Source organism: Neospora caninum, chromosome VIIb (genome assembly GCF_000208865.1).
Source record: "Neospora caninum Liverpool complete genome, chromosome VIIb".
NCBI classification, from domain to species: domain Eukaryota; phylum Apicomplexa; class Conoidasida; order Eucoccidiorida; family Sarcocystidae; genus Neospora; species Neospora caninum.
In genome coordinates, this window is record NC_018394.1 from 1,758,209 (window position 1) to 1,826,389 (window position 68,181).

A 68,181-nucleotide genomic window follows, 5' to 3' on the forward strand; every position below is an offset into this window, starting at 1 on the left:
TTCTCCCACTGCGACCTACGTGTCGTCCCTCTCCCGCGTCTCAGGCTGGACCCTGAGCGAATATTCGCGGAGTTTCAGGCTCAGCCTCTCGGCGTCGTTCACCCGGAAGCCGTAGCGATCAAATTCCTCTTCTGGTTGTCTTTCGACTGTGCCCGCTGAGAGCTCGAAAGAGAAAGGAGAGAGCGAGGGAGAACAGGAGGAAGAACAAGAGGGAGAACAGGAGGCAGACGAGGACATGAGATGCGCGTCGTGCGCAACTGGATTTCCTTCACCCACGTTGCTTCGAAAAAGGCCTAGTGCGGAGTCTTTTCCTGTGTCTCCTTCCTTGCTGTGTTTCTGTCCCTCTGCTCTCTGCGCCGTTGCTTCTGGGAGTTTCTCTCCTGAAGACTCTCCTTCACCGCGTGTCTCTCTCTCGCGCGTTAACGACGAGGCCGCCTCTCCGTGGTCTGTTCTCTTCTCGTTCTTCTCTCTTCTGACGACCTCTTCTTCTTGGTGCCCCGCCGGCAGTGCGACATTTCCGCAAACTCCGGCGACGGCCTCCCTCGTCTCTGTCGCGCACCCGTCGCTTCCTCTTTCTCGCGTCTCTCGCTTCTCCCGAGCAGTGGAAGAGGACGAGGTGGAACCTGAGGGCCCAGATGGAGCGCCGGAAGAACCGCGTTCCCGAGCTGACTCTTCCACCCTTGAGATGTCGGTTTTGCCGGTCTCGCCAGTGACACAGGACTCGGCGACTTGCACCAGGCTTTCTCGTCTTGACGTGCTGGAACTGCTTCGCTTCGCAGGCAGACATGCCGATTCTTCAGCGGATAAATCACACGGAACATCGCAGTCTCCTAGGCTACCCTGGTGTCTGTACGGCGCGCCGGCGCACGGCCAATGAGGCCGAACGGCTTCGCGCTCTCTTCTCGGGTTTGCGCGGTCAGCAATCCTCGACGCGTCTTCTCCCTTCTGCCGCTCCCTGTCGGACGGAGTCGCGGTGGGCGCAGCCGCCTCTCGTCCGCGTGCTCTCCCGTTCTGAGGAAGAAGAGACGAAGCGGCGCCTACGCACGACGGGGCTCTAGAAGACGAGAGACGCGAGCGCTGGGACGCCGACGCGGCGCGCTGCGGGGATCCTGGAGCGGGACCGCCCTGGGAGTGGGAGAGCGGCGCAGTGGAAACTGCGTTTGTCTGCCCGCGTTCGGTGATGTCTTCACCGGATTCACCGGGTGAGATTCTCTGAGCCCAGGGGAGCGAGAAGGCAGGAGGGAAGAAGGAAAAGCCAGGAAGAGAAACGAGACTTCTCTCCCGAGGTGAGACCTCTCGCGGCACTCGACTCCCGTCCGGGGCATCCTGCACGGAAGAAGACGAAGGCGCAGTCGGGGCAAGATTCGGGGGAGACGTGCGCTCTTCGTCGGCCGTCTCTCTGCGCTTGTCTTTGCCTGCCTCCTTTCCCGGAGAGGCCCCGACGAAGAATGCCATTCTCTGCGCCGTCGGCGAAAAGGCGCGCGCGCGCAAGCGCAGTCGAGAAGGCGCCGCCCTCTTCGAGCTGGGGAAAACGCGGGGACTCAGTCGGAAGAGAGCGTCTTAGCGCCTCGCGGCCTCTCTGCGTCGCCGGCGAGCTTGCGGCAGGAGCGAAGCCATAAGGGAAAACGCGAACGGGAAAAAACAGAGGGGCGAGCCTCCTCTTGGGGTTTCTCACAGATCGAGCATCTTGGATCTGGAATTGGTGAAAGCAGAGAGTTCCGTACCGACCCCACGCGAGGCAAATCGAACAGCGCGAGAGACCGGCTCTCCTCTGCTGGAGACAGCGAGCCGAACTCGAAGGGACGAAACAACTAGGTGAATGAAAGACGCCCCCACGCGCGTTCACGAGCCTCCCGCAGTTCTCTCTCCAGAAGTGAAGTCTGTACGGAGCGCGGCCCGAAAAAAAGGGACGGAAAGGAAAAACGGTGTGGCCGGACTCGGAACACAACGGTGAAATGCAGAGTGCGCGTGGCGGAAACAGAATCGTCCAGGAGGCCTGCTGAGACGGCAAGGGAGAGAAGAAGTGTGTTGACCAAAGCTTCGTCGCGATAGGTGTGATGCGTAGACGCCTCACGCGTGCTAGAGGAGTAAACACGGGGACCAAAACGGCCAGAGGAGCGGAAATATCGGGCACAGGGGCTACGTCTCTGATGACAAGGACTCTCCGGGGCTCCTAGAGCAGAAAACGCCGTGTCGGAGACGTGATCGCGGAAAAACGCCCGCCTGGGAGCGCTTTGCAGCGGCGGTACGACGCGCAAGTGCGACTGTTGTCGCTCCTTTGCACGGAAGACAGCGTCAGTCGGGAAAACAGACGAGCTGAGGCGAGAGAACGCCCCGACGGAAGGCAGCTGACGTCAATATATGGGCAGAGATGGCTTCTGTGTGGCTGCCGGGACGGTGTGATTGTTGCAAAGACCATGGGAAATTCATGTGTGAAACTCTCTGCGCTCTCATGGGCTTCATCTGAAGGCCCCGTAATACGAGAACTAGGTTGATGGAAGGAAGAGGCCGCCGAGAACACAAAGACGAACGCACACACCGAGCCTCCGACAACTCTTGCAAGGCCCCGCCGAGAATACAGGGACAGCTAACTAAGAGGAAAGCAAGAACTCGTTCCTACATCGCCTCAGGTTACAAGGGCGATGTCGGCCAGGTCAGGTTGGAAGCATTTTGCATGCACACCAGGTTCAGATGGAAAATGCGTGAGGGCTGTCGAGAACTGGGTTGAACTCAAGGCTCGCCTGTTGCGATGCTCAACTGGAGAGTTTTGCTTTTGGGACACTCATCGATCGCGATTTCGATAGCGCAATTGCGACAGACATGCAACACTTGGCAGGGGCCAGCGTCGATCACGCTGGGAACGCACACGGAGAGACTGAATGCGAAACATCACATCATATTAGATGCAGCGCTGACGGTGGTTTGAGCTTTCTTCAACCTATTTCATGGCGATTTCTTCCACAACCCCCTCGAGAAAGTCGCGGCTTCCGATTTTGCTGGAGTCCTTTCCGCACACGTCTTTCTCCAGCATGGTCACTTCCTTCGAAAATTCCTGGCTACACGGCGTGCCGTTCAGTTGGGAGCACGAGAGACACAGCCACGAGGGGGGAAATGCGCCGTGAGTCGCTCGCTCGGAATTGCGTATTGACACACATGCATTCGGTACAAAAATAAACAGCACGTCGGCCCGTTTCGACTTTCTTCACGCTTAGCAAGTAAGCGGATGTGAGCGTCATCGGCCGCTGCTTTACGCCGTTTACAGGCCGTTCTCTCTCAGGAGCCGGGTTGTCAAACTGATGAGGGAATCTCACATCCCAGGCAGAGAGAAGCTTTGTAGGCCAGGGATGGTTCTGGAACTCAGGCAGTCTGGTTGGCGTCCGTCCACCGGATGCGAGACACTGCGGGAATTCTTCGCGGAGAAGCTTTACAGGGGCGTCGGGAAAGCGCGACTCTCCTGTGAGCCTTCCTCACTCTTCTCGCTTGGCGGCCGACCTCTTGTGTCCGAGAAAAAAGTCGACGCAGACGGAACATCTCCCCCCTTTTGGTTGGACGAATCCCTAGACACACTGCCTGAATCACAGTTCTCCCCAGAACACACACCACATGTGTCGCCTCATGAACCATATCTAAACGCACTCCTGTAAGCACGTACATGCCGCGGATTCATAGTGCGGCTTGGACCGATCGCAGCACGGATTAACGCAGCTATTGATGGACAGAGTGCTCCTTACCGTCGCGTTTGTTTCAAAAACGAACCCGTCCCTCCCGGGGAAGTACGCCTCCGCGGATTTTGGAGATTTTGTAACCGGAGCGACTGCGTCCACCTTGCGGTGGCGCCTATACGGGGATTGCTGAGCCGCTGCTCAGGAGAGACTTTTAAGGGTAGAAAGATCCTGAGGGGTTCGGTTTCTAGTCACGTAAGAACGTTTTCGCTCGGGTCTCAGCTCGCAGCTGCAGGCTCAAATGCAAAGGTGGTTCGCACAGGAAAACCACAGACAAACGCGGGGTTGACACGTGCTCACAGTCGTGCGAGGAGAGTGCAACTAGGGTGCGCTATCGAGAAGAGCCGCCTGGAAGCGGCTTCGAGAGAGCGCCGAATCAGGCGCCGCAACTGGCCGCGAATTCCATTCCCAAGTAGGCGGCGTTCGATTCTTTCCGCGCACCGCGGTGAAGTCCGTTACCGAACGAGGTCCGACGACAATCCAGATCTAGTCAGGCGACCTCGTGTCAAGTTTCATACGCATCATTTTTTCCTCCATATCACCATTTACACAAGGATGAGAGCAGCACGACCTTTAGGCATGGCTGGCCGAGCGATCCTCGTGGATCTTTCCTCGCGTTTTTGCCCCAGAGTACGGATTGGAGATGAGCAAAGTTCGACAAGCGTTTCAGCACAAACGACCGGAACATGAGCTCGGTGATTCTCTTCTTGGGTTGCCTTGTGGGAAAGAGTGACACACACCATACACACGTTCCTCCTCTCCCAGAGGCTGCCTTTCGGCCACGGCGCGTGTGCCGCGCACAGTCTGCGATGTCGTTCCTACGCTCGGGAACTGTCGGAAATCACACGTTCAGTGCGGTAAGGTTATGCGCTCTTGCCTAGGCTTTTCTCTGAGGCACTACGTGCACTCTCCGTTTTCGCGAAACACGTCCCCGGCCTCGGTATTATGAGCCGACCTGGCCTACTACTCTCTGCCCGAGGCTCTTCTTCCTCTTCAGCTGAAACTTCCACTCTACGAAAAACTCGGTTGCACGTTTCGGCGCGAGCAGACGGGTTGTGTCTAGCTTTTTGAACGCGTGGTTCCCTCTCCTCTCCCTTTCGGTGCTCCAGAAAAGGTAATGCGGCGGTGAAAAAGCAGCGCAACTCTCTGTTTCGCTCATTTCTGCCGTGCAGGCTGCCATTCCGCACAGAGAGAGGCGGGTTACGTCCCTCTTTCGCGGCAGGGATGCATGCGGGAGACGAACCGGACAGCTCGTCTAGCGCTATTCCTCCATCCGGCGACATCGCCGTTGCCTTCCCGGGTTTCCCTTTGGGCAGAATGCCACGGGAAAGACCAGTGCCTTTTGCCGTTTCCGTTTCGCAACTCTGGCGAAGCGTCGACGATTTCCCCGGACAGTCACCTTCGGGTCTTCTTTTCAGATGGGCTGTTTGTGCGCGGCTCAGAGCCAGCCTCGCGGGGGTGCGAGCATCGAGGGAGATCCGAAAGCAGAGGGAGGTTAAAAAGACGGCTGTCGAGTGCTCGAAGACGTCCTTTTTCGTGGCTAGCTGCTTTGGCCTTTCTGTGTTTCCAGTGAAAAGGACGCCTGCAAAAAGTGCTGTATGAAGGCGAATTGGGCTGTAACAGGCGGTGCGGTCCACACCGGCCGTTTCCTCGTCCGTGTCGCGTTCGTGCTCGCCTCTGCGCCTTTTTCCGTACGGCGCGCGTGCCGCTCCTGTTTTCTTTTTCGATTTGCTTTGTGAACCGCTCGCCGATTCTCCAAATGGAGATTCCGGCTCAGTGACCGGATCCGGGAGGCCAGAAAACGTGGGAGAGATTCCTCTGTCGGAGCAGGAAAAATGAGAAGCGGCAGAGGGCCTTCCGTTTCTGTCGGGCTGTGACGCCAAACGCGCCTGTCTTTTGCTAACGCTTTTCTCTTTTTCTCGAACTGCCGGGTACGAGAGCGATCATTTCGGCTAGACCGTCCAGATTCTTTGTTGCACGGGGGACGGGCTGGATGAAACGCCCGACACCGGCCTCGGTTTACCTTCTTTGCCGCCGTGTGTCTGCCGTCTCCTGTCGCCGCGGCTCCTTCCGAGAGCTCTACGCTTTAGCTCTCGTCTTTTACTAGCTCGCAGAAACATCTTTGTTTGAAGAAAAGGGTTCTTTTTGTCCCGTCCTCGGGTCTCTCGTTCGTCTCCGCCTTCGTGAACTTCCTCGACGGCGACTCCAGAAAGCCGCTTCGTCTCTCGGCCTTCTGCTTCGTAAAACAGTGTGCAGCCATCCGTCTTTCTCTTCTCTTCTGCGGATGCAGACCGTTTCCTTTTTCTCGACTCTTTGTGCAACGGTGGATCACGCGCCTCTGTGTCGTGGCCGTCGACTGGAGCGGCGCGAGCCGGAGAAGAATCGTTTCCAGAAGCGGCGCACTGACCACCGCGCGGACCCGACCATCTTTGTCTCCTGTCTTTGCTCCATCTAAGAAATCGAGACCACAGAGTGTGTTTCCAGTCACACGCGACGTGGGTTTCGTTTGTGCCTCTACCCTTTCGTTCGTCGTTGTCCACACACTGCTCTAGGAGAAGATGAACTCCATTGGGCCCGGGAGGTTTACGTCTTCTCTTTCTGGGGAGCGCAGACGGCTTCTTCCTTCGCGTGTCTTCTGTTCAGCATCTGAGAGAGGCGAAAGCGTGAAACACTCCGCATGTTCGAGAATGGAGACGCCAACTCTGGGTTCGTCTCGCTTTACGTCTTCCTCTGCTTCCTCTTTGGCTTCTCGTTCCGACTCCCTGTCTCCACCTTTTTCGTGTGCAGCCTCTGACGGAGGCTCGCGGACCGAAATGGAGACTCTCTCCGTTCCAACTCTGTCGCGTGTCTGCTCGGCCTCCGTAAACAGGGTTACCTTGCAAGTGGCAGGCGAGGCCAAAAGAAAACGGACGTTCCCGCACTCTCTTCTCTTTTCTCCTCTTCTCCTTTTGCTCCTGCTCCAGGTACTTTCTGCGCTTCGCATTTTAATTCGTACAAAGGCGCCATATATAAATATAGATGTACCCTGTGGACGTACGTCTCCATGTATCTCTGGAGAGGCCTGTGCACGTGTCGGGTTGCTTTCATGACCACTGGGGGATGTGCGCGCGTGTGTGCATGCGTCTTTCCTTTCTGACATATACATATGCATTCGAAGGTCCGCGTGTGTCGGCACCGTGCGTTCTTTTGTATTTCACGTGCCGCGATACCCACTTCGATGCACCTGACATGAGTCTGTGACGTGCGTCGTTCGCCCCTTGCCTGCCCTCTCTCTGTCAATCTTCGTTTTGCCTGTCTCCGCATCTCTTTTTGCCCGAAATGCAGTTCGTTTCCAGCTTTCAGACAGAAGGCGTTCTCGCTCCGTCGCTCCTGGCTGTTCACGCGGTGGACACAGCGTCTTCAGCGTCGCCAAGGGAGGCAAAAGAACAGCGCACGGCCGTAGGCCGAGCCGGAGAAGACCGAGAAATCGCAGGAAGCAGAGACGACAGGCATCGAGACCAAGAAACCGACGAGCGAGGCGAGGCAGACGTCGTTTCGAACTCTGGACAGCCGAGTGTCAAGGTCTCGTGGACACCCGGCAAAAAAAGTGAGGCATTCCAGGGTTTTCGCGGTGTTTCAAAGGTGCGGCGTGTCCCACGCCGTGTCTTGCAGTTTTCCGGGTGTGCGAACCTCTTGGCTTCCGAAACTCGCCCGTCCTCCCGTCATCGATCTCTGATACGCGTTGCGCCGCAGAATCCCGCGGTGTATCTACACCTGCACACAGAAGTGCCTACCTTTTCCCCCCCGTGGTGTTTGGCCCTCCGGGAAAACGCGCGAGCGCACCACTTCGGTGTTTCGGTTTGCGTCCATCACCGTGGACGTTTTCTGTCAAGATGTGCGGCGTTGCGCAGGGTCGTTCTACCGAGACCACATCGAGCGTGGGGTGTCTCACCCCACCTTCTCTTTGTTTGCGGATCCGGCATCCCGACTCGTTCTGGACTCCCGCCTTCCGTCCGGTCTTCCGCATGCACGCACCTGCACCCGCGGGGCTTCCGCCGACGCCGGCTGCTCGCCGGTCGACGCCATTCACCCTCTCTTCGCTTCGCCGTCCGCGCAGTTCCCCCGGAAAGACACTCGATTGCGCGTCGGACATTCGCGCCCCGAGAAGCCGTGGCGCCCTCCGAAGGTGTCGGCCGAGCCTTTCGCACAGACGGCGCCGCCCGAGCGGGAGAGTCTGGGCATGTTCTCTGCCCATGGAGACGTCGCGTTCCGGTCCCATGCCTTCACGGTGTCGATAAAGCGACAAATGCAAAAGGACTGGGAACTCGAGCAACGGAAACAAAAAATTCTAGACGAGGGAGGCGATGTGAGCTTGCTGCAAGGTAGGACTCTCTCGCGCGCGGCTACAAGAGCCTCCGGAAAAACGCGTTTCCCGCAATTTGTGGTCCTGTTCTCCCGGCTTTTCCCTTGCGTGTGTCCGTCGCGTCTCGGATTCCGCGGGTCTGTATATTCCCCTTTTTTTGCGGTGGGGTTTCGCGCTTCCGCCGCCTGTGGGATCGCTCCTCTTCTCTGCGGTTTCCTGGGAAGCTTAACACCCAAGGCGAGACGCCCCACGACTCGCTGTCGCCTCTTTTGCCGTTCGGCGTGCTGGCCTGCAGAGGAGCGACTCTTTCCGGCGGCACAACCGCGCGCATGCGTTCCGGGCAAGGCCCAGAGAGCGATCCGTGGTTTCCGTTGTGCATGTTTCCATCTGTATGTACAGAGGACGTGGACGATGACGCAGATGACCCCAGCCATATCTATCTGTACTCGTCCATGCAACTTGCGCTGGACAAACAGTGCGCGTCGCAAGGGGAGGCGATGGAGACGACGTGGAGTTACATGCGCCTCGTCGGCTCGTCTCTCTACTGCTTTTCAAAAAACGATCTCAACTTTAAGAGCACAGGAAAGAACTGCGTGGACAGCTGCGGCCAGTCGGTGGCGTGCGCGGGAGTCCCCTCGCGAGCAGCGATCTCGGCAGTCACGGCGTCCGCGAACATCCCCGAAGACATCTTGAGCCGCAACTCGATCCTCAAATACTGCAGTAAGATTCGGAGTCGACGCCGCCGCGGCTCGTTTTTGTGCACTGCTGCCTGTTTCTGTCTCTGTTCATCTCTCTTTATGGCCGCCCTCATACACAAGAGACGCCTTCTAGGCACAAAAGCGACAACCTGCGTAGACCTGTGGACAGGCATACGCCTTTCTCCCGGGCGCGGCGGCGGGCTGCACACGCACATCCATGTTGGACTACTGGTGTAGATCTTGAATGTCTTATCTGGAGACTTTTTTGCGAGACCATCCGTATACCTAGGAAGGCGGGAAAAACACGTGAACCTTTGTGCGTAGATGTATGTCGTGGTTGAGCACTCGGTGGCTGACTTGCAGGGCTCTTGTCGCTCTCCAGTTGGTTCTTTCTGCTGTCCTTTCGTTTGCGTTTCTCGGCCTCGCGCAGCGTCCTCGCGTCTCCAGGATGCCCTCAATGAAATGTGTGGCAGTCCAGAGCGACTCTACCGGGTGATCGATAACGACAAGGGCTGCGTGCCGGTTGAATACATCGACTGGAAGGCCTCGGCGACAGTCTGCGTCGATGACTGCCACAACACGGTCAACTGTTCCGGCCAAGTGAAAGACACCAGCAAGTTCGTCCACATAACGAGTGAACAGTTGGACACCGTGATGAACAAAAAGAAATCCACGTGCCGTAAGTTCCTTCCACACGCCGGTGGGTGGAGGTACCCAGGTGCCGCCTCAGCGTTACATGGAGACATGTTGAGATAGCTGCAGCGAGTCATGCATGCAGCTCGTCCGGGAACGGGGAGTGGAGAACCGACCAGAGTGCCGTGCGAACGCTGCGACGCTTCGCTCATCCGAAAGGTCCCCACGCGTGCTCTCTGCTAGGGATGTGACGCTCGTACCCGCTCGCGTTTCGATGCTCCTGGCACTCCCCCGACGGGGCCAGCGTTGTGGATTCTCCCCAGAGGTCACAATGGGGTGCATCGATACATGCGTTTTTCGGGGCGCAGATGACTCCAAGCCTCGAAGCATGCGCATCTGCGTCGCCCGTGCATGCAACCTGCTCTTAGATGCCCGCGTGGCGTGGACGCCTGATGATCGGTGTACAGAGCTGCCTGCGCGAAGGAAAACGTCTGTGTGCACTCGCGTGTGTGTGTGTGTGGGGGGGGGGGGGGGATGACACACGTGGTAGTGGGTTGCCTCTGTCTCTCTCTCGGCCGCGGTGTTTTGCTCCTTCCGCACACGCAGCCTTATAACATGTAGAGCGCTGCGGAGCGCTGGGCGTAGACACGTCGGTGCGGCGCGCGGGGGACTCCCGTCGGGCGTTTCCAAACTGTCGATGCCCAGTCGGCCAGCCTTTCTCGTCGGAGTCTTGCCCATGGCGGGGCGAAAAAACGCCGGGCGAGCATCTGAACAGCCCGTGGGAGAAACGGGACGGGGCCGTGCTGTTTGGCCAGCAAACGCCTTTTTTTGGAATCGTGCGTGTTCGCCCTGTGCGCAGTGTGCGACGAAAAGCTGGAGCAGGGAGCATCGTACACAGGTTGTCAAACGAAGACGCGCACAGGAAGGGAATGTCAGAGGTGGGACTCCGACTCGCCCCACGAACACACCGAACTTCAAGAGCCGCACAACTACTGCAGAAATGTCAATGGCGAGGCGGAAATTTGGTGTTACACCACCGATCCGCATGTCCGATTCGACTTCTGTGATCCACTTGGTAGGTTCCAGAGAGAGACCAGCCATTGCGCGCCACCGATACTATGCCTGAGAGACACCACAAAACGCGGTTGATTCTCTTCGGTCCTCGCTCCAGAAGCTTGAACTGCCCGTAGAGCGTTCGTCAGCTGGAAGCGCGGGTTTCACAAGCGGCGCTCTCGTCTCAGACGCTTTCTGCGTGCGCGCTTTGCCCCCCCAAAACAACTTGTCTCCTCGTTTCTTCTCCCCTTTTTCGTTTCTTCTCTCCCTTTTTCGTTTCTTCCCCCCCTGGCGTTTCCAAACCGACAGCGCGTGTGCCACGTGTTTTTGACAAACGCGAGTTGCCTCTTCTCCGCGCGTGCGTCTTCTTTGGCGGCAGGTGTTACCGAGCGCTTCGTCCAGCCTGGGGAGAAGGTGGACATCGTCGTCAGCGGGGTGAATTTGTCTCCAAAGTATTCGCTGCGTGTCTACGACGGCGGCGAGACTGGGAAGAACGTGTGCGGGGCCAAGTCCGGCAAAACGGCAGCTGCCTCTTTCAAAGACTGGGGCGTGGGACGCCACTTTTTGCCAAAGTATACAATCAAGGACGGTGCAATTTCGACATTGACTTGGCCCGACCTGAAAGTCGACGACACTGCGACGGGTTCCATCGCTCTCTGCGGCTGCAATTTCTTCGGGTTCTTCGCGTCCAACTGGGGAAGCGACGCACCATGCTCGAAAGATGAGCACTTCAACGTCGAACTGGGAGTGCTCCACGTGGTTGGTAAGCGCGCGGGCTCTCGGGTTCCAACAGCGATGGACACCTCGCTCTCTCCCCATGCCGTACCTGCTTGTGTTCCTCGACTTCCTTTGCTGGAAAACTACACATGTCTCCACGTCTCCACATCCAAAAACTGGCGCGTTCCACACGTATGTGCATGTTTTCTGCGCGTGCGTCCTGTCAGCGGGGGGCGGGGGGGTGTGTGGCTGTGCGGCAGCGCATGCGGAGTCTCGCTGTGTATGTGTACCGTTCGCGTGTGTGTTGCTTCCGGTTGAAAGGAGGGAGCGCGAGGAACGCTGGCGTGAGGCGTGCCGCTTTATAGCCACATATGCGGGGTATTTGACGCCTGTACCCGCGAAACAAGTGACCCACCATCCACGCTCCGACCTCTGCGTAGCGAGATGTTTTGAAGCGCGCGAGCGCGTTTTTCGCAGTTCTCTTTCGAGCGGCGCTCAGACTCACACCCGCGCGCAAACAACTGCATGAACTGGAAAGCTGCGCATTGGTTTCTCTCCCCTTGTGGCCCATGCCCGCCGTGTGGAGAATGCCCGTGGTCTGGACTCGCGTGCGCGTCCTCGTGTTTGGGTTTGCAAGAGACGGCGGTCCGCTCTCCTTTTCCGCAGTGTTTCGTCTCTCCGGCGTCGTGTATCTTCCTTCGCGGCTCCGGCTCTTGGTGTCTCTGTTTCCGGCGTTTTCTTGCCTCTATTTGTTGTTTTCTGAGGTTTCTTCGCGCGCGTCTTTCCTCGGGTCTGGGCCGTTCTTGCCCCGTCACGGGTTCCCTTCAAGTCGGGTGCCTCGCGGGCCGCGTGCGTTTTTCCCCTTCAGGTCCCCTGTATGCGTTGGGCGGCGAGGTTGAGATGACGTCGGGCGAGCCGAAGACTTTCACCGTCCGCGGGACGGGGATGAGGACAGTCGACACTCTCGTCGTCGTGGGAGACAGGACAGGCGTGATGTGTGCCTCGCCGAACTTCTTCCAGATGCAGTTGGAGCTTCTCCGAGGCGTCGGCGAGGGCGCGCTGGCCGTGTTCACGAGGGGAATCGCGATGGGAGAGAATCAGTACGTGAAGACCGGTTTCAAGTCTGTCAGCGACGACGGAAGTGTCGCCACGACGGGGGATTTGAATATCCTGGCGACGGGGCATTACTCGCTCTGCTGGCAAGGGACGAAGAATGGACAGAGAGCGTACGGCCTCGCCGACAGGCTCGTGGTCACAGGTAGGCCGCAGGGGTGCAGGCCGCGAGACGGAAAAAGTGGAAAGGAGAAAAATGGCGAGAGATCTGAGACGCAAGGAGACGGGCGCTGGGAACGTGAAGGACGACGGCGTGGTGCCGGTGGACGTTCGTGCAGCCGACGCTCCCCCGAAGGGTTGTCTCCAGCCGTCCTAAAGAACTCCGTTGTCTTTCACACAACTGGAGTCCTGTTCGGTCCCCTAGGCCTTGGTCGCGGGTTTCGGGTTCTGTGGGGTGCGTTCTTTGCCTTCCGTGATACTCGCGCGCGCGGCGGGGTTTTTTGCTGTGTGGATGCGCAGGAGTCGACCTGAGTATGACGTACCGGTCCGTCTACGCCCCGTCGACGGGTTCTGTCACGCAGAAGCTCTTCTCGCTTTTCATCCACACGTACCGAGACACAGAGGTCTTCGCAGACGACGCCATCACCGTTCGAGCGCCGACGAAGAAACCGTGCGAAGGCGCCATCGTTGCGCAGTCCCGGAAAATCGACTTGGAGTATCGCGCGACAACGCAAATGAGCACTCAGAAGCTCCTCTTCAAAGCCAAGTAAGGCCACCCAGTCCACCTGAAGCGCCTTCCCTGCCAAGGCTTACAGACGCGCTCGTTCGCGGGGAGGGGTGTTTATCTCTTTTTCTCTCTTGTCGGGTGCCCTAGAGAGGCGCCAGGAGACGCGCGCGCGTCTCTTCCCCAGTGACGTGCCTTCTCCCGTTAACAGCGGTTCACTGTCCAGCGGGCGAAGGGTCGGGAGTTCTCGGCAAATGCGCGCAGGGACCGCCACGCGCGCTCTCCCCCTCCACGGCAGGTTCGTTTGAGGGCGAGTGCGTGTGTCTCTTCACCGAAGCTTTGGAAGCAAAAGATGTGCGGGGACGTTCCGCGACGCACATCCCCAGCAGATCTGTGCACGCCGAGCTATTTTTTTTCCACATCTCCCAGTCTGGCGCGATTTATCGGCCACAGCGTTTCTATCTCTTTGCATCTGAAACCGGACAGGATCAGAAGGGGGGAACGAGCCAGGCTGCGAACCGCGTTGAACGCTTAGACGCGGGGGGGTGCATGCGGAAACGTGTGCCGGTGCGAGCTCGCATCTGGACGATTGTGGCGCTTGGGGCTCCACTATTTGGCGAATAGGCATTGGCGCGTGCGACCGTTTCAGGCTCTGGCGTGTGTGCACGCGTTAGCGTTAGCGTTTGTGTTTCCGTCTCTTTCTTTCACGCCGGCGAAGCTCGGCGCGACACGCGTCGCTTTGGCTGGCGCAGAGGGGGGGTGTAACTTGTGGAGTCCCCCTCTCAGCGTGTGTGTCTCTTTTTCATCGGTTCTTTTTTTGGCCATCGCCGCTGTGTCCCCCGCAGGTATTTGACTGTGAAGAATCTTCCTGAATCGAGTTCGACGTATTCCGAGACGCTGCAGGTCTGCCTGCAGTCGAGCAAGCGGGAGGCCTTGCAGTACTTGGGCGAGTCGAGCATCACCGAGTACCATTCGTATCCGTTCAGCGACTTTGTCTTGCCTGCGTCGCTTCACTTGGTGACGCCGAGCCGCGTCTTCTCGTACACGGTGAGTGAGTTCTCCGATCTAGGACTCCACTGGGGCGAGGTGAAACAGGACGGCGCGGTGGTCATCGGCGACTTCCGCGAGTTCTTCACGGCCAATCCGTTCTCGAAAGTTCTCCACTTTTGGCTGTCGAGGTCGACGAACGTGATCACGGCGTGGGCCTTTTCGGCGTCCGACCCGTCGCCGACGCTCATGGCCATCTTCAGGACGGAAGCACCAGTTGCGATGGCGATTCACGTGACGGCGAACTACGTCCATTTGTACCTTTTGAAGGGCGATACTCCTGCCACGTTGTCTGTCCTGGACGTGACGGTGCCGAGCACCGACTTCTCAGACGACAAAGCGATCGCCACGCTGTACCCAGAAACCGAAAACCTCGTCAATCCCGTCAAATTCGTGCTCATCTACCCTGGCGAACCACACGAGACGAAACCGGTCGTTGTCCTCATCGACTCGGGAACGGGATACATCCATCTGTTTGACCACGAGTTGAACGCCGCGAGCAAGTCGAACGGCGAGGGCAGTTTGAATCAGCCGCTTGTGCAGCCCACTGATCTGTACTGCATCCGCAAAACGGACGGCTCGGCTGAAGTCTCCTCGACGTGGGATTGCTTCGTCACTGACGTAGGCCTGCCGCGCGTCGTCTACTTCACTGTCGACGCCGCCAAAAAAACGTTCACGTTCCTCGCAACCTACAGTGGCGAAGGAACGAAGGACGGCGTCGACACGAACTTGCAAGGCCCCACGTCCGTCGTCGCGCACTACTTTAGTGGCAAAACGCTGATCTACGTCGCTGAGGTAAGATCCGGACACACTGGGTCGGGGGGAAACAGGCTCCAAAGCGGCCGAAACACTCGACGCGTAAGCTTGGAGAAAGCCAGGGTACTGGCCCCTCGCGCCCGTGCTTGGCGCGGGGGGTGGGGCGACGGCGACATCGAAGTTGGAAAACCAAGGCAAAACGGCGAGAGTCGCGTGTGTCTCAACGTCACCAATGGTGGTTCGCCCACGAGCGGGAGGAGGCGGCGTGTGTTTGGAGGAGCGAAGCCGCACCACGTCAGCGAGAATTTTTTTGGTGACCCGGCGTGAGTGTCGTCGGCGCGACCGCCTTGCGTTCGATACTTTGCGTGAAGCGAACGGGCTTGAGACTGAAACCGCGGAACGCGCGCGCCCCGTCTTCGCCCCGACTCCACTGATCATCTCTGTTTTGCTGTGTAGTTGTGGGTTTTTTTGCTGGGTTTTCCCGGCCACATTGTTTCTGCGTTGTTTGGTCTTTTTTCTGCGCACACATTTGCGTCTCCCCGGTGGCGTGTGGTTGCGGCTTTTTTGATCGACAGGCAGCAAGCTCGTACCCGCTGCTGCTGACAAAGGTCGACGAAGAGGACGCGATTCACTACTACGCGTTCCTTTCGCAGAACTCGGTCGGGTCCTCGTCGACTGTAGGGCGTCTCTCGCTTATGCATTTCTCCGACGACAACTCGTCGCTGGAGCGGGTGTCGCTGGCGACTTTCCGAGATGCGTGGCGCGGGGCAGAGATCCAGGTCGTTTCCCTGGACACCACGGCCACCGTTCCGAGTTTCCGCTATCACCCGCACGAGTGGTACAACGTCGGCGACACACACAGTCTGGAGCCGAGTGTGATTGGTCTCGGCAGTTTGAAGGGCGTGCGGAAGTTCGCCTTGAGCAGCGAAATGGCCAATGCAGCGTACATACACTCGATTGCGTCCGTGGACCCGAGCACCGGCGTGGTGAAGCTCGAGTTGACAAACATCCAGCGCTCCTCCGTCGAGATCGAGGTTGTCGCCATGGGGATGGTCAGTCAGATGACGACAACCTTCAAATTCAATATCGCATGCAAGGACGGCTACTACTACAGCCAGGGGATGTGTGTGCGCTGCGCCGCCGGCTCGTACAACTCCGTGAACTTGGTCAAGGCCGACCCTGCAGGCAGCTGGGCCAAATGCAAGAAATGCGGCGAGCACCAGACGACTGTGGCCGAGGGATCCATCAGTGAAGATCAGTGCCAGTGTCAGCAAGGCTACCACATTCCCGATGAATCCGCAGACAACGCAAAATGTGAACCGTGCCCCGCAGGTAAGCGCCGAAAAAAAGAGACGGTGGCAAGGCGGGGGGGTGTATGTACACGCCTACCACGGAACCCTGCGTGGTCCCAAAAGGCAAAGACCCCGGCGAGAGCGATCGGAACGAGAGGGGAAAACCCGCGTACACAGCGAAAAAACACAATCGAGATCGGCGACGTCGCCGCGACACGAGCACATGTGCCCGTTTCTCCATCCCTGGTACCTATATGAATACCTATATGAATATATATATATATATATGTCTGAATATGTGTATGAATATGTATATCAGTTGCTGGTCTTTCTGTTTGCGTCGGTTCTTTTTTACATACATGCAGCGCGTACACAAGTTGACGCGTGGTGGCACGCCTGCATGCACAAGTTCCGTTTAGAGGGAAACTCGACGACTCAGCTGCAGTCTGCGGGGCGAGATGCGAGGCAGTGGTTCGAGGAACGTGGGGTTCAGGAGCCGCACAACCGGCTGTTGCGTGGCGAAGCACCTCGCTCCGTACGCCCTGGAGTCCATGACCGCGTCACCCTGTTCCGAGTTTGCCTAGTAGAATCCTTGTTTGGCTCGCGTTCATCCTTTGGCACCGCTCTTTCTCTCAAGTTGCGGTTTGTCCTTTCTCCACTGTCTCGACCTTTCAGGCATGTGGAAAGACACTGTGGCCAATACGGGGTGTATGGGCAGCTGTCCAGCACACTCGTCGACGACCGTTGTGGGGGCGACGACGGCGACGGAAAGGCGATGCGAGTGGTAGGTTTTCTGCCACTGTCGAGGTCGTCAGCCTTTTGCAGGCGACCGGGAGACGCGTCACTGGATACCCAAGCGTTGTACCATTTTCCAATCCGTTGGGGGTCTAGGTTCGCCAGTGCTACCTTTGCTGTTCCTTCTTTAGCACCTGCGATGCGTTGCCAAGTCAATGCGTGGGCCAAAGAGTGAACGGTCCGCCGTTCTCTCTTTGACGGTTCAGCTGCGCTTCTCGTTTCTCTGTTTCGATTCGGCCTCGGATCCTCTTTTTTGGTGCCCCGGGAGCGCGGAACGTTCTCGGGCTCGCGGGACTCAGGGCGGATCACCGGACTTTTGGACGCCCTTTCAGTCGCGTTGGCGACGCCTCTACGCAGAAGCTGGCGGTCGTGCTTCTTCGGCCATCTGCTGGAGACTCTTTGTTCGTAGCTTAGAGGCGTTTCCCGCTCTTCCGGTCTGTGTGTTGCAAGTCGTCCCGAGCGCAAGAAGAGCGGAGTCGCACAAGGTTCCCAGGAGCGTCCGTGAGCCTCGCGGCGCGTGGGGCGGGGCCTGGGACCGCCGGGCGTTTTTGGCTGTGTGGAGCTCCGGGCGCTGGTGCACGCGCGTCTCTCTCTCTCTCTTTCTGTGGCGCGTTGTTTCGCAGCGAGCCTGGATACTACTTCGTGGGAGAGAGTGTGGTGAACCAGGAGTGCGTGCTGGCCGAGAAGGGGTACTACTCGGAGGGCGGCTTCGAAGCAGAGCGCGTGGCCTGTCCTCAGCACTCGACGACGAACCCGAATGACGACCCCTCCTTTGCCGCGACAAATCTGGAGGCGTGTCTGTGCGAGAAGGGGTACACCGCAGCCTCGTTGAAGAGTCTGGAGAATCCGTCGTCGTCGGAATCTCAGCTGATGGACTGGTTGAAGTTGCACCCGAAATACACCCACCTGGCCAAGTCGCAGGTCTGCGTGCCGTGCGGCAGGGGGTACTTCAAGGACGCGGTCGGCGCCCAAGCGTGCACGCCGTGTCCACAAAACGCCTTCGCTGCCACGTCGGTGGCTACTTCCGAGGCCGAGTGCGAGTTGTGCAGACCAGGGTACTACCAGACAGGGAATTCCGACGTACCCTGTGCGGAGTGCCCCGACGGACACTTCTGCGTTGGGTCGGAACCTGCCGTCAGCAGCCTCGCTCAGTACGCTGGAGCCAAGACCATGTGCCCGGACAACACGGCGACGGTGCCTCCTAACGCTCAGAACGATCATCCCTACAAGTGCATGTGAGCCTCCGAATGCTGGAGTTTTTTCGGCTCTCCCAGGAGCCGCTGTCGAGAAACCGATAAAACGGCGGACACCCTCCGGGAACACAAACGCGCGAGAGGGGTTCTGGGAAGAGACGAGGGCGGCGTATAGGCAGGTCTGCCGCCTAGGCTTTCGTTCGCCCACGCTTCCGTCTGAGACGTGTCGGCGTCGAACGTGGTGTTTCCCTTGCGCGTGGAATCAGTCAAGAGCTCCTTCGCGTCTTTTCACACTCCCTGCGCCAGTATTACGCGCAGGGGCGGGGGGGGGGGGGAGGTGGGGTGTCTACACGAGGCGCGGGGGAGGGAAACTGCAGGGGCGGCGGCGGTACACGATTTCTTCCTGGAGACAGCAGCTGACCGGCGAGAAAACCTCCTTCGAGGCACAACGAACGAGAGAGGGACAGTCTCGCGGGCGTCTGTGTCTTCCACGGGGTGGGCGCGAGGTCCGGAGTGCTCCGAGAGCAGACACTGTGTCTCTTGATGCAGTCACCTGGCGCAAAGACTGAGAGAGAGCCGCGCGCGTCTGTCCTCGCGCGTGCGCGCTTTGCGGGCGAAAACGACCCCGTCTCTTGTTCGCGCCTGAAGGTGTGTATGTGTGTATGTGTATGTATGTATGTATGTATGTATGTATGTATGTATGTATGTATGTATGTATGTATGTGGATGTATGTGTGTGTGTGGGTGTGTGTCAGGTGCCAGGCAGGCTTCGAGTACTCCGGCACCGACAGTATGACGCCGACCGTCATTTGCCAGCCTGCCAGGGTGGGGGATTACAAAGGCATCGTCTCCAACACGCCCGGAGAGAAGTGCCCGTCCGGAAGTTCCACGCAGACGACCGGAAATGTCTCTCTGGAGGACTGCATCTGCACTCCGGGGTACTACTTCAGCAGTGCCTCGGGCGAGTGCACGGTAAGCAAGGATCCCCACCCAGGCTTGGTTTCCCGTGTGCCGCGGCTCGAGCGCCAATACACCCTCACCGACCCCGGGGCGGCAACTGTGCCCGCACCTCGGCGTGTTGATAATTTCGCGCACGCACACCCGCACACGGCGTTTCATGGCGCCGGTGCTGTGCCGGCACATCCTGTTTCAACCCCCCCCCCCTACCCCCCCCCTTCTTCTCCCCGGAGACCCTTCTTTGTGAAGGCTGAGGAGCGCCGGGGAAGGAGGGGCATTTGTCTCTTTTCTTTCCCTTTTCGTTTCGCATGCGTTCGGGGCGAGACAGAGCGCGGCGTGGAGGGGGTTCTCTCTGGACGCAAAATCTCGTGGGAGCTGTCGAAAAAAGCTGTCTCAAGCAGATCGCCGTTGCTGAGAGACTGTGCACGTATTTCCCTGCTGCTAGACCGGCGGTCCTGTGATGCACTCAAAAAAGTAGGGAACGTAGGATAGAGATGCAATCCAGTGCGAGAGTAATATAAGTCGGCCACCGCAGACATGGACTAACATTTCAAGGCCGGGCGGCGAGTGCCAGTGTTGTGCGACTTTGTCCGTCGACGCGCCGGCGTCGCTTTCTCTCAACCGAAGATTTAAAACCCCGGGGAGAGGCGCGTGGGAATGTGTGGATTGGTCGAAGCGCGTTTTGGCGGTTTTTCCCCTCACTTTGCGTGTCTCTTTTCTTCACTTTCTTCTCTCGTTTATTCGCTCTTTCCGCTCAGGCCTGTCCAGTTGGTTTCTACTGTCCCGGCGGACGTGACAGTCTTACGGCATCGCACACGATGCCTGTGCAGTGCCCGCCGGAAACAAACACGCGGGGAACGATGAGTGCTACAGCAGGCGAGTGCGTGTGCGACAAAGGCTACTACCGATTCAGCTCACAAGTCAACTCTGGAGATATTGTTTGTCGCCCGTGCCCAGCGAACAGCTACAAAGACTGGGTCGGCAACGACGTTTGCAAAGCGTGCAGTGAAAACTCAGGGACAGAACAGACCGGAGCGAACTCAGCGTCGCAGTGTCTGTGTTCCCGCGGGTTCTACTACGACATCAAGCAGGCGGAGTGCGTCGCGTGCAGTAACCCACTCAAGTACTGTCCAGGGGGGGAGGTTGACTGCGAAGAAGACGAAGCGAACTGCGTGAACGGGAAGAAGCCGGTCGAGCCGCAGGCGTGCCCGCCCAACACTCGGATCACCGCTGGATACGATACACCCTGGTCTCTCGATGACTGTAAGGACAGCCGCAGACGCGCATTGGGCGCCCTCGGCATTGCATGCCTCGAGAGCGCGCCCCGCGATTCCCCGTGCAGGCGCGCCACGGCGGGAGAGCGGGTCCGACACGTTTTTTTCGGGTACTTGTGTCCCCTTCAGTCTCGCGTTGTCTTCTCCACTTTGTCTCCGGCGCGTCTCCGTTCCGTTAGCTTGTCGCCGTGGCGAGTGCGTCCTTCCTGGTTTGTGGGGTGTGAGGTCTGATGGCGCGTCGTCGCTTTTCTGCGTGTCTTTGCAGGCAAATGCGATCCGGGGTTTGCGTACGAGAGCGGGAGTGCGGCGGAAGGCGAGAAGCGGTGTGAGCCGTGTTCCGCCGGTTCGTACAAGTCTTCCGTGCAGGATGGGCCGTGCAACGGTCTTTGCGGAACTTCGTCGACGTCGTTTCCCGGGGCGCAGTCGCAGTCTCAGTGTTTCTGCGAAGAAGGGACGTATTTTGCAGCGGACGTTTGCCACACATGCCCCACGGGGGCGTTTTGTGGAGGCGGGCTGCTGGAGGAGGCGGAGGCGAAGCTGCGGCAAGACTCGAGTTTCACGGGAATCACGTCGGCAGACCACGTGAAACCGTTTGCCGAAGCGGGGTACTTCTTGAACAAGCTGAAGGAGGAACTGGAGTCGCCGAACGACTGGCAGTTCACGCCGTGTCCGATCCAGAACGCGTGCCTCTCCCACGGCGTCTGTTCCGAGACAATGACGGAGTACCTGTGCAGCGAGTGCCGTCGCGGCTACACCAACACCTTCTCCAAAGGGGAAATCTGCACGTCCTGTCCGTCGATGGTTTGGAATATCGTCTGTTTGGCGGGGTACTACCTCGCGACTTTGCTTTTCAACATCGTGATGACGTACATGAACGTCGCCGCCGGGTTCAACAGGCGTTCCATTCACTCGATTGTGATTAAAATCGCCTCGAATTACCTCACTGGGATTTCCGTCTTGTCCGTCATCGACTTCAACACGATAGCCTTCCCGACCTGGATCACCGACCTGACGACGACCGTGACGGAGACCGTGTCGGCGAAGCACAGCACGCGGGTGATGTCTGTCGACTGCTTGCTGCGAGACAACTTTGACTTGTCTTTCTCCGAGTCCTTCTTCTACACCATGGTTTTCTACGCGCTCGTCCCGATCGCCTTGCCCATTCTTGTGACAATCATTATGTTCATCATTGTGTACCGCGTCTGCGCCTGGTACCGCAAGTCGACGCAGAGGAAGTTGGAGCTCCTCAAGCAAACCATGCAGTACGGCCTCTACAGCTTGGCCCAGCAGCTGAAGGAGAAGTACGAAGAAGATCGTGTGTTTATGATTTTCAGGTACATTGTGCTGCCGGGCGAATCGATCTTCCGCCGCGCCGCCAAATTCATGGAAGATATGATTCCCATCTACGTCACAGTGCTTTTCTTCATCTACTCCTCGACGACGCGCAACATGTTGTCGCTGCTCGACTGCACGTACATCGACTTCGGCCGCGCACACCAGGCGAAATACTTTCTCCGCGCAGCCATGTCGGTCGAGTGCACCAACATCTGGAATGGGCCGTATTTCAAGTTCTTCGCGGTCGGTATCGTGGGCCTCGTCGTCTGGAGCATCGGGATTCCCTTGTCGTGCTTCCTGGTCCTCTACTTCAACCGCAAGCGGCTAAACAGCCGCGAAACGAGGCTAAAGTACGGGTTCTTGCACAACGGGTTCGTGAAAAAGTACTGGTACTGGGAAATGGTTGTGTTTGCCAGAAAATTCCTCGTCATTGTCGTCTCCAGCGTCGCCCTCATCCCCTCGGCGGACAGGAACGGGTCGCGAATCTGGCTAGCCGTCGTCATCGCCGTCATCTTTTTGATTATTCACTTGGTCACCCAGCCGTTCGACAAAAGGTACGCGCCAGGGGAAAAAGGTGGTCCGGAGCAAGCGCGAGGCAGACGAGTGCTGGTCTCGAAAGGGACTTCCAGCTTTTCCCCCCGTCCTCGAGTCGGTCTTTTCGATGCACACTTCCGGAGCAGGAAGACGCCGTGCAGGGAGCACCTTCGTGGCGCGAGGGGCGTGCGATCGACAATGTAGCAGTGCGACTCAACCGAATCGGCTTCCCCGTAATGCATGTCCAGCACCGACGACGGACTCGCTCGTGGGACTGGTGCACTTTAAAAATACAGAAAACCTAGCTCTTGCTTTACTCTTTCTCACTGGACGCCGATCCTCAGGTTTTCTTCTTCTGTCGCAAGGTGCGCGTAGCAAATGGGGCGGTTTTGACCGCTTCCCTGTTTTCGCCTGTATCTTCGCGTTTTTTCAGGAGTTATCTGACCCTCGATCGCCTCGAAAACCACAGCATGTCTATCTGGACCATCACCCTCATCGTGCTGGCGGTAAGGAACCATCCCGCGTCATCCGACTTGCAGATGCACAGAGATATTTCAACACAACTCTCTCGATAGCTCCAGCTACACATATATATATATATATACATATATATAAATATATATGCATATATTTGAGGTTTTTCGTAGTTGGACCAGATGACACCGAGAGAGAGGGCCGAGAAAACGGTACGGGGGCAATTGGTTGGTACCAAGCGTTACCTGGCGCGCCTCACCGTGGGACTGCGTTCTTCGTTTGCGTGTTTTCGACGCCGCATTTCCGCAACAACAGACATCACCTTGGACTGGACGCTTTTTGCGTCGTCTTTTTCTCGGCGCTGATCGGACCCGCTTTTGCCGATGTGTGCATATTTTTTTTGAGGCAGCGAGAGCCTTTGATGCACCGTGCAGATATCGCGCGTGTATTTGCAGTTTTGTCTCTTTTCTTCATCTCGTGGCGTTTGCTCTTTTTCTCACTGCGGAGCGACAAAAGCGGTGCGTGGAGCATCTGGCTGTCGTCTCTTGGGGACGCGAGCACGTACCGAAACACTGGCTGAAACGCGCTCCGTTTGTGTGTGTGTGTGTGTGTGTGTGTGCTGTTTGCAGATGATGATTGGCTCGGACTTCTCAGGGAACGTGAACATGGCCCTCTTGCTGTTCTTGGCGGTTCTGACGTTCATGTTCATCCTTGAGGTCGGGGTGTCTCTGATGTTTGCGTACTTCGACAACGTCCGAAGCCAGCAGACGTTCTTCCGAGTTCCCGTGGTGGGCTACATCTTTCGCTTCTTCGCGCGCCTGTCGGAGAAGCGGCGCGCTCGCGAGCCGATCGTTGTGTTTGACACGGAGAACGAAGTGATCCAGTTGGTCGCTGCGAAGCGTCAGACCTGGACGCTGTTCCGCGCGTTGCGCAAGAACATTAATCTCGCCGAGAGGAACTACTTCATCAAGGTTATGTCTGAGAGTCTCGGTTTTGCGGTGGTGCACATGAAGCTGGACGTTATTCCCGGTTCGTTCTTGGAATTCGCACTGCGTCTCGGTTTGGCCTTCCACCGCGTGGAGGAAGTTTCTCAGCAGAACAAGAAGTCCCTCCAGGCCATTGCAGACGGCGATTTGTCGCAGCTTGCGGACTGGTCGAACAACGAACACAAACGGAAGGACATTGCCCAGTCGGCGCGCACCGTGCAGAAGAAGATAACCCAGGATATTGACACGTTCTATACGGACATGGAGGAGAAGTTCGCAAGTAAAGTCGACGGCGCGGAACCGCCCGCAGAGGACGCCGAAGAACAGCAAAACGAACGGCTTCGCGACTTGGAGGGGGAGATGGCTTCCGACGAGGAGGTGGAGAAGATGAAGCAGGAGATGACCAAGCACGAAGAGGAGGAGGGAGACCAAGACTACGGCGACGATGCGGCCTACCTCCGAAATCTCCAGGACTTCACGGACGACATAACGGGCGAGGACGAGGAAACGATGTATCTGTTCGACCAAGACATGATGACTCGGGGTATCGCCCTGTCCGAGCTGTACCTGGCGCTGCTCAAGCTACAACTGCAGGATTCAAATACAATCAGCAGTCAGTTCGACGCCTTCAGGCTGCGGAAACAAATCCAGGCGGACGAGCACTCTGCGGCGCTCCTCAAGAGAAACCGGAAACTCAAAGTGATGCGCGAAGCCCTGGAAAGTCTCGTGCTGACGTCTGGGGCAGGCCTGGCGGAGCTGGGAATGACGGAGGAGGCGTTCAACAAGAAAAAGGACGAGCTCGCAAAGTTGAATGCGGAGATCGAGAAACTCAAAGGACGCCTTCAAGAACTGAAGGAGAACCCAGACAGTTACAAGGAGGACGAGGAGGTAGAGCGTGAGGAGGACTGGATCGACGAAGACCGCATTCCGGAAGTAGAGAAAATGGAGGAAGAGAACGCTCGCAGAAAGAAGGAACAACAGGAGCGAGAAGAGACAGATCGGGAAGTCTGCTGGACAGCCGACGACATGGAGAACGCCGGATGGTTTGGGGAAGACGACGACGTCGTGTAAGTGAAGAGGGAGCAGCGCGGCATCCACCGGTTCTGCACGGACACAACCACACAGTGCACCCCTCTGTCCATTGACTCTCGATCCGTGGACTCGAATTTTTGCAACATAGTGTTCGTCTCATAATACACGCACCATCGAGTCGCTCGGTGTCCAGAGGCCGAACGGCGAACACAGACAAGGCCATGCAATGTGAAGCAAGACAGACGTTCACAGTGCCTTCGGTCGTGAGTTCAGGGTGCCGTGGAGGGACGGGACGCGGACAGCTGACTCGCATGCACTTGGAAAGTGTTCACGGTCTATTCCTGCAGGTACTAAAATCGTTACCTGGTTAGGTACCTATGTGGCTAGTCGTCCAACTACACGAACGGTTGACCCATTGTCACCAGGCACTGTGCCCGCGGCTGCTGTGTGTGTGTGTGTGTGTTGCAGCTCTCCTGAAGAGACTTCTGAAGTCCCGGTCCCGGAAGGAACGTTCAGGCTCGTAGGCCAAGACGCTGAGACTTGGGACGAACTTGGGTATTCGGCAGCCAACGGAATCCAGGAGACTGCTCCAGATGACGGTTTGTAAGCAGGAAGCGAAGGGACGTTTCCTTTGACACTTTTATTCACGCTTCTTTTTTCGAAGCGCGGTCCTTCGCCCAGGTGAAAACGAGTCTCAAGGGAAGGACTGCGTTCACCTCGAGAACTCACGCGTCTCCCGGCCCCGCGTCGGAGCTGCTTTCTTTATCACGTGCAACGCGAGCGCTGGTTCGAGAATCGGCAGTGACGCGAGACAAAGGATCCGTTGCATACGTCAGTGGCATTTTCTGCTCAGGCACTTCACCCGGTATTCCGCGCACGCCTCGCTACACAATTTGCGCGGCGGGCACACACCAGAAAACAGAGACGAAGGCAGAAAACGCCTTCCAGTGGGGTAGGGCGTCATGCGACGCAGAGGTTTATCGCCTAGTTAAGAGGACGTGCGGTCTCGAGGGGATCGCCGGCTAAACGTAAGATGTCCTTCGTTTCTGCGCCACCGAGGTGAATCCTTTGGGCGCTGAGACGTTCGCACTCCTCGTGATCTCAGGGATAAACGAACGTTCTGTTTCCATACACGTGTTTTTGTATGTGGCGGCGGGTTCAAACCAAGGCCAACCCCAAGCGCACCTTTCTGGGTTTTATGGCTGGATGAGAAACGTTTTTTCTGGCCGATGTTTTTCAGCGGGGGTTTGAGAGCGGCGGCTCTATTTTGAATTTGACACGGACTTGTTTTGGCCTTTCTTCTGAATTCTTTGTTCTTCCGCGGCGAATTTCAGCTGCGGCACGCGAGCTCCTGAGCTCTTGCTCGTCCTGCTACAGTGTGTCCGGCGCGGACTAGACTTTGAGACCATAAACCCTACACACATAGGCTTGTAGACTGGTCTTCCCAGAACGAAACCTTTCTGGAAGAAGGCTCCCTTTGAGCTGTCCTGCGCCCACATTCGCGTTTTTATCACCGAAAGCACCCACGGGAGCGCTGTGGAGTCGTTTTAGGCTGTTACAGGATCACGGACAGCGTACTCGAAATCTCGGAGATAGCTCGGAAAAACGCAGGCCGTTACCCCAGCCTCTACGGTTTTGGGGCAGGGGCCGGGCGGGAGTCTCAACAGCAGATCAAGCATTTCGAGGACATCTGTCTCCTTGTGAGAGACGTGCCACGACCTTGGCAGACTGCCGGGGAACCTGTCTTTGTCCCCTCGCCCCACGCCTCCGCAGTCGGTTGGGTTTCCTGTGAGAGCAGACAACTCTGCAAGACCAGCTTATGCACCTTCGCTTAATATCGGGCTTTTTTTCGCTTAATATCGGGCTTGCAACAGGAACCGAAGGCGTTCTAGACGTACGAGTACACTTCTTTTGCAACGCATGCAGCCTGCACTTCACATCTTTCTTTCTGTCAGGTCACTTTTTATCGTTTTTCGCATCAGCACTGCAGACGGACACTGGAGCGTGGGTGAAGAACCGATTCGTATGCGTGCCATGTTAGAGTTGCGGCTCCAGTCTACATGACGCGGGAGAGTACGCGTCCTGTTTGCGGCGACTACGACTGTTTTGAAGGACTGACAGTGCGAGCGAGACTCGTCGTATCCTATGAAGGAACAGCCAAACCGAACAAACGCCACGCCGCCTTGTGTCCTTGCCGCGCGCCTCCGCCTCTCCCGGACCCCCTACTGTTTTGTTTCCTCCCCCGCCGAAGGCCGTGTCACCGTTTCACCCAGAAACCGGTTGCCTCTCGAGCTCGGCAGGCTTCCACGGAAAAGCGCAGAGTTAGCTGTGCATACACTGCGCCCCTAGTGAGAGCGCTTCTGACAATCTGAGTCGCCGCGTTCATGTCGCAAGCTCCGGATTGTCTTTCGGGTCTTCCCCGCTGTCTCGCTTTCAACGGGCATCGACTCGCACTGCGTCGAAGACTTTCCGTTCATCCGCAACGTTCCTGATTTCGCTTCTGGTTTCCTCTTATGCGAACGCGAGAAATGTGGGTGCCGCGCATCTCCGCGAAGCGTCGGCGCGAGCGCACACGACCGCTGGGACCTCGCGTCTACCAGTGTGTGCGTGCGTCAAACGCAGCTGTTGCGTCTTCCGTCCGCGTCCGTGCCGTCACAGCCATATCGCGCCGTGGGTACCTTCCTGCGCTTTATTCGGCCTAGCAAAAGGCCTTTTGGACAGTCCAGAGGCCGTCGTGACACAAAGCGCATTCTTAGATCGACAGAAGAGAAGAGGCGGGAAACAGAACACGGCCAGAGACGCATTTTGACCCAGCGCGCTTACACACACACACGCCGTCCACACACGCCGTCCACACACGCCGTCCACACACTCGCGCCGCGCATCGTGTAGGGCGGGGGGAGAGGGCCGTTGCGGCGTTGCGGAGACACGGGGCAAGAGCGGCGCCAGAGGGAAGGTGGAGTTGTGTCTCTGCAGAGACAAAGAGGACGCGCGACGTTCTCCCATACTTGGAAAAACCACGGGAAACACAGCCCTTTGACGATCGGGGGACGGTTTTTTTACAAGTGACAAGCAAAACCACTTCGCGGGGACCGCGTGTTCGTCCTGTGTCCGTGGTGCGTTTATACGCGGCGTGGACCAAGTGGGTAATGACTGTTGCGCGCGGAAAAGGCGAGGAGACACGGCCAAGTTCTTTTTCGCTGTTCATTCTGCGTTTCGTCTCCGGCTTCCCACTCCCCTTTCAACTGCGTTGTCTCGCTGGAAAATCCGCAACGCCAAGACAACTGCGGAAGACAGATTCTTCAACTTCTTCCACACGCACACCCGACGCCCCTCAAAAGTGTTCTCGACCGTTTCTGATCGCCGTCCAAACTTCCCTCGTATCTCCTGCATCGTTGCCAAGGCGATGCTCAGCTCCTTTGTTCTTTCCCTCCCTTCCCGGTCGCAAATCACTCTCCGATCTGGAACGCCTGCGTCCTTTCGGCTCTACGTCTCCGCTCTCGCCCCTCGCTGGCCCCGCGTCACTGCTCGAGTTCTCCTCCGTCCCGCATTTTCCTCTTTTTGAGATTTCCGGCGACCTGCGCGCTCTTGGGCTTCCTCTGCGAGTCTTCGGAACCACACGCTCGACGGACTCAGACGTTTGTGGCAAGACGCGGGACTGCACACAGAGAGGAAGGCAGTGAGAAGAGAGAGGGTGGTTCGCGGCGCGGCGATTCCCGGAGACATGGGCACGCGGGTCACCGGGAAAACCCCGACGATTTGCCTCTCCCCGATATCTTTTTCTCCCGCAGGTGTCTCCTCAGTTCTCGCGGTCCCGGGGTTTTTTGGCCTTTTCTCTGAGGAGCCCCTCGCGCGTTTTCGTCGCCTTCGCCTGCAGACCCGCGCGCATTCTTCACACAACTCTCCGAGGGTTAACGCCTGTTCTGCTTTTTTGAAGCCTACGCTTCGTCGTCTCTCCCACCGCGCGTTGTCTCGCGTCTCCGACCCCGTTTCGACTGTGGCCGCGTGCGCATACTTGCTGGCGCTCACCACCTAGACGCGTAGCAGCTCTTTTGAGTCCCTGCGTCTCGATCCCTGCGAACCGCTTTTGTCCTCTCCCTGTGAAGATGGAGGAGTCGAAGCGCCTGGGGCCGTCGGCGGGGCACGCGCAATACGGGACTGTCCCGAGCGGGGGAGCGCGCGCGGTGAAGGATTTGGAGGCTCAGGCCTTTTCTGTGTCTCCCGACCAGACGTTTTATCTCCAGCTGGGCGGTTTGTTGGTTCTCTGGTACGCGCTGAACGTCATGTACAATCTGGACAACAAACTGGCGCTGATCATGCTGCCGCTGCCGTGGACAGTCTCGACGTTCCAGCTGTTCTTTGGGTGGATTTTCTTCTGCTTCGCGTGGGCGACGGGGCTGCGGCCAGTCCCGCGGGTCCACACGGCGGAGCTCTTCTTCACGCGCATCGCGCCGCAAGGTCTCTGTCACTTCTTTGTCCACATTGGCGCGGTGATCTCCATGGGCTGTGGAGCTGTCAGCTTCACGCACATCGTCAAGGCGTCCGAGCCGGTCCTCACGGCGCTGCTGTCCGGGATCTTTCTGCGGCAAATCTTCACCTGGCAGACGTACCTCTCCCTCGCTCCGATTGTCGCGGGAGTCATCATGGCGTCAGTCACCGAGCTCTCGTTCACGTGGATGGCCTTCTGGTGCGCGCTCCTCAGCGCCCTGGGGAGCTCGTCGCGCGCGGTCTTCGCGAAACGCGCGATGGCAGATCGAAAGCAAGTCGGCGAGAATCTGTCGTCTGCGAACATGTACGCGCTCTTGACCATCGTCGCGTCGCTCATCTCGCTCCCCCTCGCCCTCTTCACCGAGGGCGCGAAAGTGCTCGCCGTCTGGGAGGCGAGCACTGGCCCAGACAGCCCCTGGACCGGACCGCAGATCCTCGCAAAGATGTGCTTCTCCGGCTTCTGGTACTACATGTACAACGAAGTCGCGTACCTGTGCCTGGAGAAAGTCAACCAAGTCACGCACGCAGTCGCGAACACTCTCAAGCGCGTGGTCATCATCGTCGCCTCCGTCATCTTCTTCCACACGCCCGTCACCACGCTCGGCGCGACCGGCGCCGTGGTGGCCATCGCCGGAACGCTCCTCTACTCGCTCTCCAAAACCAAATACGGATAAAGGGAAGGACGGAAACGCGCGCGGGGGGAGAGCAAAGCGTCCACGAGAAAGGGAACCCCCCCAACGCCACGGGGTGGAGGAGGAGACCCGCTGGTTTCTGTCGGACGCGCGCGAGTCGGAAGGAACGGCGGAGAGAAGAAGTGGGAAGAAAGAGAGACAAGGAGAATCTGGGGCCGTCGCGGCGGGCGGGAGGAGGGGTGGGGGAGGCGCAAGATGTCTTTGAGTTCCGCGGCAACTCCTTTCCGAACCCAGACGCGCTCCCGCCTCTCCCGTCAGGACAGGGATCGCCCCGCGGCGAAGGGTGCGGCTCGGCGAGCTGTCGCACGAAAGGAGAGAGGAGACCGGGGGAGGCAAGAGAAAGGAACGCATATGGAGACACACACCAAGCGCGACAGCGAGAGGAGATAGGCACGCCAGGGCTGGGAAAAGAGGGCGTCTGCGTGGCGATTCCCGGCTCGACGAAAGGGAAGGCAGAACCGGAAGCACGGTCATGACACATGCAGAGAAAGCGCATCGTCAGTGACGTGTGTGTGGAGCTCTGTATGTGTATGTGTGTATGTGTGTGTGTCGGCGGTTTCCGGAAACTCCGAGACACAGAATATGGAAGGGAGAGTGAACCCGACGACAGAACGGGGATGCCTGCAGCTTTTTTTGATGTCTTTTGCACACGGGTGTGCGAAAGAAGGAAGCGCTCGTGAGTGCGAGTGTGAAGCCTCGCGAGTCGCTGCGAGTTGTTCAGATAAAGGCGTTTCCCTCAACGGGTTTTGTGAACGCGAGCTCTGGGGCTCAGCTAACCTTTGCTGTTTCTGTTTCCGCAGCGGGTGCGGCTCGCTTGACTGTCTATACCGCGGTGGGTGTCGCGATCCGCATGCCACACCACCTGCCTTTGCAGTCGAATTCCAGCTGAACTCATACTTGGACTCGCACGAGGGGCCTTGGCTTTTTGCGGCGGGGATGCGAGTGGCGAAACTGCATGCAACTCGCGGAAAAAAAGTTTGATACTCCGGAACTCAGAGGAAGCGTGGAGCGGTTGGCATGTCGCGTCGCCAGATCGCGCCGACTTGCGCCGCGAACCGCTCAGAAGACAACGGCTCTCGACTTCCGCATTCTCTATCTCGCTGATCACTGTCCAGGAAGTGAACTTTGTTTCCGGTTTGGGCGGAAACGCCGACAAATCGCGAAGAACTGGTTTTCGCTCTCTTATAACCCCCCGCAGATCCAGCAGAAAAAAACGATTCTCGGGAGTGCCCACGAAAAACTCGACGTGTCGCGGGTCTCCGTTGTCCGAGACGTTTGTTTTAAACAGGAACTGAAAGGCAAACGGTACAGCGAAAAACGTTACGCCGATATGCAGGAAACCTGTCACACACATTTAAGCAGTATATATACATATAGTGCATGCAGTCGATACCCTCCTCTCTTCCTATGCAGGACAGCGGGTGTGCGTCCCTGCGCTTGCTCGTTCAGCAGGGATCAGAGCTCTGACTTCTGTGCACCACCCGTGAGAAGAACCGAGTCGAAATCCTTCGGAGTCTCTGACGGGGATGCGCTTGCCCAGGGTCGGGCCCTCTCACATTGGTCTTGCGCTTCGCGACATGCTCGGTTGGGGAAGACGGCGCGGAAAGCCGGCGAGAGAGGCGAATGGGCGCGACGTTTCAATTGCTTTTCTGTTCTCTCTGGCGCGCGAGCAGTCGCGCCCGAAGTTGCGCCTTCCGGTCTTGAGGGGACACCACGGGAGCCAGACTTCCACTCCGGTGACCAGCTGTAGATGCATGCGCGCACAGGAGCGAACGACAGGTTTCCTCACCGTCCAGAGGTGCCCTCGTCGTAGCACACGAAGCGGCAAGAGCATGAAGCGAACATGAGTTTCCAGATCCGACTCATTTACACACACCGATGAACACAAAAAAGGGAGCTTTTGCGGTGCCTTCGTTCGCACTGTTCTGCGGGCTCGCCGCATGTCTCGAGAACCGATCTCGCCCAGCAGGGAACACACGCCCATAATGACCACAGTGCTATATGTATATAGATATACATCTGTTGAAAATGCATGCATGCACGTAAAAACAGATACATGGACAAGCAGCCAGCGATGTAGACACGAACGCACTTGAGCAGGCACTTACACATATGGACAGCGATAGGTTGGATACAAGTGGACAAACCGCCGGCTCAGGAGAGGTAGGCATGCATGGCGGTGGAAATGAACGTCTACGTGGGAAAAGATGGAGAAATCCCGCCCATCCCTGAACTGCCTGTCGGATCAAATACCACTAGAGGGGCACCAGATCTTGCTTGCAGTGACGAGGAACTGCATGCAGTTGGCAAATAACATCTGTAAATAGTGCCTGAAGAGGGTACTCGACAGCAGCAGAGATGCGTGAAAAATGTGCTACCTGGACTTGGGACACGAACGGCCAGAAAAGTCCCCCCAAGACGACGCGCGTGCATGTGTTCCTACACCTCTCTACCCTTCTAAACAGCGCGCGCGTCCAAAAAACTAAAGTTCACGTTCTACCTTTCGTGTTGTAGTTGCTCCACGGGCCGCCGTCCTTGCTGTAGTAGTCCATGGGGTAGACTGAGAAAGACGCAGCGAACCGAAAAAGACAGCAGTTAGCGCCGCTCCCTGTCAGCCAATCACCCGACACAGGTGCACCATATGGACGACGAAGCACAATTGGTTTCGGTTTGCCGATACCGAGGCGAAGTGTAAGCCGACCCCGAGGAGCTGTATGTACACCTGACACATTTCCGCTGGGGATGCGACCAGCGACTCGCGCGCGATTTCCAGGCGGGCAAAATACGCTTGTGTCCACCTGCTGATCCCTCTTCTCTCTCTCTCAACAGTTTTTAGAGCTTTTCAGGCACGGAAGTGTGTAGCCACAGTTTCGCTGCGCCAGGCGACCGCGCTTCTCTCGTGTTTGCCGAAAAACGATACTCACCGTCTCGGTATTTTTCGTCCCCAAAGGCGACGTGAGCCTCGTAGGGCGTCAGCACGGGCCTTCCCCCCGCCGCGTAGCCCGAACCCCAGTCGATGGAGAGACGCGGGCATGCAACCTGGGGTAGAGCACAACAACATGAGGCGACATGAGACAGAGGAGAGCGACGAAAGTTTGTCGCTGACACGACAAGGCAGCACGCGAAAACGAAGGCAGAGACACCTGTCGAAGAAGAGGAGCCCCACACAAGCGGAGGTTGCGTCAACCGGGATGAAGTTTCTTCCCTGGTCGGTCCGTTGGGTTGATAAACTCTGGCGTACGCTTTCCCTCACCTGAACGAAACAGTCGATCTGCTTGGCAAGGGGTTTGATCTTCTGGGGACTGATTTCACTGAGGAGAATGACGCAGTACGGCACGTCGCGTCTCTCCAAAAGGTCCATCAACCCCTCGAGAATTCCGACGCTGCCTTGACGCCCGAGAGTGCTGAGGAGAAGCGCGACGCTTCTCGCACACCGAGCCGCCTCGATCGCTGCTTGGCGACTGCGGTGGAGCTGAGCGTGGTTGTACGATTCCCGGAACAGTCGCTGAAACCAGGCAGAACCGCCGAGAGCACACGTAAACAGACAAAGCGTGTTGGACACGGTCCGACCCACTTCTCTCCTCTGAGGATTCCCTTTCTGCCACATTCTGACTTCTCTCGCAGTCTGTTCTTCTATCTCGGACACCGCATGAGAGCGTCATCGCTTCCTCCTGCCTCTGGCCTGCTGGCGTTTCTCTGTCTCTTCTTTTCTCCCCTGTGTCCTTCGCCTTGCGTGGCCATTTTTACGAGTTTGTGGTGCGTTGCTCCCTCTCTTCCGCGCTGCAGTGTGAAGCGCGAGCCTCTGCGTTCCGCTGCGTTCTCTTTTTCTCGTGTGCTCTCCTTTCTTTCCTTTCGCGCGACCCAACGCAAGCAAAGGCTCACCTTGAGGAACGGGTCATAGCGCAGGAAGCGCAGAGTCGGGTTTTGAATCATGCACGCCTCGAGGTGGAATCTTCCGTCGGCGACGAAGATCACTTCATCGATCCCGTCTTCGTCCTTCTTCAGAGGCATCAGCTGGAGAGAGACAGACGATTGCGCTGCATCTTCCACGTCCAACGAGTATCCCGCATTCTCTGCGCCTCCCTCGGGGCCCTCGCCGTCGGTCTTTCCACGAGGCGTCAGCCGCTGCTCCGAGGAACAGGCAGAACTTTGGCAACACGCGTTCGACGGGGAAGAAGCGGAAGGTGCGGGGCAGGGCGATTCAGAGGAGTCGTTCGCAGAAGCGACAGCCGGTTGTGTCCTTCTCCGCTCCGGCAACTTTGGCGACGTGCACCCCAGGACTTCCCCTGCAGTCAGCGGTGACCTCTGAGGGATGAGCGGCGGGACGTGGAAATAGCCTTCTTGCTGCAGGTGACGCTTGACAGCCTGGAAGAAAGACGACACGAAAGGCACGAAACAAAATCTCCATTCTCTCCCTTTCGCCTTCAAAGCCTTCCTTTCCCGTGCTTGCCGCAACTGCCGCCTCTCTCCCCCAGATACCTGTCTACAGAAACACACCGCGTAACAGCTCCACACATACCTACGTGTAGAGACGGACTGGAAAACAAAGAGTTCGGCTCGACTCTGTGCACGCATACACATAGGCATGCTACTCGCTAGGTTCCTTTTCACATTTCTTTCCACGTGCGCGTGAGTCGTTGAACACGGACTCGACCCGTGCTCATCTCAGGTACCCCCTATTTGTTATTTATCCTTTCGTCAACAGTCTTAAAAAATGTTTTTTCGGAGCAGACAGCTCGGCTCGCGGGATCCTCACCAGCGTGAATTTGGCATACTGAATCGTTCCGAGCAGCGCGAGGCGGGAGTCTGGTGAGAAGTGTTTTTTGATGACGTCGCACAGCGGGCGTGGGTCTACGAGGATGTCTACAAAGACGTACAGACAGCCGAGTCCCTTCACTTTCTCTGCGTCTGCTTGGCTTTGCTGCGAGCTGCTGCGTGCATTGCGGAAAGTGGATGCATGCGTGGTGGGCACGAGACAGGAGTGGCCGTAGTGGATGAGGAAATCGCAGCCCAGGGCGTCTGCCGTGAGGTCGTCGACGCAGCAGGCGCCGTAAGTCACGTCGCTGAGGATCGTCACTTCCTCCACGGTCTCCGAGAAAAACTTGAGGATCGAGGCCAGCTGCAGGGACCACGTCAACAAGCCTTCGGGGAGCTGGAGCGCGACGTGCCGACTTCGCTCCGCGTTCAACCGCCGCAGCGACTTCGCAACTTCAAAGTCGTAGTTGGGCGGCAGGTACATCTGAATGGCCTTCTCAAGCAGCTCCTTGAAAGCTTCCGACGCGGAAGAGGAAAAAAAAGACGAGGAAGGACGCACAGAAGAAGCGGAGGGAGGAGTCGCCGCGGCAGGGAAGGCCTCACCCGGCGGGCCCCCGCTCGCGGCTGTTGTTGCCCCCGCGTACATGTTTGCGGAGGGAAAAGGAACGGCGCGGGAAAAGAGTCAGAAGAGGGAAACAGAGGAAAGGGAAGAGACGAGGGAAAATGGACGGGCCACTAGGATGACAAGTCTTGAATGCCAACTTGCGGTTGCGTAGATGTCGCCACCTGCGCGGACAACTGGGGTGTACCGACACCGCGACGATCACTGACGCCGTCTGTGTGCCCGCGGTGTTCGTCTGTGTGTGGAGAGGGAACGGATAAAGAAAGTGAACGGGGCAGATATTCTGGAGCGGAGGTGCCTTTTCGACCTTCACAGAAAGGAGACGCCCAGCATTTCCGGGATGCTGCGTTTCTCACGCGCGGAACAGTCGAAAAGGACAAACTGGACGCTGCTGGGTCTTCCGCGTCATCTCCATGAAGCCAGGTGGCCTCAGGTGTACGTACACGCCAGATCTCCGCCCTCCGGCAGACCCCACAGAGTTCACGGTGTACCTACACCTCACGCACATACATGGGAAGAAAATGCAATATAAGACAGCGGTGGCCGCGAGAAAGGGACGAGGAAGAACACCACGAGGCTACGCAGAGCCACCTCACTTTTCGGATTGCTCTTTTTCCATTGGAAACGAATATTTTGATTCCTCCAAGATGCTTGCCCGCGAGAAAATCGAAGAGCCGCAGGTCGCCGTCCCCGATGACAACTAGGAAGGAGAGGACGAGCGCGACTTCGTTTCGACAATCGAAAACACTCAACACGAGAGGATGCGACGAATACCGCGAGCAGAGAGACGAAGTGGGGCGTTGAGTTTCGCTTGTCGACTTTTCGGAAGAAAAATCGGTCTCGACGGTGACAAATCGATGGCAAACGAGACGAAACAGCTCGCTCATCGAGACTCGAAGCTGCCGAAGCGAAACGCCGCGAAAAGGTGAGATTTGCATGCAAACTCGCCGCGTTTTTGCGACAGAGCTGGAATGGCCTCAGCCAATCGCACCCGCTTTTCCGCGAGAGCTTTTCTGACAAAATGTCAAGCAAGACGGTAGACGGAGACGAAGAAAGAAGGTACCAAAGGACTCGAGACATCCTTCCTCGATTATTTCCCGCTGCCGAACTCAGGAAAAGTCCCCGGCGCGTTTTCACGCGGAAATCACAGCGGGAGCGTGTCTAGTTCAGAGGCGAAAGAACGTTGTTCAGCACATCGTGTTTGGAATTCTGTCTCTTAAATTGCAGAAAGGAAAACGTTTGTACCCTTTTCACCTGTTCATCTGTTTCTGAGAAGGCTGTACATCCACCTGGACGCCAGTCTCCTCTGAGGCGGGGTTCAAACGCGACTTTGTGTAACGCATGCATCGAGAGATCGAGCTCCGAGCTGCGAAGCCCCGTTGCCGTTCTTTCTGTCTCTTTTCACTCTTCCCTTCTCCTTCCCAAAGTTTCTTCTCCTATTTGCCTCCTCCGTCTCATCTTCCCCCCGTTCTTGTCTTTCTCTTCGTGTGGGCCCCGTTCAACGCGCCTCTGTGCCACATAGGGTGTTCTCTCTTCGTTGAGTTTGTGTTCTTCCCGTTGGTTCTTGCTCTCCTGCGTTTCCTTCCGTTTTCCACCACATTTCCATCTCGTTTCCCACCTTCTTCGCGATCTCCTCTCCCACAACTTCGCTGCTTTCCGCCGTTCTCTTCGTTTTCTTCTCTTTTGGGCCCCATGTTGTACTCCCTGCTGCCGGGGAGTGCAGGCCGGCAGCCGGCGGCCGAGGCGGGGGAGCAGCCAAAGGGCGAAGGGAAAGAAAGGAGAAGAGAACGCGAGGAAGAGGATGAGAGAGAGATGGAAATTGACGTTTGCGAAGAAGGTGACGCACAAGCCAATCGGCGACTCCTCACTTTTCTCAAGGCGACACGCCGCGGAAAAATCCAGAAAGTTGTGAGGGAGATCTACTTGAGAGACGACCTCCCTTGTGGGATCGCAGGGTGTTGTCTCTGCTACGATCCGTCAGACGAGGCTGAGCGCAAAGGTGAGTCGTATGCAGGTTCTCTCTGCGGCTGCTGTCTCTTCCTCTGTGTTCCTGCCTCTCGCTTTGTACCGAGGATATGGTACCTTCTTTGTACCAATCTGTATTGAGGGTTTCGGAACTATCAGGCGTAAAAAGCGTTCATCCAGTTACTAAACGGGTGCCAGCCTTGCTTCCACATGGGCACCACTACATCCTGCCGTTTTTGCCTCTCGTGGATCCCCGCCGCTCTTGAACGAGAACGCGCCGTGCGGGTTTTTCTTTCCTCTTCCCGCCTTTCGTTTCTCCCTTCCCCCGACCCTCCGCGTCTCGTCCTTCTCTCCACATTTTCTCCGGTAGTCAGTCCGCTCTCGTCTTCTGCCGAGACCGTTTTGTTCTCTTCTGGCTGTCGCCTGGTCTCCGCCGGCAGGCCTTCTGAACATTGATGAACGGATCCTCCTCCTCGACGCCACTGTGGCTGTGCGGCACGTTGATTTCCTTCAAGAAGACCCCAGCGTCAACAACTGCCTCCTTCTCTCGTCGGTCCTCCAAGAGGTAGGGGCGCAGAACCGGAGAGGCGAGAGCCCCGGGCGTCTGGGGTGTCTGTTCGCTCTGTCGTTTTCTGGGGTAGAAACGCTCCAGTACTCCTTTGCTTTTCTGCTCGAGGTTCTCCCGCGCAGATGCGAGGAAGAGAGGACGCGTAGTGCAGAGATGGACGGAAAACCGATCTCCCTCACTCCAGTGCGATGTCGAACACGTCCGTCGCGCTTCGTCTGTTGGCCAACGGCCGTCCTTTTCCCGACGTGCCTGTCCTGTCGTCCTGTCTCTTCTCTGACATAAAAGGAGATCAGAGAAACGGAGGAAGGGAAAGATGAAGGGAGAAAATAGAAAACGAGAGAGAAAGAGAGAAGAATGCACAGGGAGAAAGGGAAACAAGGAGAGAGAGAAAAGTAGAAAGGGAGAGAGGAAGAGCGAGAAGACTGAGGACCAGACGGGAGTTGGAGAGAAGCCATCGAGACGCGATGCGGCACCAACGGGGCCCGAGAAAGACGCGTTTTTTTTCTGCTCTTTTCCTCTCTCTTCCTCCAGGTCCGACGCAAGAACCTTCAGACGTACTCGACTCTGCTTTCTCTCTGTCGCAAAGCTGCTGACTCAAATGGAACAGGCAGCAGGCCAGGCGCAGGCGCTTCTTCGCGGGTACATTTTAAGCTTTCTTTTGCCTCTGGACGACTCTCTGAGGCCTCGGGTGATCCCAACTGAACGACTCGTCACTGCGCATATCGAATGGCACATGAGAAACAGCGATCTTTCTCCACTCCCCTTTTCTCTCTCGCTTTGTGCCGATAGGATTAAAAACGAGCATATATGTTCATGCCTACATACGCATAGATGCACATTCATCCAAATATATAGATATATATAGATACAGATAGATAGTATGCATGCAGGCCGTTGGAGCGAGGCCGCATGAGACGTACCTGTCGCGATTTCCTTTGCGTCTGGGGTCCGTTTCGTTCTCTGTCTCTGTTCAGGAAGGAGAGGGCGCCGGGCACACGCAGAAAAGATTCGCGACGTTTGCCAACGACGTGTTCAGAGCGACTTTCGTAGACCGCCTCGAAGGTAAGAGAAAGTTTCCAAGCCTCGCCCGGCTTCTGCGTTCTTTCGTCTCTCTTCAAGCCGACGTTCTCTGGTGGCCTCGCCCCGATCTGGTTTTTCCGCTACCAGGCAAAGACGCCCCTGCTTGCGACGCTGCTCACTGTTTCCAGACGAGACGCTCGAAGGCCGAGATCGCCGCTCGCTCTTTGCAGCCGCTCGCTGGTTTTCCGATCACCTCCTCGCTGCCGGCGCCGCGCTCGGCCTCTCCGCGGGCCACCTTGGGCGCGTCACGATTTTGACAGACGAAAAAAAACGAAAGGTGAGGATAAAGCGCGGCGAGAGAGACTTGGACAAACCCGACGCAGAGTCCAGGAAACCAACAGTCAAGAACCGGAAAACATCAGAGATTCTGAGACAGACAGCGCAAGACATACACATATATTTATATATATTCATACATATGTGTGGTTTCGTATATATATTTGTGTGTATGGATGAGTAAGTGTAACCAGAGTCTGTTTGCGGGGGTGCTGAGAATCAGGAGAATCATTCCCTTCGACCGACACGAAGTGTCGCGGAGGAGAATGGAGGGGTTGCGTCTTTATATCGACAGGGAACCCGTTTGTCCATGGCAAACAGGTCTTGCAATCACTCGAGGAACTCGGTATTAGACTACAACATCTCCAGTACCACTTCACTCTTATATTGTTGTACACACACAAAAAATATAGGCATACGAATGGACTTTTATAAACATTTCGACGTCTGAATCTATCTCTGTATCTGTCTCTCTCTATATTCTGATCTGCGCGGAGACAGGAATATATATATGTATATGTATGCATGTAAGTATGCTCGTACGTATGCATGCATGTATGCGTATGACGAGTGAGACAAAACGGAGGGTGGCCTTCACAGGAAGCGAGTGCGTAGATGCGATGAGCAGACGGGAAGAGGAATGGGGCTGAAGAAGGAAAGAGACAGATGAAGAGAAGAGAACAGCGATGCGAGTGCGAATGTGACGATTTTGTCAGGCTGAGGCGCAGCAGCGAGGCCTTGAGGCTCTGACGGTACGCGAATTCGTTGAGGAGATGCGCGCGCTTTACCCGACAGCCGGCGAGAAGTTGGCTCAGCTGGTATGTCGAGAAGGAACTTCAGACAAGAAGAAAACATGCAGCATTTCATCTCTGTGTTTCTTTCCAAACTATCTTCTTTTCTTCTCCTTCTCTTTCTCTTTTCCTTTCTTTTCCTCCCTGGCGTCACTCGCCCGCGGCTCCTTCCGTCTCGGGTTCGTGTATCTCATGTTGCTCGTTCTACCATCGTCTTCTTCTTCTTCCTGCTGCGTGTGGGACGTGGACTGCATTCCTTAAACTCAGGAAGCATGTGCAGCTGTGCCACGTCGTCTCCGTTTCTCTTCTCGTCTTTTCGCGTTCTCATGTGTCTCGCGTTTCGCGCCGCCTGCGCCGTTTTCGCTGTGGGTTTTGGATCACTTTCCCCCGCCTTTCCTCTTTTTCTCAGGACGAAGACGAGGAAGAGGAAGAAGTTGACGGGCTGGCTGCTGCGGAAGGTGGAGAGGAGGACCCGGCCGCGCAGAAGAGGCGAGAGGTCGGAGACAAGAAGAGGAAAACGGCGTTCTACGACGCGCACTTACGAGAGGAAGAAATAACTCGCCAGATGAAGATGGGAAAGTTGCAGAAGGGGAAACTTCGCATGGCGCCTTCTTGCTGTTGGCGAGGTGTCGTCCTCCTCTCTGGAGGTGAGCATTCTTCTTTTCGGTCCTTCTCTCTTTTTCACCTCTCGACTTTCTCTCCTCTCTTTCTCGTTCTCGCCCTGCTCGCTTTCTGCCTCGTTCTCTCACTTTCTTTCTGTTTCTCTTTGCCACTTTGCTTCACCTCGAGAACCCTTCCTCCTGACTCTGGCTCTCCTGTTTCTGCCCCGCTTTGCGTCTTCGCTTCTGGAGGCGTTCGCGATTTCGTGTCCGTGTCTCTGCGTCGCTTCGTCTCTCAGGACAAGAAGTGAAGATTCGCGGAAAGAAGAACCTCAACCGCGCGGTGGAAGGCGACATCGTCGCAGTCGAGCTTCTGTCGCCCGGAGCTGAGCAGCTGAAGAGCCAGTCAGAGAAAGCACGAGAGACAGGGGAGTCGAACGCGAAAGCGTCTACTCAAGCCGAGGCGAGTGGCGTGGACGCAGCGGGGCTCGGAGACCAGGGCTGCATGCGCGAGTCCGAGCAAGAGATCCAGGAAATCGAAGACGACGCTCGCGTGTTTCCCACCGCTGAAATGTCTGACGAAGAACCAACCCCCGAGGAGGCGAGCGACTGGGAACTCGAAGGCAGAGTCGTGGGCATCATTCGCAAAAACGCACGCGAATTCTGTGGCACAGTGCGCCCATTTGATAACCCCTTCCGGGGTAAGGCTCATCGGGAGACATGCAGAAAGGCTGAGCGACGTCGGCTCATTTGGTCTCCGCCGCAAAGCCCACGGCGAGGCACGCATCCGCTGTGTTTTTCGACGCTTTTTTCCGTGACCCTGTTTTGCTCCGTTGACAGGGATTCTGATTTTGAATCCTGAAAACACAAGCTGTGTCTGTGGGCGAGGCTTCGCATCCCGATCGCAGATCTCGGGGAACGGGCGTCCCTTTCTGGCGGTTTCTTGCACCGGGCCGGGACACAGGCAGAGACCCTCGTTCGTGATGAGCTGGGTGGTGTCTTTTGAATGGGAAGGCTCTGCTTAGAAACTGCACGCCCAGGCGGCGTCGAAGATTTCCAGAGGTTTCGGCTGTCTGTGTGTCTACGCAGCGGAGACAGCGACAAACGGCCTTCCGTCCGAGGTGGTTTTCATTCCTGCGGATCCACGGTTTCCCAACATCATCTTAAAGGTGCGCTTCGTTATTTTCCGCGCGTTGCCTCGCCATTGCAGGCTTCTCAGACTCGCACGCCTTTCTTTTCCCTCTGTCCTTCACCCACCCTTGTGGACACTGCCAGCCGCCTCCTTACCTGTCCCCTCTCTCTCTCTCTCAATCTGTCTCTCTACATCTATTTCGGGCCTCTCTGTCTTACTCTCGGGTTCTGTCCATCCCGACAGTGCACTTTCCTGGGTGGATCCGCACTCCTGTCTCTGCTCGCCCATCTGCGCTGTTCTCTCCGTGCATATTCATCTGCGTTTCCCGGAGGCTGAATCGACAACTCACTAGCTTGTCTTGGTCTGCATCTCTTGCGTGCTTCTCCATCGTTAGAGGACCTCGATGTCGCTCCCTTTCACGCTCTTGGTTCCCGTCTCTCTGCTGGAACTTCTTTGGCAGCCAATGACTCCTCTCGCTTTGTCGTGCTGCAGCTTCCCTATCGACCTTTTCTTCCGTCTCTGTTTTCGTGCGCTCCTTGAAACCGGGCTCTGCCTGCTGGCGGTGCCTCGCCCGTGCTCGATGTGCTTGTGTCCCGCCACTTAGGCACTTCCCCAACCGCCTGTCTCTCTCTCTGCATGCATTGTGCCTTTTCTATGGGCGCGAGGCGCTCTCTCTGGCGAGGCGCGACCCCCCACCCCCCCGAGGCCGTGCATGCGCATGCGCCTCGCTCTTCGCGGGGTCTCCGCGTCTCTCAGTTTTTCGTCTCCACATGCGCCTGCTGCGCGGCTCTCGGCTGTCCACTTTCCCTCGCAGACCAGACGATACGAGCAGCTGCTGAACAAACGAATCGTTGTCGTCATTGACTCCTGGGACCGCTTTTCCCGCAATCCACGGGTATGGAGTCGCAGCACTGTCGATGTGCAAGCACACCCCGCCTTGCAAAGAGCGAGACAGCAAAGCTGCTGCTGACGCAGAAGCGCTCGCGCTTTGGAGAGGACGAACAACTTGCGGAATGAACTGTTTCGCCTGCAGACCCAGCACTTTGTCTCCCTCGCCACCTCTGTCCACTTCTCTCCATCCGTGTCCACCTGCGTCTATCTGTGTCTAGATCTGCATCTATGCATGTATATATGTGCATCTACCTATATATATATATATATATATATATATATATATATATAGGTATGTCTATGTATATCTTTGGTTGTCTATGCAGATGTGTAGATACGTGAATGTGTAGTGTACTGGTTTGTCTTAACGTATGGAGCTGACACGCGCCTGGCAATCCACGTTTTTGAGTAGCCTTTTGAATTTTACAGCGCGACGGAGAATTCCCTAGCGATCTGACACTCCAGACGGTCTTCCTACATTCCGTGCAAGTAGAGACGTATAAATACGTCTGAAAGTGTGTGAATGCGTATTTCATGTGACTGTGTACGCATGCACCCACGACTGCGCCTGGATGAAGTTATGAGCACTGTCTGCTGTCGGTTCTTCTTTAGGGTCACTGGACGGAGATTCTCGGCGACTTTGGCTCTGCAGAGGCGGAAGCGAACGTCATTCTTCGAGAGCAAGGCAAGAAAAGAGACAGGCAGTGGGGCGGAAGGCAAGGCGAAGCGAGAATGAGAGAGGAGAAAGAACAGAGAAAGGCAGGAGAGAGACAGGGAGGAGAGAGACAGGGAGGAGAGAGAAAGGGAGGAGAGAGAAAGGGAGGAGAGAGAAAGGGAGGAGAGAGAAAGGACGAGAGAGAAGAGGAGGAAGAGGGACGACCGGCGCCGAGACGTGCGTGTTTCCGTCCTCTCCAAGGCGCGTCAGAGGAAGGACGCCCGCTCCTAGTGTGTTTCCTGTCTCTCTGCCTTTTGCATGCGCTCGTTTCCTTCGCAGGCGTCGTTTCCCGGGACTTCTCGCTCGCCTCCCTGCGCTGCCTCCCCCCCAACACGTGGACGTTTGCCGACATGCCCGAGGAAGAAAGAAAGCAGCGGCTCGATCTTCGCCACGTCTGCGTCTGCTCCGTGGACCCGCCAGGCTGCAAGGACATTGACGATGCGCTTAGTCTGGAGGTCCTGGAGAACGGGAACTACCGGGTGAGAGGAAAGAAAACGAGGGGCAAACGAGAGGAAGAAAGGGAAAAAGAAGAGGAAGAAGAGGAAGAAGAGGAAGAAGAGAAAAGAGAAACCCGAGGTGAAAAGGAGAGGCCAAGGAGAGGAAGGGAGAGGAAGCGAAGTGGAGATGGCGCGCCGGTTTTGCCTTGGGGCTCCTGGTAGATGGGAAAGGCGAACGGGAAAAGGAGGAAAGAAAAGGCTGAGAAGAGTCGGGGAAACCCCGAACCCATTTGCCGCGCATGCACCCGGAGAAGCTTTGCGGGCTGAAACAGGGGCTGCCAATTCTGAGCGGAAGAGGCAAACGAACCCGAGAGGAAGAGCGCCACGACTTTGAAGGTAGAAGGGAACCACAAAGACAAGAGGACATTGCACTGCCGTTGGGCGCTCCTGGAGCGGATGACACGCGTCGAAAGAAGCCCCAGACGTTTTGCTTATAGGGGAGGAAGTAGACGTGTCTTTGCCGCTTCTCCAGGGCTCTGTGCGCGTCCTGTTTCTTTCTGCAAGCGCGTCTGTTCGTCCCGACATTGTTTTCTGTTTCTCTTTTTTCGATGGCTTTCTGTTCTTGCTGCCCCGTGACGTTGGCGCCGATCCCCACCGTCAGTACCCGTTTGTTTGACCATCGAAGGGAGCCGCGTTGGGTGGAGAAGCTTTAAAGAAAGAAGACGTTTCCAGCGAGACGAAAGTCAGGAAAACTGATTGCCTCGGGTTGCCTTTCTTTTCAGGTTGGAGTCCACATCGCCGACGTCACGTATTTCCTCAAGGAAGGTAGGAGACAGCGACAAGAAATTTGACGTCTTCATATGGAATCTTGGCGAGAAGGAGACTGTCTCCGTGAGACCCGGAGGTCTCCCTCATCTCTTTAAATAAGCACATGCGAGAACGCCCACGAAGCTCTATCTGCGGGGTGGAAAGCCCAAGTCTCCGACGAGCATCGAATCTGCTGTATACTGGCGTGCCAACATTCATATAAGTATACACTTATCTCTCAGTATGTATTTATGTAAATTTATACATGTGCGATATATATATATATATATATATATATATATAGGCGTGGAGACAAGGGTGGCAACATACCTCGATTGAAAGCGAGTCGCTCTCTTGCGTGTATCAAGGGCTACGCAGAGAGAAAAATTTCAAACATTCTGGGGAAGTGCATGCATGCACCGAAAGGACAGATAGAGAGGTGTGCGCAAAAGGCTGAGTTTGTGGAGCCAAAAACTGTCTTTTCTGCCTGGATCTTCATTTATCGACATGTCTTTCCTTCAGGTACCTCGTTGGACGAGGAGGCGTCAGAGAGATGTACAACGGTCTACCTCGTGGAGCGCCGCACGGACATGCTTCCTTCGCTCTTGACTACGGATCTCTGCTCTCTTGTGTACGCCACATGCCCACTGGGAAGGCATGCTTTACTGGGGTTTCCAATTCCGCTTCTACACGGACACAAAAACACGCGTTTTTCTGGCGGCCTATATCTCGACTTGGATCAATGAGCATATCATTTGGTGTGTGTGTACGTGTTATGAAGAACTGCTTGGTCGATCACTGTCTCTAACGACGGATGAGTATCGTTTCATGTGAAGAAATGCGGCACACCTTTTTGGTGTGTATTGTGCCTGCTCAAGACTCCCGAGCAGCGTAGAGACGTGAGCCTGTTTTTCGTTGAGCAGCAGCGTTTCGGTCATGGCCCCTGCGTTTGTCTGTGTTTGCCGGTTTTTGCCTTTTTGGTGTCAGTGGTGACCAAGATCGCCTGGCGTTCTCGGTGCTGTGGGAAATGACACCAGAAGGAGATATTCTCTCTTCTTCTTTCCACAAGACTTTCATCCACTCACGAGCTGCCCTGACCTATGCAGAGGCGCAAAACATGATTGACGACCCCAGCGATAAGTAAGGAGCAGAAAGCCGTTTTCGCTTCCTGGAAAATCGGCTGACAAAGGAAGGCCGGTTGGCGACGAGAACTCAAGGGATGCGCCTGAGTCTCACAGTGCCTTCTAAATCTCCATAGACGACACTCTCATTCCTGCGCTACTCACCTTTCCATGTACCTTTGCATACGAATTTATCTTCATGTGTATATATACACACAAAAGATGCACGTGTATGGTGTGTATGCCTCTATCCCCGTTATCCCCGTTTCATGTGCGTGCACCATCCATGGCCAATTTCCTACTTGTGACATGCATCTGCGAGTGTCCGTACTCCCGAAGGCAGAACCCACCGAAGTAGAGAAAATAGGCTGTTTTCCTCGATGAGAGGCTAGAGGGGGACAGGCTGGCGTTCTCGTTCCTGTCGGGTTCCTCGTTTCTCGTTTTTCTCGCGCCTCTCCAAGTTTCGTCTGTGTGCGCGTTCTCAGCTTCCCGCTGCTATCCGCCTCTTTGTTGTCTGTATCTCATAACTGGAGTCCTACAATCCGTCTCCTAAGTCTCCTATAATTTGTCTCTGTGTATGCGATTTGAGCTGGACCAATGTAAACATACACAGTCACCGAATATAACGGTATGTTCCTGGATCCCGCTGTCGGCCGCAATTTTTTCGCTTCCTGAGAAACGACCGCGGGTGCGCACTCAACGCGGCAGCGGTCTCCATTCGCTGTCTTTTTCCCGTCTTTTGTCCTGCGGTCGCTGTCTCCTTTCCTTTAGGTCGGAGCTGGCTGAGAATCTGCGCCGCCTTCTCGCCGTCTCGAAGGTGATTCGCCGCAAACGCATGGAGGCTGGTGCACTCCAGCTCGCGTCCCCAGATGTGCAGATTATTCGGGACACGTTGAAGGACAACCGCGACGCGAAAGCGAGGACTCTGTCCGACCCAACGGACCCGCCGGCGAAAAAGGAAGACGAAGTCGCAAAGAGGCGACAAGAACGGGGCGGAGAGCGGAAAGAAAAGGAACCGAAGCAGGAAGGCGAGTGGTACGGCGAAGAAGTCGTGCAGGAAGAGGCCTCGGACATCGCGCTGTACCAGGCGAGAGAAACGAACCGGATGGTGAGGAGCGGCGCAGAGGCAGGCGGCGAGGAGGCGAGATGTCTTTTCGTCGCTCGCCCATTTCGCAGGCTCCACTGGGCCAATGTCAAAGCGCGGACTCACAGACACCGGCTTTTGGGCATCTGCAAAGGAGAGGCGCTGCACTCAACCGCTGTTTCTGCATTCTGCCATGACGATGACACCGTCACCAACGGCCCTACCCCCCCTGCACACTCGAGGGTAGTACCTCTCAACGTAGCAAGTGCGACTGTCTGATGTTTTGTCTCAGGTCGAAGATTTCATGCTGCTGGCCAACACCACTGTCGCGGAGAAGATTGTCGAGTACTTCCCGTCAGCCAGTCTCTTGCGGAGACACCCTGACCCGAAGGAGAAGCAACTGGAGGCGCTCAAGGAGCTACTGAGATCCCGGGGCATCGAGAATTTCGAGTAGGCGCTGAGAAGGCTGCGACTTGGAGAATCGGTGCCAAACCAGGAAACTCTGTTCAGAACACCTCGTGTATTTACGCAGATTTGTCTTGTGCAGCGCATGCAAGTCCGGCGTCACGGAGGTGGCGTCGGTCTTCCCTTTTTCTGAGAGACAACAACAACATACCTGTACCTGAGGGCACCAAAACGTTTCGCTTCGTTTATACCTGCGCCCGTGTGAATAGCGACATTGGCTGGGATGTCGCGCGCGTGGGGAACAAGACAAGAGAGCATTCGGGAGCGCCAAGCTGTTCCGTAGGGGCCGTGTACGTGGTCGAGTTTTGTTTCCAGTGTATATGCGGAAAGGCCTGCGCCAGTCGGCAGGTTCCTCGCGTTTCCACCAGGAGCGAATGCGGCGCTTCCCTTTCTTTCCGTGCGTGCTTTTTCCAAGGTTCTCCTCTTCAAAGCGGCTAGCGGCTTCACTGAATGCCGTGGCGAAGGCCGCGCCCGAACTGGATTTCCTCGTGCGCATTTTGACGACGAGGTGCATGAACCAGGTGAGGATTCGCGGCCTTTTCTGAGCGGCAAAGGAGTCCGTTTTTCTTCGGACACCTGCCGGATTCGTCCTCGGCTCAATCACGCAGACGTCGAGTCGGAATCGTTCCGGTGTCAGTTCCCGGTTTCGTGGATCGTGTGGTTTCAGATTCTGTGGTTCTCTCTCGCCGTTCTGGCGCCTTCTCATCTGGAGCTCAAAATGGCGAGCTCCCGTGTTTTTTTGCGGAGAATCTCTTGTCTGTGTTCCTTTTCGTCTGTTCTCCCAAGTTCCCAAGCGGCCTTGAAGAACGGACTGCCCGCCAGCGGTCCCTGGTCGTAGTGGCGTTGCCTGTCATTTTTCTATGCGCTTCTTCTGGTGCGTTTCCCAGGCCGTCTACTTCAGCTCCGGGGACATCCTTTCCAATGCTCAGTCCTCGAAGCCTTCTCTTCCTGCGTCTCTCTCGTCGGCATCGTCTTCGCTCGATGTTAGTCCGTATTTCCATCACTACGGGCTCGCAGCGCCGCTCTACACCCATTTTACTTCGCCGATTCGAAGATACGCCGACGTCGTCGTCCACCGGATGCTGGCCGCAGCTATAGGCATAGCAGAGGTGCCGCACGTGTGTCGAAATAAACAAAGGGTACGTGGAAACCGTTTTTGCCAAGAGCAGGAGATCGATGAGACCGTTCTCTCGCCGGGTGCAACCCAAACAGATGCGAGGAAGGTCCGAAAGCCCTTTTCGCTCGCATGCAGTTGCTCGTGTCTGAAGCCATTGAAGCAATGCAAAAACTGCCGTGCACAGGCCCGCAGACAGCCGCTGGTTGGAGCAGCATCAATCGGTCTGTGACGCACTCTGGCAGCCTTAGAAACCTGCGTCTGTACGCTCTGTCTTCCCCCGTGTTCATTGACCTGTCTGCGTGGTTTTCTCTGTATTTCTGTCGAGAGGAGGGCAAAAAGCTCCTGGCATCTGCCCGGCCGTTCTCTCCGACTATAAACCGCTCAGATCTACGCGCCTGCGTGCAGGCAGACAATCTTTCCTTTGGCAATCTGTATATCGTTGCATGTAGCGCGTCCGGGGGCGTGGAACTGTCCAGTCCTGTGGTTGAGTTTTAGCTTCTGTCTTGACTGCTCCGTAGCGTGCTTGCCTCTTGCTTTTCGCGCCGGGAAAAAGGGAGACGGGATAGAGAGAAGGAAGAGAACGCCGAATCCTGCTTGAAAGGCCAGGGGAAGAACCACCCAGGCGAAAGCTGACGCTTGCCTATCGGGCCAACGGGGAGTTGTGCAGTTCCGCGCTGTGTCGGCTTTTTGTGACGCGCGGGATGCCTTCAGCTGTCGCAACAGTGCGAACTGCTGAACGTGAAGCATCGGAATGCACAGGTTGCTGGCCGCAACAGCGTCCAGTACCATGTGTACATGTATTTCAAGAACAAGGGAGCGAAAGAAGCCATCGGTACAGTGACCAAGGTCAAAAAGAACGGCGCTATGGTGTACATCCACAAGTACGGCCTTGAAGGTGAGCGACGTCAGTTCCATCTGTCCACGTGGGTCGTGGAAGAACGAAACGAATGACGCTTGCGGTAGAGAATTTAGTGCGAATAGGGCCACGCGTCGGGAATTTGAAATGCTGGAAGCCCGATGGAAATGCGATTTACCCACACTTGTAGATGCTAGCTGGAGAAGAACACAACGCGTTCTCTGGCTGCAGAAAACACCATACGGCGCACTCACTCTCCCGCTTTCGTTCCAGTGGGATCTCGGGGTGCAGGTGCGGCTCTCTACGGCCATGACTGCATTGACTGTTGAACCGTTTCCGATCGTCATATATTATATATATATATATATATATATATATTTGCGTTTCCATCTCGAAAGGGGAATCCGTGATTTGCACATCCTAGTAAGGACGGCTGGTGTCAAAAGCCACGCAGGAGGGGAGGGGACAAGAGGGGGCATGGATAGGCACGTGCATCCGTGCGGATGTGCTCCGCCCTGTGGGTGTCTTGCTGAAGGTGAATCGATGTGTGCTGTTTTCTGTGGACTGCAGGAATTGTATTTTTCAACGAGCGGGAGTATGCATTCGACGCCGACAAACAGCACTTGGTGAATCGCTCTTCGGGCGACACCACCAAGATTTTCGATGCTCTCCTCGTACGGATCGAGGCAGAACACTCAAATGACTTCAGGTAGGCCCAGCCCATTGCAGTGGTCTCTTGAAGACCTCCGCGAGAATTTCAGTTCCCCACTGTTTACCGCCTGCAGCGCAAAAGTTCCAGCTGTGGCGTTTGGTCCTCAGTGGGGGCCGGAGCGCAAGAGCCGGCTGCAGCACTGGGTCACACTGCGCAAAGAATCGTAGCTGTTGACGACCTCTGCACTGTACCTCATGCAGGGTAAAGCGTGGGCCTTCACCGCAATCTGTGCGTGGACAGCGTCGTTGTTGTATTATAATTGCGCCCACTTTTCTTCTATCCCTCTTCTGTCTGACACGTTTGCGCTCCCAGGCCATCGGTGGCGATGAAGCTGATTCGGAAGGCGACTGACCAAGAGCGCGAGTAGACGCGAATCGAAAGACGTTCGCTGTGCAAGCGATACAGAAGAAAGACCCTTGCTCGTGTGCTTCGTGGACGTCCTTTTGTCAGGACACATCTCTTTTTCTCTTTTTCTGTAGCTTTTCAACTTATCTCTGGTCTTTAGCTCTCACACCTGGTTTCTCATTGTTTCGTCAAATGCCTTTGGAGTGAAACTCCACTTTTTTCTTTTCGGCCGTTTACGTTTGTGAGGGAAGTCTCCATTTTATGCGGTTTCTTCGATTTTCCTATATGGATATTTGCTACGGTGACAACGGCTCATCAGTGGCTCTGCGCGGTAAGAGCAACCGCTCAAGATGTGTTCTGTTTGCAAAGGCAAGGTCCTCTGCTATTCGAACAGTGTCTAGGTTTCACCGCCGCAGGTGGAATGCCGGTGCATTTTTCCTGCTTGGTTTACGGCTTACTACAGGATAAGAACTGAAGATAGTTCGACTGAAACTCACCTAGGTAGAGAGTAGTGTGGCTCCCATAGGTGAGGGAGATAGTGTTTATTCTACCTGCATTATCGTTGCTCTTAGGAAGGTTTAAAGTTTAACTTCAACTCAGCACCGAGTTCGCTTCCAAACCTCAAATCTGGGAGTTTTCTGCCATTCTACAAAATTCAGTTTGCAGAGAGTCTTCTTTCAGGAGAACGTTCACTAGAGTATGAGAAAATATGTGAGTCCTTCCCTGAGAGACGGAACCGTGCATTGCCTCCATGCATGCTATGCAACTGGGCGAAGAGACGTATGCCTCACAAGTGGGCAATGGGAGGCCGTTCGCTCTCCCTGGCATAAATACGACAAGTTCCGCGCAGTAGCTTGCAATATGTTACGCTCAGCACCTCATATTCCCATGTGGAAAAGCTGGCCAGTGAAAACCCCTTTTGCATCTCGAAGCTAGGTTGGAGGATTCAAGAATGAGCGGCGCCTCGCGACCCACGCCTCGCACCACGCTTAGCTCCCGGAGGCTCAGTAGAAACAAAGCCAAACATGACACAGAGCTTATCGCTGCATCTGTAGGCTTTGTTTCGTTTTGTCGTCGATACTTGAGGGGCAAACCCTTCGAGCCTTCCTTACTTCGTGCACCACACAGTCTGCCTTAATCGACAACCCAGGGATGCGGAGAAATGCGTTTCCGGTCTGGGATACGAAAGCAATTGGGGCAACTTCCGATCTCTTGCCCCACAGACAGAAAAACTCTTACTGGTGCCACCTCTGGGAAAAACCACAAGTTAGTGGGAACACGCCGCTGGGCGCCCAGTACTACAGATACAGATGATTACGGTAGAAACCAGCAGTTTGGCCTCACGCTCGCCTTGCGGAACACCAGTTCCTTTTGTTCGACCTTCCCCATTTCCGTCATTTCCCTAGTTCAGGACCATGTATGAGGCTAATTATTTGCCGGTACAGGCTGCTTAATAGGAAGACTCCGCCCCTTTATGGTGAGCATGTGGTATACGCGTGGAGTCGGTTAGAAGAACAGAAAACATAGAGTTTGCAAACATGAAACTGGCTGAGGAACAACTCCTCTGTGACCAGTGCCAGCGCCGTCACATTCAGTCGGTCGTTGTTTCTCACTCCTTGTGTGTTCTTTCTTTGCTGAGTGCATGCCTCTTCGCGAGGGTTTGCTCAGCAAAGCAAATGGATGCCACCCTCACGCCCCTGTTTCATCGTTGCACAGCCTAGATACTTGTCCCTTTCCCCTACGCAATAAATCCAAACTGGTTAGTAACCGGAAGACGTTTCCTCATATCTTCTCTGGTTGTTTTGACACCGGGAGAAGCTATCACCGATCCCGATGCAGATGCAGACGACCATCGTCCGCATACCAACAAAACGGTACGTTGGTACCTGCCTCCTTTCACCTTTTCAGAGCCTTCAGGCACACACTGGGATTACGCAACATGAACAGGCTCGTTTTTCTTCTTCCGCGTGCCGCCCGCTGGTATTTTCCATCTCGAATCTGCCTGCTTAGTTCGAGCGAAATATCAGCTCCTTCTGCAGCAAAGCCATTACTTCTGGTTCCGGTCGATACCTGGTTGGCGGGCGGTTCTTCGATAGCATGAATTTCCTATACTTGAGCCACGCGGCTCGCCTGCTGCTGTCGCTCTGCCCCTCTCGCCACTTTTGTAGTAAAGTGACACGCGTGTCTTCGTCAGCCTCCGCCCACTCTCGAGCTTCAGACGAAGTCAAGGGTCTCGCACTGGACATCGTCAGCGAAGATGCAGCCATTCCCATCCTTGGCAACAACACCCACAGAGTATCCATCATGTGTAAGACCAGAGTTCTTGGGAGGGGGGTTCTTCCTGGAGCGCCGTCGTCAGCATTGAGTTCCTGTGACGCTTCAAAATCGGTGTGTGCATCCGTTGGGGCGGCCGCTGAATCCGATGCGGATGAAGGTGCCTGCACACCAAAGAGCGTAGATGGTCCATTTCCCTTCGTGTGAATAGGTTTGAATAGGTCCAGCGACAGTTGCAGCGGTGTGAGGTTGTCTTCTTGGCTTGTGAACGACGGCGCTCCAGTTGCATCGACGAGCGGGGGAAAGCGGGCATTGGGCGTTCCCTGGATGGCGGGTGAGAAAACTAGCGAAGAGAGTGCCAGGCCAACAGGTGCCACGAGCAGCACTATCTTGTCGATTCTCATTTTGGTGTATGGAAACTGGTGACGCCTCTTGCTGAGAGTTCGAGCCTGCCTTTTTCTTTTAAAAACCTTGACAACTCAGGCACGCGATATCAAAGTATGCTGAGTGATCAAATGCGAATTCCGGTGTCTGTCTAGGGGGCTGAGAAGGTACATGCTACTTGGTAAGCTGGAACTGCATACGGAAGAGTCAGTGTGTGGGGCGCGAAGACATTGCTTGAAACCCCCGCCAGAGATGGACGTGTCCTGTGAGCGCCAGTCAGAGCTGCTTTGCTCGCTGTCCCAGCTCATGGCGTGCTGTTTTAGTTGCCAATGACTGCTCCCGCCGCACCGGTCACTAAAACTATTACACTATTGTGGGCGTAACAGTCATCGTACCATATCAAACGTTGAATCAGTTCAAGGCGCTGATGGTTGCACCCCTCACCTGGTCGTAAACATGCCGTAATGACTGCCTGACCGGTGAATCGCTTTAGTCATTTGCCATAGGGGGCTCGACTTTGAGACCACATGGACCGCTTCATTCTACCAATCTTCGCTTACAGCTTGGTGACCAGTCCACCAGATTTATGATGTGTAATACCCTACACGTGATGTGAAGCAATGCCAGTCACGTAGCGTAATTATTGCGTACGTACTGGGGTCCTGCAGCCCGTCTGGGGCGATGAATTTAGATTTACTGTCTCCGTGTCTGGACTTCACTGCCAGCAGCAGATTTCGCCATTAGGAAAGAAGTCGTTCCAAATAGGTTGTGCAAAGCGTGATGTTTCCGCCTGTAACACGACAACTCACAAAAGCAGTTGGTGTGCGCCACCCATCTCGTCAGCGGCCGCTGATGGATGACTACGGACTTGGCCACGTGTGTCGTTGCGTCTCACCACACGCATGATTTGTGGCATTGGCTTCGTAACAGACCATGTCATGTTGTTATACGTGTATAACGGGAAGTGGCCACACACGCCATTGCAAACCTTAATATAAATATCTCGTATCTTCGCATGCCGATGATCGCTGTCAGCCAGACTCTTAGCCGGCACGCCACCGGGACAAAACAACTCCCTTTCCCAGTAATAGTCTGCATCACGGCATTCCGCGAGTCGTAGACAGTGAACTGTCATGAAACGAAATTAACCACACCGCTCGACAACACCGTTATTTTTAGTATCCACCGGCGCCTCTGCGTGGTACGCGTCCACGCACTCCACCAGTAGGTGTTTCCGTTGCGGTTGACACTTTTTGTTGCATTCGAAGTCATGCTCTGACGCGCTTAGGACCCGTCTCGAAGGACGGGGACAAGCTAGAACATCTCTATTCTGATTACCTGTTCTCCCAGAGAAAACGGAAGACGAGCAGCAAACCACGAAAATGTGACCGGCTCTTACGGGGGCGAGGTAATAGAAATTGAATGAATGAGTGTTACCGTCCTGAAAATCTTTGCTAGTAAAGAAGTACGCAGATCAAGATGCCTGAAGCTTCTTTTTTCACGCTCGCCAGTTAAATGGAACTGGTGGCCCATAGACGAATAAGGAATGATTCCATCTACGACCGTGTCAAATAAAAAGCCCTTATGTGGTGACCGACAGTGTAAAAGGGACGTGACTATCAGCAGTATGAGGATCGGGAAGGCCTGACAGTGAGACCCTGCGCCCCTTGTCTCTCTTTATTCGTTATGAGTCATACCAATGTGAAAACACATAAGTTCATCCAATATAACGGTATGCTTCACCTTCTGATGCATTTTTCGAGGCCGGAACAGTAATGCGGCACTGATCGCGACAACCTCGTTTTAAAAAGTCGATTTTTTCCTCTTAAACTGAAGTTGGAAAGCCTCACAGGCTTCGGGGGAGGATTGGGGGGCCGCAGAATGCCACTGGGTTTTGTTCGTCTTCTCAGCAATGTAAGCGGGAGCCAGTGATGCTAACTGGGCCTTCCATGTATTCAAGTAGAAATGGTCACTGCACATGCACATGTAAATGACAGACTACAGGAAGCCGGACACTCGTCATCGTCGACTGGAACTCCTCACGGTGTTTCGCTGCACCGCTTGCAGTCATCCTGTCAGCGAAGAATTCCTTCTCTGTATTACAAATGGATCGCCACTTTCTATGGGCGCTCTGATGCTGAGGAAAAATCAGGGGCTACATGCATCATCTGAAGCGGCTCTTACTTGCCTTTTCCAGCTTGCTACTTCGTTCTCTATCCTTTTATTCATGTGCCGATATTTGCCTTTCCAAGGTTATCGCTTTCTTCAGCTCTGGTGGATGCAGGTGTCCATCTTCCTGGATATCCTCGGAAGCTTCTCTATATTTATGTGTTGCTCCCCCTTGGCATTTGCTGATCTACTGCATGCAGGCACAGGAAGCGATCAGACCTGGCAAGAGGTGAAAAAGCCTCGGGGCAACTCGTCTGAGGCCAGGTACGACTCCGCGGTACACACCCCCTAATAATGACGCCGCCGACCCACGGCACAGCATCGAATACCATCTACGCATTCTCTGGACCCTTTCCACCGTTGCTGCGACTGCAGTCTCTCCCATACTATTGCAGCTGAGAGCTGCAAGAGGCTTCCCGTTGTCGGAGCTTTAGGACTCACGCTGTGTAGTCTGGGGAGCAACACGAGCAGCGAACAGTTCCTGTTCTAAGCGAAACTTGGCGATTGCTTCTGCAGCTGACCGGTGCATCCAAAGAAAGCTTACATCCGATGAACGACGAGTGAGGAAAAGATGGATGCCATCTCTCCTGGCAGGAATAACACCCTGCGTTGTGCGATACAAACTTCTTCCTGAGGGACAGGAAAAGGGGAACGTTTTCGCGAGCGTTCTGTTGGCCCCCTCCCGCAGCACATCTGCAGACAAGCGGCGACTCGACCCGACTAGACAAAATGCCATCTGTTCTAGACTGACCGTTCGATAGCTATTCCACTCTGCGCTAGCGACACTGTCGTGAGTCCTCAAACTTTTCTGGCGGCTTCCTGTCGGCGCCCCCTTGGCTGCATTGCGGGTATGCTGGGCAGTCTCCACTTCGAGTGTTGCATGAAGTGACCTAGCCACCGTCAACAGCTTTGCAACTTGCCAGCGTCTTCCGACGATCGGGTGCTCCAGGACGGTGAGACAAGTGGCTGCTGCTGTCGACGACATCTCACTCGACTATATTTTGAGTGCTTTCCAACCGTCTATAATTGTCCCAGAAACAACACGGCGTGCATACTGTGAGCCGGCTGCAATCATTACTGTGCGCGCCACAGCGCTGCCACGCTACCAAGCGCTGTGCTATGGTTCGGCTCCGCAAGACATGGGCCAGGAAACCTGTCTAGCTCTTCTCATGATGTGTAATAGGGGTTGGCGACACTGAAAAACAAATCCCCTGGTTTGAGTTTCTCACTTGAGCGCTGCTTGATTCACGACTTAGTCTGCCGGGTACTCTCCATGTACTCGTGCGCATGCACGCGCTGTGTCAAACGCCTCACACACGGGAATTCGTACGGCTCTGCTGTCGCGAGACCAGTCACCCAGCAACCGAGTGGGTCTACTAGAGAAATAAACCCATTAAAGCAAACTTTTCTGCTAGAATTATGAGATAGCGATGAAGTAAGCAGAACGAATGTCGGCGGTAAAATCTCCCTCGTCTTGTTTCTCAACGTGTCACGACAGCGCCCAATTTCTTTGCGCGGGACTTGAAAACGCGAAACCGCCACGGCCATCGAGAACTTCTTTTCTCACGGAAGAAGCCCACCCCATTTCTCTTTCGCTATTCGTCTGCTCGGCTTTCTCTTTGCCTCTATGCTGTCGTTACGTTTCCGTCTTGAAAGAACCACGTCTAACGCATGCACCGTCCAAGTCGGAACCTTAGCACTTTGAGGTTTGAGTGCAAGACAAAAGCGCTCCCCAATCCTGCCGGCGTGCTGTTCTTCCTTCACATGTCTTTCTTATAAGGACTCATTTTCCATGACTCACCTCTCTGTTGCTTCGGCGATGAATCCTAGCGGGATTGTCGCTGGCCCCGCGTATCGGGCGTTTTGCCGAGGGCATCGGGGGCGCATTCCCTTAGGCGGTGGGCACTCTGGACGGCAAACCGAATGCCTTTCGTCTGGTTCTTGCTTTCCGTCGGATAACAATGCGAGGAGTCTATTCACTTCTCGCGAAGGGAGAGATGCCCACAGGGAGGCTCGTGCCTCTGGAGGCTGGGAGTGGAGACCGTCGGCACAGCACCAGCATGCCTTTCGTTCGAGTCCGACGCCAACACCGAGTAGACAGGCGGTCTCGGGAGAGACTTGTCTCGCTTCCGGCACTCGCCCACGGCAAAACGAAAAGAATGCATTCCATTCACACACTGCATCGACACAGCGCCAGCGTCGCAGCCTCTGGCTGACGGCTCGTCAACTCGAATCCCGCGTCTCCGCAGGCTCCCGCTCTTCTCCTGCCTTTTCATTTCCCGCCTCGCCTTCACGCAGCGCTAGAGATGCATCGCCGGGCGCCCTGTGCCGGTTACATCCGACGCGTGGGCCTTCAGGAGCGCCCTATCCGCTGCAAAATGCGGTACTGCGATCTCCTTGCCTTCTTTCCTGGTGTTCCGCTACTTCTTCCTTCTCCTCTCTCTCTTCGCCATCCTCGTTGCCGTCAGTGTCTCCCCATCTCTCTCCTTCACGATTTGGTTCAAGCGACTCGAGTTCCCCGCGCCGAGTGTGCGTTGTTGGTGCTGGCCCCGCAGGCTTCTACTGTGCGAAATATTTGCAGAAGGCAGAGCCAAATCCAGAGAGGTTGCGGGTTGATATGCTCGAGACGCTCCCTTCGCCCTACGGCCTCGTCCGCTACGGGGTTGCCCCAGACCATCCTGAAGTGAAACATGTCACAGAAGACTTTGACGTTGTAAGGAGCGAATCGTGACGTCCTGGCGAATACGTGCTCGGAAGAACAAAGCGCACACGAAACGCAAAGACGCTCCAAGTTGCTGACACACGGGCTAGCCGCGCCTGATCTCGCGTGTCTGTATTCGTCCACAGCAGCGTGGGGATAGAGCGGGCTGCCACAGCGGGGGAGAGCCTTGCGGGTTGTGCGAGGAAACGAAACAGCGTCGAAAACGAATCCGAGGCAAAGCGCACAGAGAGCGAGGAGCAGCGTGCGCGTTTCCTGAGACAGTTCGAATACGAAGATTCCCTTTCTGCGGCCGAGCACTTGTAGGGGACGGCGCCGTAAAGATCTTAAGGACACGAATGCGATCTGGAACATCACCAAAAAAACAAAGAGTCTCCATGTTTTTCTTTGCTACGTCTGCTTTTCCTTTTCATTTCTCCCCCGCTCTTTTCTTCTGCCGCCATCAGGTTGCACGCCATCCTGGCTTCCGCTTCTTTGGAAACGTCACTCTGGTAAACCGCCTCACACCGTGTCATTTTCTCTGAGGAAGCGAAACACACGTGCGGGGATGTATGTATATAGTACAAATTCATATACATATCTATGCACTGGACGTTTAGATGTGGATATGCAGATGCACAGAGAAGTGCATACGTATAGCTGTTTCGACATACGCAGGCACACCTATGTCTAGCTAGCGCAGGTTGGTAGCAGCATTGGTTCTTACGTGAAAGCACTGGCCTAATAAGGAGATCTCCTCACCCCCCGCCAAACACCGGCACAGATACACAAGAGTGGATGCAAATTCCTCTACCATAATGCGGGGTTGCATAGCTACGAGCCGTGGGTCTACAGTTGCGTGAACACTCGCACACAAACCGTTTGTAGATGGCCGAATAGGCGTATGTCGTTTGGAACATGATTATGACTGCGATTCGTGTCTCACGTGACTGGGAACCTAGCCTGCGTTCAGGACCACGTACAAAGGCCGCACATGGAGATGGATGCCTGGCCTTGCGATGGACAGGCGCTTTCATTTTGGTTTGTAGCAGCTGCGCTGTCTTCTGTCGTAACTCTTACAGGGTACGGATGTCTCCCTGGAGGAGCTTCGGTCTCTCTACGACGCGGTTATCCTCGCTTACGGCGCTGCCGGTGAGTGTTGTATCTCTTTCGGACTGCTTTTTGCCGCTCTTCTTTTTGTCTCGCCTCGCATTCTCTCTGTCTTCTCCGAGAATCCTCTTCTCGCGTTTCGTCTTCGTGCTGGCCGCGAATCGGAAACGCCTTCGGATTGTCAGGAGCTAAAGACAGCCCCATGCGTCTTGTTCTGTTTGAACACCCTGCTCCCGGGGTGACTGCCTCAGGTGATCGGCCGCTGCGGATTCCGGGAAGCACGGAACTCCGTGGCTGTCTTTCTGCGCGTGAATTTGTTGGATTCTACAATGCGCATCCGCCGTCGCTTAAGAAGGCTCTTGCTCTCCTTCCCGAGCTCCCCCCTCACGGAGACGCCCACCGGCTAGGCCTCCGGCCACCGTCAGCATGCGTTGTTGGGTAAACCTCACGGGAAAATCTTCATCAGCGGGGGACTATTTGCTAAGACCACGTGAGGCGAGGCAGGCACACTCAGAGCGAATTGCCACGCGCACGTGTGCATAGATACGCGTGGATCTGTGGTGATATTACGTGTTCTGTGGTAAGAACAAGGCCACGGCGACACACGCGAGTTACGCATGCATGTGTTTTTAAGCAACCTGCAAACCGCGGGTGCGTCTGCTGCTATTTTCGATTCTGGAAGGACACTGGTCTATTGGGAACTGCAGACGCGTCGGTGCGAGCTCGAGAAACAGGCTTTTAAAAGCTTTTGAGCGTGGAAAACCTGAGTCTGAGCGACTTGTTTTTGCCATCTCTGTTCCACAGACGCGAAAGCGTCGTGCTCTTCCGCGCAGCCCTTCCGTTTCCACCGAGCCTCTCGCCGCATGCGTTTGTTTTGGCGTTCTCAGAAATGGAAATGTGGCGCTAGACGCGGCTCGCCTGCTTGTAAAAGCCAGAGAGAAGCTGCGTGCCACAGATATTCACGAGCGCGCCTTGGACTGGTTCACTCACGCAGGCATTCGGGAGGTTACCGTAATCGGCAGACGAGGATGGGTCCAGTCCTCCTTCTCCAACAAGGAGCTCCGAGAGGTGCGGGATTCGATCGTTCAGTTTGCATGCACCAGCCGCGCGCGTCCCGCGATGCGTGCAAACATGTCGCGATACGCGTTCGCGCGCGCTGAAAGTGTCAGCAGGACGACCTACCACGCGTGTGCACTCAAGTCTGTTTAACACGATCTATCCTAAACATAAGTGTATGTGCACAAATGCACATACTCACTCACATAAACATATATGTATACGGGTGTGAGACGGTCTCCCGTGCTTCGTATATGTTTGAGCACACAACTATCTAGGCTTGATAGACATCGGCGTAGATCGCCGGAGGTGGGTACAGAACAGCCAAGCAGCAAATGTTGTGTAGCTTCCTTTTTTCCCCGATGTGGCAGCACGTCTGTGCCGGTCCAGTTTCCTCCCCGTTTTTCCAGTGTCTATTGTTTGTTGCGCGCTGACCCTGAACATCACCTTCTCGCCTCGTTTGCCATCTTTCTTCACTCTGCAGAGACAGGACACCCACACTCGAACCGTGGTGAACACTTGGAGCTTTTGTCTCTGAGGTTTGTCTTCCCTTCAGCTGGTGACCGACGACACGATCCTTGCAGTTATTGATCCCGCCGACTTCTCAGCGAGCCTCACCGAGGCTTCCTTGGAAGAACTCCGGGTAAGGACGCCTGGAAGAGATGCGGGGATCTGGCTTCCTAGCAAGTCGAGGCTCGTCTGTTTCCAATCGAGAGAGAGAGTGCCCACAGTGCCTCGCTTGGCGAGATTCTTCACCTACCTGTCCCGCACAGGATCTGCCAAACACATTTCGTCCATATGCATATATACATATCTATTCAGGTATGTGATTGACTATGCTTCGACTGGCGGTGCGTCCTAGGCGTGTCTGACGGCCATGTGTTTCTGCCGCTGTGTGGGGTGTAGAGACGTCGTTTCTCGCTTGTTCTGATTTTCCTCTCAGGAGTCGCGTTTGAAGCAACGATCGCGCGCACTCTTTGAGCAGATGGCAGCCAACGTGAGTCAGAAAACACGCGCAAAGCAAACTTCTCGACCTTTTTCTTCTAAGAGACACCTTGCGACCACGACGGCAAACGGCCTGCTGAATAGCCCTGCTACACGCTCCGGATACATATACATAAAATGCATATATATGTACGGCGCGTTTCCGCTGCTTTATATCGGCGGCTGTCCGGTATCCAAGTGGCGAATAGAAGGCCCGAATCGAGAACAAGAAAGAGACCACAGCTGCGGGGATTCGTTGTCTCGCCGTTCAGTCGTCTCTGGATCCCGCTTTTCACACGCGCTTCAAGTCGTTTTCGATAACTCATCGTTTTCCTAGCCCCCACCCCTGCGAATGGTTTCTTTCGCAGTGGGACGAACGCGAGAGAACAGATCGGCCAATTGTGCATCTCCGTTTTCTGGCGTCTCCCGTTCGCGCTCTGCCTCATCCTGACGGTGAGTTCCTGTTCCTCGTGTTGCTTCCTTTCGTTTCGGCTTGGGAGCAAGTCTCTGGCAGCTGCAAAAAAACGGGATTCGTTTCCTGTGTTTCCTCGTGGCTACAGCACGCCTCGAAAACCCTGTACCCTATTCGCCCTCCCACGCAAACGTGCCTGTGTGGTCGACCGTTTTCTCGCCGCAGACCGCACCCACTTTCACACTTTTCTCCCCGTTTTCTCTCTCGTGCCTGCGGTCTCTCTCTCCTGCCTGTGCGTCAACTGTTCGCTGAGCGCTTGCGTCTTCCCTCTCCGTTTCCACTGTCCATTTTCCGAGTGATCTTGCCCCTTCGCTCCTTTCCGTTTGTCCTTCCCCTCCTCGCCGCCCTGTTCTCCTTTTCATTTAGCTGGCCCTCTGCGCACCGCTTCTCACTCCTTATGCTCCGTGCTCTGCCCTAGATGTGTCTCCTTTCCTCCAGCCGAGTCTCGCCTCCCCTGCTGGTGCCTTCAGACCCGTCGCGGATCGGAGCCTTAGAGGTGACCCGCAATCGCCTGGAAGGCTCGGCAGGCGCCCAGCGAGCCGTGCCCGAAGAGAGAGGAGCAACACGACAGGAAGACGGTCGAGAGTACGGAGAGGAAACGACTGTTTCGGCAGACGAACGCATGCGAGAGGACTGGGCGTCGACTGCGAGGGACACAAACACAACCAAACCTAACCTCCCAGACAGAAGCACGCTCCCGACTTTTCTCTCTGCGGCCTCTGTCGCCTCTTCTTCGCGTTCCCCTCCTTCGGTCTCGTCGTCCTCTGTCCTGCCTGCATCTCTCCTCATTTGGAGCATCGGCTTCCAGGCTGTGCATGCGCCGAATCTTAGGCTGCCGACGGTGCCAGGCACCGGAGCTCTAGTAAACGACGGAGGACGCATTCTCGGTCTAGAGGTATGTCCTCGGTCTCCTTAGTTTTCCTTCCTTTCTTCATTTGTTCTTCTTCGTTTTCCTTCTCCCTGTCCCCTTTCGCTCGCTAGTTGCCTCTGTGCGTGATGCGCCCTGCGCTGATTGCTGTTTTTTTCGTTCTCTTCGTTTTCCTCTCGTCTCCTCCCGTGGTTTCTTTCCGAGTTCTGTCTTGCGCGCGCCACGCGGTCTCTGCGTTGGTGTTGTTGAGTCTGCACCACGGCAATTCTCTGTTTTGCTTTTCGTTTGTCTGCAGTCCGATGACAGCGGCAGGACGACCCAGGGGGGGGTGTATGCCAGCGGCTGGGTTCGCCGAGGCCCTCGGGGAGTGATTGCGACGAACATCATGGACGCTCGCGAGACGGCTGACCGCGTTCTCGCCGATCTTCACCTTGCTCATTCCGCCACCGGTGCGCGCGCCGAGCCTCAGCTTCCGTCTGTGACCGCTCCCGTGTCGTCGGCGACCTCGCGTTTTCTCGGCGATTCCTCGGAGACAGGATCCAGAAGAGGCCTCGCGGGTGAGAAAGCAGAGGCGGATGCTGGAGACGAGAGCACGCAGAATGGGAAGATTCAACGGGCCTCGCAGCCCGCAGAGGAACCCAACGCGCGGCCAGAAGAGGCGCACGCGGCGCTGCCTTCCCTCGAAGACCTTCTCCGAAGGCGCGCCGTACACCCTGTGACGTATCAGGGTTGGCTGCGTGTGAAGGACGAAGAGAAACGGAGAGGCCAAACGCGAGGGAAGCCTGCAGAGAAGATCGCATGCATCGACGAAATGCTCGCCATCGCCCACGGCGAGCCCCCAACGGCGGGGATCCAAAGGCGTGACGACCGCCCTTCCCTCTAGGCCTTTTGTGACGCCACCGGTATCGCCAATGATGCCTCTCAGGTGAAAGAACACCTTTCGAACGCAGCCTCCCACGTCGACATATACTCGCAAATAAAGGCATATATGTGCCTGAATATAACTGTATGCGGCCAAGTCTTTTCAAGCAACTGGTACAAAACTCTGTGTCGGCAATGGATAATATAGAGATAGTTCTTTGCACGTATGTGAGCAGGGATGACTGGAAGTCTCCGCAACTTGCAGATCTCTCTATGCAGACATGCACATGACCACGCAAACTACAAACCATATGTATGTGTAATAGCATATATATTTGAAAATGTGGTACTTGATGGAATGTGGAGGTAGACTCGGCACGGTTGAAACGCCAGGTTAGGTACGGAACTGTCTTCTCTATGCATGCGTGAGTCGCGCGACGCTGTGCGTGCGTTGCGGTCCGCGAAAAAGAGGCAGTTTTTCTTTTCGAACGAACTCAACGCGCCTAAATTAGCTCCTCCTGTTCAAGGCGCGAGGAACGGCGCCGAACCGAAGACTTGAGACAGCCGAACTGAGGAAAGCAGCCTCAAGTTTGTGTGTGAGGACGCCCAGTCTTCCCAGTTGTAGCGCACCGCGCAAGAGAGACCAGATGAACTGGAGAGGGAAACGGAGAAGCCGAGATTACGCGAACAAAAACAGGAGGGCAAACCGAGGGTTGCTCTCGTGAGAGATAGCGAGGAAGAGAGGGAGAGGAAGGGGGGAAGAAAAAGGGACACCGAGATGCGAGGAGGAAAGAGCGACGTGTGGGGAGAGAGGAGACAGACCAGGTGCAAGACAGAGAACGAAAGACAAAGCCGGTAGGGAGAAAATCAAGAGAAGGATGGTGAGCTAGACAGGGAACAGAAGAGCTGTGGAGGGAAGACGGGCTCTGTAACGATGTGTTCTTTGCGAACGTCTGTTCCGTCGTCAGCGGAGACAGACAGAGCCAGTCGTTCCACTCTCTGAGGAATCGCGACTCGTTTGACATCTGGTGGGGGAAAGACAAGAGACAGGTGGGGAGTTGCGGCGCAGAGTTCGCTTCTTTCACGCGAGAGACATCCAAAAACCGAAAAGAAACATGCCCGTGCGTAGAGGCTGCCGCCTCCACCGCAAACCTGAAAACGCCTGGAAGAGACGCGCTCGAGGCGGCAAGGAAACATCGAAAGACTCGAAAGGCTAGCCTTCAAACAACGGGGAAAACATCGCACTCGAGGTCTCGCTAAAAGAAAAACACACTAGCATACTTGCGCACCGCATGCTCGCAGGAGAGCAGGTTAGAGAACATGAAGCCATAACTCGCTTTCTGTCTCTGGTACACAGCGGACGCTCAAAAACCTAGCGCGATCTGGACAGGTGAACGGAATCCACAGACACGACTGCGAATGTCGGCGTTGAGCTGCCGGCATGCACGCATGCACCGTCAGAGGCTGTTGGGGCGGAGACCCGACTCCAGCTGTCCATGGACTTTGTTTTGACGGATTTATGGGATTTTGCTGGTTTCGCTCGTTCACTCCTCAGCCATCAGCATGGCGACACCCGCCAGGACCCAGCGCTCAACCGTGTCGTCCATATCCATCCTGAAGCAAGCAGAACAGCACTTGCTTGTCCCTTTGTCGCGCTCGGGGGAACAGCACCAGAGAGAGGTTCGCGGTTGCCGAATCCTTGGCCGGGGGCTGGGCCTCGACACTCCCTCTGTATTTATACGTAGATGTCCTAGTTTCGAGGTGTTTCGGCCCCGGCTCCGTTCTGTGTGGTCTTTCCCGTGCTGTCGCTGTGTGTGGGGGTTCACCTCAGAGCCTAACAAGCCTAACAGACACTGTGCTCAGCGTTTGCTCTCCACGCATCTGTGCACCTCAGAGAAAACTGTGGCCTCGGCGCAGGCCTGCGCTGTCGAGCCGGCGCCAGGCCGCAAACGTACCTTAGATTCGCAGTGCACACGAAGCTGGGGCCTCGCTGAGCGGTGACGTAGACGGGGCATTCGTACATGTTTTCCCAACTGAAGTCTTTGGCTTGAATGGCGGAGACGTTGATGACTGGAAGTGGGCTGAAGAGTTCTTTCGGCCGTGACTCGACGATGTTTCCCTCGGTGCCTTTTCCGTCGTCCCACGCAGCACCCTCGAGGACGAGCCCGTGGATGTACACTCCCGACTCGGGGGCCCCGGGAACGTCTTTGTGGTTTTGGATCGAGGACACCGTCCAGCGGAGACACATGTCGTCGAGAGGCAGGTTGTCGGACCGCGCACTCGCCTGCATGATGGCCGTGAGGAAAGACATTGGATTGAAGAGGCCGGAGATCCAGAGCGAGGGCAGTAGCGTGAGCTCGGCAGTCCAGCTCTCGAGTTGTTTGACGCGCTCGAGCAAGTCCGAGATCCACGGCGCGAGAGTCTTGTTCGACAGATAGGACACTTTTTTCCACGTTTCCGGCACGCGCTGAGCAAAGAGCGCGTTGGAGAACTGCTCCATCGCCTCCGTGATGTTCAGCTGGCCGGCGAGTCCCTTCTCGAGCTCTTCCAGCGACGCGTGCACTTCACTCAGCAGAGTGTTCATCCGCTCGACTTCCTAAAAGACAAAACGCGAGGCAAAAGACGGACGTCTCGCTTCCGTAGCCTGGGGACGTCGAGCGAAGGCCTAAACCCTCCAGTGCAGTTCCTCGCAGAACGGTTACGCACGAACGAAGCTCGAGACAGGCGGGACAGGCGCGTGCGCGCGGGAAGCCTAAGGAGAACCGGAGAGCGCGAAAGCGAAGACGCAACTCGGCCCGTACCTGGAGACACACAACGACAAAGGGGTGGAACTCTCGAACGCGCGCCTTGATGCTTGGAAGGTCGAAGGGATGCGGCACGCGCACGAGCAGCTGCGCGACTGTGGCCTTCAGGATGTCTTCTTTCCGCTGGCCTTTCTGGGAGCCGCCGCCGGACCCGAGAACAACCTGAAGAAACCAAAGCATCGGCAGTCAGCCGAATCTCCAGCCCCCGTCGAGAACGAAAGCGAGTGAACACGGAGACAAAAGAAAAGAGAGAGACGGACGAGAGATTACGCAGTTACGGTGGGCGCATGAGCGTCTCTGCCCACAGCGAGGTAGTAACAGGGGCGACGGAGACTTCAGAGAGGCTCCGGTACCGCCGAATATGCCAGTCGACGACGATAAAAAAGCGCAACACGACAGGTTCCCGCCAATGCCGACAAACGGAAAGGAACAGAGGGCCTCAGAGAAACCTGCATGCAACGGTTTATAGATCCCGATATCGCGAGCAACGCTGCTGAAGACGCGTACAGACACCCGAAAGCGAGGAGGAACCACAAGTAAAACATGTGTGGAGCTGTCCTCACACACCAAAGAGAAAACAATCTTTCTAGGCCTGGGAGCACGCGTCCATCCCCCAGGGCGCCAGGTGACACACACTCCGAAGAAGATTTCAAACAGACGTAAGAACGCTGAAAAACACCCGGACGTCGCCAGTGGGTACTGACCTCATTTGCGCGTGAAACAAGAGAAAGATGAAACAGGTGGACAAGCACGCGTCGGAAGTCCCGAGACGTCTCTGTGAGACTGTCTCGTCTGGTGTCTTCACGCCATCGAGAAGAGCGACGAGGAAAACATCCAAGGAAAGTGAAGCACCAAACAAGAAGCCGCGATCTGTTCCCTATCTCGCCACTCATAGGAACGAGTACGCTCTGCTGGCGCTCTGCCTCCCACGCTGTGTCGCGGCCTCTTTGCGCGCCACAAACACATTTCCGTGAAGAGAGACTCGCGTCCTTCTCCCGTGGCACAGACGGCGCGTGGTTGTCGCATCGTTCCCCACTAGAGTCACAGAGAGAACGGCGAAACGTGTCGCAGAGGAACCCGCTGTCGAAGCGTGCCTTCGACTGCGGTACAACGAAGTTACCCTACCCTCCATCTCTAACTTCGGGGTTGAGAACCTCACGATCCGAGCTGGGTCTCATCACACCAGATGTTCTGTGAGAACCTCGATCCTGCCCCGAGGCGTTCATCGAAAACGAAAAGCGCGACGGCGAGCGACGGACCTGTATATTGGCGAAGAGCGACTCGCCCTGGGCACTCAGGTAGCCGATTTCCGCGTTCGGATGCAGTCCAAACATTTGCGGAGTCTCCGCAGGCGTCTTGTCCTCGATGTATTTGCTGTAGGCGGCATGATCGGACTTGCTCGGATCTGGGCACTTCAGATTCGGGGCGAGTTGCATACCGGAGAGGGCTTCCGGAACGATGAACGTCTTCAAGTACGTGTTGTTCGTGCGGCGATCAAAGGCGTCGGTGATATGGCCTCCATACATGATTTCCCCGAATATGTAGCGAATGTCCTCATACGGCACCACACTGCTTCTGCGAACACACATACACAGCCAAGGCGAGAGAGACAGAGGGAATGTGCGAACGGCTCAAAAAACGCGAAAAACAAGACACACGACACAGGGCGACTATCGACGACGATACAGGAGTGCCTCAGGGGCGATCGTAGGTTCTACGTAGCCTAAAGGAGGCTTTAGGAAGAATTGCTGCTCGTGTGCTTGCGGCCGGTGCACACGTGTTGTTGAGAAGGCGACGCAGGCCGATCTCAGGTGAGGGTAAACAGAGTTGACCCAGGAAGGAAGTTTTTTCTGTCCCACCATCTGGAGATGCGCTTTCGTATTCTCTTTAAAACCTTCTCGCGACCGATAGAGGGAGAGGGGAGAACCGCTGCGCCGCTCACGACGGCGTTCGGGAGCTTTCCTGTGCCCGCGCTCACTTATCCAGGAAGTTGCGCAGAACATTTCCGCAGATGTTCAGATCGCCGACGTTGAACGAGTAAATCTTGCTCCACCCCAAAGAGCCGAATTTCTTTCTGCCGAGGATGACGGCGTGGAAAAAGCAAAGATTGAACACGAGGCCTTTGAATTCTTTGCTTTTCGCACACGACTCCAAACGCTCCTGCACAGGTGGGCGCCAGAGGCGAAAAACCGCAGCACCACGAAAAAAGATCCACATGCAACTCACAGAGAACCACGTCTCGCTCGACGTCTAGAGACAAACGGAAGTGTCAATACACACGCATCCCCGATACACCTAAGGACACACTTTCTGTATGTAGAGAGGGATCTACATAATTTTTTATGTACCAATGTACATCCACAGCT

At 55.9% G+C, this 68,181-nt stretch overlaps 8 protein-coding genes across 8 annotated transcripts in view; 4 read left to right on the forward strand and 4 right to left on the reverse strand.

Moving 5' to 3' along the window:
• Positions 1–1,455, reverse strand: part of NCLIV_026190 (Ankyrin repeat-containing protein, related) — a gene marked incomplete at both ends in the record, with an annotated part of 6,115 nt that extends 4,660 nt beyond the window's left edge. Inside the window, one exon of the mRNA XM_003882813.1 lies at positions 20–1,455. Coding sequence (XP_003882862.1) covers positions 20–1,455 — 1,436 coding nt within the window. The remainder of the gene's footprint in view (positions 1–19) is intronic.
• A 5,585-nt stretch (positions 1,456–7,040) lies between these two features.
• On the forward strand, positions 7,041–25,224 carry NCLIV_026200 (hypothetical protein; the record flags this gene model as incomplete). The annotated part of the gene is made up of 18 exons (XM_003882814.1): positions 7,041–7,308; positions 7,613–8,083; positions 8,464–8,784; positions 9,193–9,441; positions 10,255–10,470; positions 10,828–11,211; positions 12,034–12,423; positions 12,738–12,984; positions 13,788–14,784; positions 15,321–16,077; positions 16,713–16,821; positions 17,456–18,067; positions 18,781–18,997; positions 19,741–20,245; positions 20,522–22,145; positions 22,559–22,631; positions 23,229–24,652; positions 25,086–25,224. The coding sequence occupies 18 exons, from the start codon at positions 7,041–7,043 to the stop codon at positions 25,222–25,224; spliced, it is 9,003 nt and encodes a 3,000-aa protein (XP_003882863.1).
• Positions 25,225–28,723: 3,499 nt separating this feature from the next.
• On the forward strand, positions 28,724–29,779 carry NCLIV_026210 (hypothetical protein; the record flags this gene model as incomplete). Its single annotated transcript, XM_003882815.1, has 1 exon — positions 28,724–29,779. The coding sequence occupies one exon, from the start codon at positions 28,724–28,726 to the stop codon at positions 29,777–29,779; it is 1,056 nt and encodes a 351-aa protein (XP_003882864.1).
• Positions 29,780–31,434: 1,655 nt separating this feature from the next.
• Positions 31,435–35,198, reverse strand: NCLIV_026220 (putative diphthamide synthesis domain-containing protein; the record flags this gene model as incomplete). The annotated part of the gene is made up of 6 exons (XM_003882816.1): positions 31,435–31,541; positions 32,298–32,357; positions 32,722–32,836; positions 33,051–33,302; positions 33,680–34,162; positions 34,554–35,198. The coding sequence occupies 6 exons, from the start codon at positions 35,196–35,198 to the stop codon at positions 31,435–31,437; spliced, it is 1,662 nt and encodes a 553-aa protein (XP_003882865.1).
• A 1,668-nt stretch (positions 35,199–36,866) lies between these two features.
• On the forward strand, positions 36,867–50,157 carry NCLIV_026230 (DIS3-like exonuclease 1, related; the record flags this gene model as incomplete). The annotated part of the gene is made up of 22 exons (XM_003882817.1): positions 36,867–37,173; positions 37,580–37,704; positions 38,239–38,346; positions 38,682–38,769; positions 38,916–39,064; positions 39,780–39,881; positions 40,264–40,501; positions 40,753–41,154; positions 41,543–41,622; positions 42,400–42,480; positions 43,089–43,368; positions 43,471–43,670; positions 44,411–44,453; positions 44,958–45,066; positions 45,423–45,575; positions 46,328–46,664; positions 46,933–47,090; positions 47,521–47,626; positions 47,993–48,244; positions 48,934–49,117; positions 49,649–49,787; positions 50,103–50,157. The coding sequence occupies 22 exons, from the start codon at positions 36,867–36,869 to the stop codon at positions 50,155–50,157; spliced, it is 3,696 nt and encodes a 1,231-aa protein (XP_003882866.1).
• Positions 50,158–52,141: 1,984 nt separating this feature from the next.
• On the reverse strand, positions 52,142–52,813 carry NCLIV_026240 (conserved hypothetical protein; the record flags this gene model as incomplete). Its single annotated transcript, XM_003882818.1, has 1 exon — positions 52,142–52,813. One exon carries the CDS (start codon positions 52,811–52,813, stop codon positions 52,142–52,144), a length of 672 nt encoding a protein of 223 aa, XP_003882867.1.
• Positions 52,814–56,754: 3,941 nt separating this feature from the next.
• NCLIV_026250 (NADPH:adrenodoxin oxidoreductase FprB, related) lies at positions 56,755–63,033 on the forward strand (the record flags this gene model as incomplete). Its single annotated transcript, XM_003882819.1, has 11 exons — positions 56,755–56,860; positions 57,518–57,675; positions 58,128–58,172; positions 58,743–58,812; positions 59,022–59,208; positions 59,658–59,838; positions 60,383–60,469; positions 60,770–60,823; positions 61,179–61,263; positions 61,753–62,177; positions 62,446–63,033. The coding sequence occupies 11 exons, from the start codon at positions 56,755–56,757 to the stop codon at positions 63,031–63,033; spliced, it is 1,986 nt and encodes a 661-aa protein (XP_003882868.1).
• Positions 63,034–64,555: 1,522 nt separating this feature from the next.
• NCLIV_026260 (GA26239, related) overlaps positions 64,556–68,181 on the reverse strand; it is a gene marked incomplete at both ends in the record, with an annotated part of 36,876 nt that continues 33,250 nt past the window's right edge. The window contains 5 exons of the mRNA XM_003882820.1: positions 64,556–64,625; positions 64,967–65,607; positions 65,813–65,977; positions 67,075–67,390; positions 67,794–67,975. Of these exons, the coding sequence (XP_003882869.1) occupies positions 64,556–64,625; positions 64,967–65,607; positions 65,813–65,977; positions 67,075–67,390; positions 67,794–67,975 (1,374 nt within the window). The remainder of the gene's footprint in view (positions 64,626–64,966; positions 65,608–65,812; positions 65,978–67,074; positions 67,391–67,793; positions 67,976–68,181) is intronic.